Raw genomic sequence first — 72,089 nt, 5'->3', positions numbered from 1 at the left:
AATTAATTTAGGAAAGTATGTAGGGGTGTACCGGGAAGAGATTGAGTATGATAGTGCGTGGGTAGGGAAAGTGATTGGGTAAGTGGTGGGGTGTGTTGTGGTGTGTAAGGGTATATAGTTGAGTGTGGAGTTATGTGGTGGGAGCCAGTATGTAAGGTTAGTGGTGGTGATCTCGTGGGAGTGATAGTTTATGAGTGGATGAGGTGTCTTGATATGTACACGTGGGAAAATGAATGTGTGGATGTTTTAACTAATTATGTAAATTGCTATTTTCTTAAGGGATGGGGTATGAACGTTTGGACAGTATTCATTGTGGGACATTACAGCACATCAGACATATCGAATTGCATTCTGAATACGAAGAATGTCCTTCTGTTATCAAATAATTTTGATTTTTTGAAATTCGCAATGTAGTACACATTTTTATGGCAAATGATTAAAATTGATATTTTTGATATTTAACAGTACTCGAAGTAAACTTTATAAATCTGATGATTTATACTTAAAGTGTATGTAGGTGGGATGACAAGCCGACGGTCAATCGAAAATTGTGACCTTTCGTATTATAGATAGGATTCTTTTTCCCAAAACACCCAAAAATTAGGTCTTTTGGGGGAAAAATCCTATCTTCAATATGAAAGGTCAAAATTTTCAATTGATCGTCGTATTTTCTTCCCAGCTACATACACTTTGAGAATATATCATTAGATTTATAAAATTTACTTCGAGGACTGTTATATATCAAATGTGAAAAATATCAAATTTTAATAATTTGTCATATTGAAAATTATTTGATATCAGAAAGACATTCTTCGTATTTAGAATGCAATTCGATATGTCTGATGTACTCTCATGTCCCACAAAAAATACTGTCGAAACGCTCAAAACGCTCATTCCAGATCCCTTAACGAATTTGATGTACTTAAATGTATTTTAATGTTTTTTATATATGTTTTTTTTAATTGTTTTTTTTTTTAGTTTTTTCTTTATACTGCTATGACAATAATGTGTAATAAACAATTAATGAATGATTGATGAATGAATGAAATCTGGTTGTTGTTGCAATAGCTTCCCTATACTCTAATCTTTCAATAAATTGTAGATGTAGGTAGCCTATATATTTACAGTTTATTGAGTTATTCCAGAGACACTGTTTATTGTTAAAAGCAAACAATTTCACCGCTATCCATGTATAGAGGTCAGTTTTACTATCCAGCAAACACAAATATTTACAGAAGACGTTACATGTCTCGGATCAAAGGGTATAAAACGGTGTAATAACATTCAACAATGTTCAAAACTTAATTGTTCCTAAAAGAAAAGACTTTTGTAAAAGTAAAAAAAAGTGTTGACAAAAATGTTTGCCAAATAATGTTTTACAACTTCGAATTTTTGTTTAAAATTTTGTTTTATTTTTCCAGTATTACAAGTTTTAAAACACATGATCATGCTTTAAAATTATTTTGGTGTTTGCTGGATAGTATCCATACGGAAAACAGTTTGACAGCTGTTTAACGCAACGAAATAGCAATAGTGTTAAACAACGTTACATGAACTGCTGTTGCCCGTCCAAAACAGAAACGCAACGAAATAGCAATAGTGTTAAACAACGTTACATGAACTGCTGTTGCCCGTCCAAAACAGACAATTGAAGGGTGGGTGTAATATAGTCCGAACTCTCACCCTTTTTTCGGTGCACTTGTTACTGGTTTCGAATCAATTGCAGTTAAAACATATAAATTGGACAACTACTAAATCCATTTTTTATAAAAGTAACCATTATATTGTACTTATTAAAATAATGTGTAATTTTTGCACCAATATGAACTTATTAGCATGATTACAGCTGTGTTATGTTCCCTGTTTTTCTTCAGAAAAGAAATGTGGGTTAGCACTGTATTGCCACTGACTTTAAACCTGGGGTCCTAGATTATCTTAATGAATAACAATTTTGATCTGGAATCATTGAGAATGTGTTTCTTACATCAACAACGACTAGATTCGATATTTTTTTCAACGAAATATCCATCTCATAAGTATTTTTAGACACTACTGTGGAATACTTGGGGCAAAAGGTCCTAACCCACACATTTACAAGTGACCGGTTTGTGTGTAAAAATTGTACGAATGATTTCAACAAAACAGTTAGTCTGTTGAAGAACTCCTACACTTTATGCTTGTATACTTTACATATGGAAATTGTACTTGGTCAAAAAAACTTATCGCGAAACCAGTCAAATGTGTTTTTGGTGAGTTAGGACTTCATTACACCCACCTCTACAATTCATACCGCATTATGCCGTTAAGACAACACTATCTTGCCTAAAACGCCTAAAACTCCTTGTTCTATTAAGTTACTTTGAATCGCTTCATAATATGACAAACATGAGATTTTTCTGCATTTTCTAATGACTTTTTTGGTCATTTTGGAACGTCATTATTTGCTACCAACCGCAACGTGACCGCGTTACGGGAATTCTACGATTAACCAATTCACAATGGACTTCACACTCTAAAGGGCATACCAACTCATTTTCGACCAGTGGAATATGCGGTTGGAGTTCCGATTTCACGTTTCACGTAAAAATCGCAATCTCTCTAATAAGTGGGAAAAAACGTAAACTTCATCGCTAATTTCTTTTGAGAATGTTACTGCAATCTTATTGGTTCTTACCCATGTGTCGAAGCGATACTCGTACGCGATATTTGAACCAATCGGAGGTGCATAGCAACAACGGGACTGATCCATTCTAAGCCTTAAGTATTATTCCTTGTAAAATGTAGGATTTAATTTGATTAAAATTTGGTATACTTATGATTAATCTGTTTATTCGAATTGAAATGTCGCATGAGAATAAAGGTAATGTCTTTAGCCACTGTCATGCATATATCGTCTCATATAACACGTGATATCATTATTTTGGCGTAAAACAACTCGGTTTCGCCTCGTTGTTTTACTTTAAATAATGATGTCGCCCGTATTATATGAGACGATAGATGCACTTAAGCGGCTAAAAAAACAACACCTTTATTCTCTAAACAACACAGCAGTATTTTGAAGAAAAATGCATTTTTGATTGGACGTGTATGCATGTGCAAGTGTAGTCGTGCAAATGTGATATATTATTTTTCAACCTATCTGCTTCTTGAGAGTTCGTGAATTCTCTTAAGGGAAGGGGTATGAACGTTTGGACAGTATTTATTGTGGGACATTAGAGCACATCAGACATATCGAATTGCATTCTGAATACGAAGAATGTCCTTCTGATATCAAATAATTTTGATTTTTGAAATTCGCAATGTAATACACATTTTATGGCAAATCATTAAAAATTGATATGTTGGATATTTAACAGTACTCGAAGTAAACTTTATAAATCTGATGATTTATATTTAAAGTGTATGTAGGTGGGATGAAAAGCCGACGATCAATTGAAAAATTTGACCTTTCGTATTGAAGATATGGATTTTTTTAGGACTTTTTCGGCTTTTCCTCCCAGCTACATACACTTTAAGAATATATCATTAGATTTATAAAATTTACTTCGAGGACTGTTATATATCAAAAATTTGAAAAATATCAATTTTTATAATTTGTCATAAAATTTGTATTATATCGTGATTTTCAAAAATGATAATTATTTGATATCAGATATACATGCTTCGTATTCAAAATGCAATTCGATACGTCTGAGGTGCTCTCATGTCCCCTAAAAAATACTGTCGAAACGCTCAAAACGCTCATTCCAGATCCCTTAATCTGAAATCTTTATAGTTTTGCGGTCCAGTAACGCGAAAAATCAGTAATCAGCGATAGATTTCTTTGTATTCGGTGTAGATGATGTAACAGAATAAATTACCATAGCGACAGGTGTAAACAATATTTGAATGATTATCATGTCAAAGAATAGGCATAAAGACCCAGATCGTAATTCTATGGAAATTCACATTATGCATAGTCCATGTACGTTTTAGTGTCCATGTACGAGTAGTATCTTCGAAAAGAGCGGTATTGTATTCAATCTATGAATGCACACATACACAGACTGGCAGGTGATAAGTGCAGCCTACTTATAGCGCTGGATAATATATTATTATGGTATAATTAAAGACAGAGATAAAAAGAATTTATCGCGTCTGATGTCACTGTCAATTACGATCCTTGATTGGTTTACACAGGTTAATCAGCGCGTAAAGGAAGACCGATCTATCTGGTGCTGATCGGAGAAAAGGAATAGCAGCAAATGGCGAAAAATTACGTACTTTTACAAGGCAAAAAGCAGCTTTTCTAGGCATTGTTGACATGGTGCCTTCGTCAAAGAAAGTTTCCTACTATAAAGACCTAACTTTTGAGATGGTTTGCATGTTTGAAGGTGCAAAATTAATAATAAGGCGCCCGGTTGCACCGCCGCGTTCAGCAAGTCATCATCACGACACATGTAAACAAACCGTGCTCGAATTTGATTGACAGATGACGTCAGACGAGATAAATTCTTTTTATCTCTGTCTTTAATTATAATTATTGCTTTTACACAGCTACTTCTACGGCGAATTAGTAGGAAAGGTGACATGTTGGACATTTTGTACACGAGATATACAGGGCTATAAACTATTGCTAGTATAAAACTTCAAATATCAATTCATAACCAATTTCAACGGCGCAAACTCATGTGCAGGTTTGTAAAGTTATAAGAATCTTCTTACTTGCCGAGGTTACCGGTACTTGCACCACATTGGCTCCAAATGAGCAATGCAAGCAATGGTAGAAGCCTCAGGATACCAGTCATAATTTTCTTTATCTATACAATACACAGCATTTTTGGTGTCTTCTTCTCCACAAGATATTGCACCTGCCGATGACTCGATAGAAAGTGAAGGCTTATGACAAAAACAAAACATTAAAACAAGCATATTGTATTTTTTTACCGATGTTAACGTTAATATTAAAATGTCAAGTTCATGTCGTTCTAAGTATGTATTAAATTTTGTAAGATTTGTCTAATATTAAAATGTCAAGTTTATGTCTTTCTACAAAATATGAAAGTTCTTTCTACGTAGACTTTTAAAAGTATTAAAGTTTATTAAAACATTATGCAATCTGTCTGTGATATAGTACAGCTTCTAAGCTAAAGCATTGAGCACTTTTTAGTAGAAGCATGAGATTTTGCACACATAAAGATCCAATATTGATTTTTAAGACGTGGGGCCATATTGGATTTGACCCCTGGCCCTAGTAACCCTACAGGTCCCAATAAAGATCATACAGGGGTAAAAGCGTACTCGTCCGATCACAAGGATTAACATAATGTGTGTAGTTTATACTATCTGCAACCTATCGTTGCGGAGATAATCTACAAAAACCTTTTAGGTAAAATATCACATTTTTGGTTGCACAGGGTAAATATTTCAACTTACTCCGATTTTAGTAAAAATGGTGCCAAATTGCTCATCTTGAATCAAGAACTCGCCCTCTTTACTTGTTATGTGCAATGGAAGTCAAAGGTCAGTCGCCTACATGTATGGCCACCCAATGACCTTTGACATTGTTTGCCTCTTATCTCAGTAGGTGAACACAGTACATAAGCAAAACTATTCTTTTTCTGATTCGTGTCAGTTACACAAACAATTTGCACGCTGTTTATTTCAAAATTGGAGCAAGGTGAAATTTGTACAACCAAAAACTGCCATTTTACTTAAAATGTGGTTTTGTGCGATAACTACATGTATATAACGATAGGTCGTAGATAGCACAAATATACATTGTTTTGATCCTTGTGATCAGACGAGGAATTTGGTAGGTCTCACAACAAGGTCGGAGTATTTTCAACTTTTTACCCCTGTATGATCGTTCATGACCTCTAGCGGTCATCATGGGTCAATTCCAAAATGGCTCTACGTCTTAAAATCAACATTGGATCTTGTACTTCATGTGCGGAAATTATCCAATAGTAGGTCCTCATGGGAGAAGAATGAACGTATAACGAATATAAGTCCATATATAACCAGATAGCAAAACCTCGTCTACAATCATACAGAGTATTTTGATAAAAGCAAAATTAATACGAGACAGCCGTAAATATGTCAATAGATTCGTCTTACAATAGTACTTTATGTATATGCTTGTATCGGTAATTAATTTGCTCAAACTCCATAATATCATAACTTTGTCGACGGATGGCGTCTGGATTAGTTTAGCTTTCATCAAAAGCACTCTATATGCTTATAGACGAGGTTTTACGGTAGTAAATACTACAAATGATTAAGATTATCACACAACATGAACAATTACAGGCGGTAGCCATTGAACTCTTGTAGTTTAAAAACAGAAGTCTTAAAAAAGATGATAAGGACAATGCCCTGAGAAAATACCAATATAGAATTTGGCAAGTTTAATGACAAGTTCAATGACGAGTTCAATGACATTAAACTCATAGTTTCATGAACATGAACGTAACAAGTATCGAGATACTAATAACTGGTAACATGAAGCTAGATGGATACACGGTACTAACCGACACCGATGAATTCAATGCCCGAACGAGGATACGGAAGTCACCACTGTTTCACCACACGTAAAGTGGCTCATTATTAGTTATATAACTGAAGGGGGGGGGGGATACGCGGAACTATGTGTTCAATGCCCAACGAGAACGTAGGTGGGGGCGTGTCTTACATGTGTATCGGTTTAAACTTTATAATTTGGTTCACCTGAAGTTTGGTAGTGATGTATGTGCGTATTTCGCTCGCCGCAGTATCTAATCGCGCGCATAAAAATAAACGCGCTGCGTATATGGGCGATTTGTCGGCACGCTTGCGGCGCAAACCCGAAAAAGCATTGACGTCATTACCAAACTTGAGGGGACCAAATTATATCAATATACTTTCCCCCGTTTATGTTGAGTTGAAAATCAAAATCCATGATTATGTAGTACCATTGGTAATTGTAGCAAGAAAACAATTTATGTACTTTGTGTAACTTCATCTCATTAATTTGGCTAATGAGCACATTTACAGGCTCGTCCATGCTTTTCCCCATAGGCTTCTATGCAAAACAATTAATTTTCAGAATTGCAAGTAATTAGTCTAAAACTGACAAACAAAGATATAGGCTATATTTTCTGTTAGGCCTTTTCAAGCTCCGTTTTATTTTTTGGTCCTTAGATTGAAAAAAATATTCCTGAAAATAAATAGGCACTCCCAAACTATGCCACAAGTTCATTAAAAAGCTGTTACACCATGCATCATGTGTACAAACTAAGTACACATCATTATTTTATCATGTTTATATTGCACAGTGCATTTGCTTGTTGTCAGTAGCGCAGGGGGGTGCAGGGGACAGACAGCCCCATGAGACAAAAGCCTATCAACCTGTCATCGTAGCTTGGATAGTGTCATATGAAAGGGAATAACTATGTTCACCTAGATCATGCAGATAATGATGATCCCAAACTTATCAGCTGACATGTCGTCGACAAGTCAAAATTCTTGTGAAATCACAAGAAAACAGTCATTTCTGGCGAATCTGCAACTCTAGTTTGTGGAATGATTGTGCTCAACTTTGATCTGAATGTGAAATTAAAGCAGCCTGGGGTATTTCACAAAGCTATGATGTATTGATGGCTATCCCCGTTGTACTCCTTAGGGGGCTGTCATTTTCTTCGGAGGGGGGTCATGAATATACTGGGGGGATTTTGAGACCAAAAATAGGGGCGTTATAATTTTGTAACAACCAAAATAGGGGGGGGGTTATAGAATTATTTAGGCTGGTGAATCAAATTAATCAATTTAAACTTTTTTTACACTTTTTTACACTTTACGCTTACGCTCAAATTTTTTAACGCGTTTCGCGCACTCCGCTCTAAAATTTTGGCGCTTCGCGCCTTACTTCCGGTGAAAGGGGGGTCATAAAATTGGTTTACCTGCAATAGGGGGGGGTCGTAAAACATATTTAGCCCGCGATGGGGGGGGGGGCGTAAAAATTGACTCCGGTCACCGACATATTCATTACCCCCCTGCCGAAAAAAATGACATCCCCCTTAAAGATTTATGCTTACTTGAGTCAAAAGTCAACAGGAACCATCACTACAAAACACCAATTGACAACGTTGAGAGACTTTGTTAACTTTGCAACGCTGGTGTATTTAGTTAAGTTCTTGGCAGCTGGTTCAGTCATTGATGCTTCATATAACAACCTGATTCTGTATTGACAAATACTGAAGTACAAGGATGTTAATACAACCCTTTCGGATAGCGCACTTTCAGGATTTACTTGTTATCTGTGGTCAAAAAAAGTGGTCAAAATCATGTCGGTTGGGCTAAAATCTTGCCATTGGTTAATAATTAACTTCCTTTTATTGATTTCATAAGTGTTATTTATTCGGCAGCTTTGCAACTAAAATTTTCATATGTCCAGTGGCCCACATAAACAAATGCCCGGGGAACAAATGTGAGTTTTGCCGAAATTTTGCAGGAGTAATTTTTTACCTAGTGGAAAAAAAATTATCCAGGGACAAGTCAAAAACAAACATTTTTAAAAATCATGGGGCGTTTTATGCATCCTAGTATTCAATAAGGGTATGTGGGTTGGAATGTAAGGATTGCAGCATGCTTGCCAATCAAGCCGATTGGACATGTGGGTTGCGTCGTAAGAATTGCAGCATGCCTGCATGCCTTTTTGGCTCAATTGGACATTTGAGAGTCGATACGAATCATTTCAAGCAGTGAACATCACACACAAAAGTCAAGCAAGCGATAGTTTATTTCAGAATTTAGAATATTCAGAAGTTCACATAATATAAAATTAAATGTAATAATAGCAAATGCTAGATTAATTATCAATACGGCCGGATACCTTGTATATTATTAACTTAATAAATAATTTACGTTACAGTATTCAGTTTAAAGACTTGTCTTTTTGTTTTACTTAATTCAAATAATTGCAAAAACAATACAATAACAGATCGCAGCGACAATAATAGCAAAGACAATAATAACATTATCAACTAATACCTCTACTGCTTTCGCTGAGATCACTGCAACCTCATCACTACCACCTTCACCACCTACAACAAACAACATCAACAATACCAACACAAACAACAACCCTAAAATCATCATCGGCAGCTGCTCTAGTCTTATCTCTATTGCAACTGTTCTCATCACTGCCACATCACTAATACCAACAACAACACCACCAGCAACAAAATACAACAACAACAAAACAACAACACCCATGTAATTATCATCATTAGCTGCTCCACTGCTATCTCTGCTGATTCTGCCTTTATCACTGCCACATTCCTAATACCAACAACAACAACAAGAACAACAATACTAGCAATGAAAAATTAACAGCAGAATGATGCATTACTTCTATCATGTCTACTGCCTCTGTTCAAATCACTGCCACATTACTAATACCAGCATCATTATCATCATAAACAACAACAACAACAGGCGCAGCACCAACTGTAGATGTATTTATATATTTAATTATTAATTTATTCTTCAAAGTTTTAGGGGCCTGAGCTTTCGATCCTAGCAGGATCGTTATATCAAAGGCAGAGTGACAAGACAACACACAAACATGCATTATATATATAGTGACATGGACATAAAGGAAAATGATTTTTGACCCCTGGAATTTTCACCAACCCCCCCCCACAAAGGTATTTATGAAAGTTCCCCAAAATATATCATGGCCGCCAGAATTGGCCATTTTCGTTTGGAACCTATGGACAAAAATTAAATGACATCACAAAATGGAAAGGTAGAAAATTTGAAAACAGGTACACAGTATGTTTTGATCTTTATATTATTTTTACAGTACAAAGATTGCCGTGTTGCAGCATATAACCGTACGTCCCAACCAGTCAACTAGCCATATCTAAGTTTCTCAAAATGTTGAGGCCAAATTAACTGATTTGCTGTGATTTGCAAGCATCATCATGAAATTCTAATTAATAAACTTGCTGACTATGGTATTAAGGGTAATGAACTTGGTTGGTTTAAATCATACCTCAAGCTGTGCATGTGAATTCTTTTCTGTCAGATTTCAAAACTTATAATACTGGAATTCCTCAAGGCTCAATCTTGGGTCCTCTGCTATTTATAATTTTTGTTAATTGTTTACCCGATGTTGTAACTTGTAAGACAGTAATGTATGCAGATGATACTTCTCTTATGTGTAAAGCAAAAAATGCTGATGACCTAAAAATGCAACTTGAATCTAACCTAAAAACTGTTGCTAACTGGTTTAAAGCTAATAAGGTCACATTAAATACTGATAAAACTAAGTTTGTGGTTTTTGGAACTAATCATACGCTTAATCATTACAAGGACATAACTCTCACATTTGATGACAAAATTATTGAAAGAGTTGATGTTTTCAAATATCTTGGTATTAAGTTTGATAGTAATATGTCTTGGTCATCACACATTGATTATGTATCTGGAAATATCTCCAAGAGAATTGGTGTTGTAAAACGTGCTAAGTATTTCCTTCCTCATAAAACCTTAGTTATGCTCTCTAATGCTTTTGTAATTCCACATTTCGACTATGCCAGCAGTGTTTGGTCTAATTGTTCTGCAACCAATCAATATCAGCTTCAAGTACTTCATAACAGATTAGCTAGAACAATTCTCTTTGCTGATATTAGAACACCAGTAGATGACATGTTAAATTCTTTAAATTGGATTTAACTTTGTGATAAATGGTCTAATCACATGATTATTCTTACCTTTAAATGTATCAAAAATATGTGTCCTGAATATTTATGTAATCAATTTGACTTTGTCCATAATGCTCATGATAACAAAACAAGGAGTCATTCTTCTAACACATTGATCATGCCTAAATATAATTCTAATAGTGGTAAATGTACATTTATTGTAAGAGCTGCAAATTTATGGAATAACCACCATCATATCGTATAAACCTTGAAACTCTGTCTTTGCATAAATTCAAGACGAGCATCATTTTTTCTGCTAAATCATAATCATTTATTATCATATTGTATGTATTTTTGATTTATATCGTTTCATGTACTTGAGATGCATTATTTTCTTTCTTTCACATTATTATTCATGTTCTTGTATATATTTTAAACATCATGTTATTTTGTAAATATTCTGTAAAAATGTTGTAAATATCGTTGTATGAGGGCCTGCTTGGAAAGCAGTGCTTGCCACTGAAGTAGTTTAAATCCCTCAATAAAGATTTCACAAATCAAAAAATTTAAGGACTGGACACCTTAAGACGGTCACCATCTTAACACATAAGTGTACTATACAATTTATCACGCGCAGTGGCGTAGATTTCTTTTTGATTTTGGGGGGATGGAGTTCTTGAAGTATAGTCAATCCAGTACCTTTTGGCGACAGAATAAGTTTATGGTACAAATGTGCGTGAAGCGCGAGAAATTTTTTGATATTTTGAAGCTTAACTGATGAAATATGATGTAAAAATAGAATACTTGCGCGGGAAAATTTTGAACTTTGGGGGCTAAAATGGGCAAATATGAGGTTAATTTGGTCAGAAACCTACTATCAGGCGTCAACATTGGGGGGATGATTGTATGGACCATCCCCCCTGGCAAAATATTGAGGGATTTATCCCCCCCATCCCCCAGGGATCTACGCCTATGAATTCACGCATAGTTACAGAACTTTCAATGTATGAGCGGTTAAAAACTTAAAAAGCACTAAGGAGAGTGTTTTCACCCGGAGCGCTAAATTACATCATAATACCGGCAAATGACTTGATGTAATCGTACCAAAAATATCACAATATGCCGTCAATGTCAGACAAAATTCGATCCGTCAACTCAGATATCAATCGCTATTTTTTTTCCCGTTTTGGTAATGCGTTCTGCCTCATGATATTGGATTTGAATAAATTATTATGATAGACGATCTCTGTATTGTATTGCAAGTAACATAGCATGTCATAAGAACAATCGTGTATGCGTACGTTCTTCAGTGAAACCAATTTAAACATAAATTATTAGCAGATATCGTCAGGGCCGTAGCTGGGGGGGGGGGGTTGCATGTTTGTATAGTTTATGGGTTAAATTTGTAGGCATATAAAATTGGATATGATAAAGGGAAACACAAAATGCACACGCCCCGACGTGCAAACTCTGATATAATATATTTGTGTTATGCTCCCGGATTTTATTTGGTATATCGGCACACAATGATCGTCGGCAATCATTGATTCTTACACCCGTAGTAATTAAGGCAGCTCCATGACAGTTCCACTGACCATTTTATCTTTACATAATAGGTTCATAAACTCCAAAGGTCAAATTATTATGGGCCCCAAGCCCTATGCCTTTGACATTTGGGGACCTGTACCTCTAGACTCATATCATATGGGCTTCAAGGGGCCTCCACCCTTGGACTCTACTGGGGCGTTGCCCCTGAAGCCCACCATGGAGACTAAGGCGGCCCCTGGATCCACCCAGGGCGTCGCCAGACCTTTTTCATTAGCATGATTAGGGGGTGTAAGAGTCACTGATTGCCGTGTAAGAGTCACTAATAGAATTTTTTTTTCGTGACCAAAATCAAAACTATACACATACACTGTTCTCATACAATGACACATGTGGAATTTCAATATAAAACAGTTTTAGCTTGCATTTACGAGGGGGTATCAAAAAGTTTCAGAAATCGCCCAGAAGTGAAAGAGCTATATCAATGAAATTTTGTCAGTGCAATCACTGGTCCTTATGTACACTATGATGCAAAAATGGTCTCATAAGAATGTTTACATTTTTTACAGGCGCTAGATGTCAGTACCTGCCTATGTAACCGCATAACCAGCAAAATGGAGAAAATTGAGGCATGTAGCATGATTAAGTTCCATTTTAAGGGTTACAGTGCCCAAAAAATCTGGGATGAAATAAAAATTAATTTTCCAAAAAGCGACAGTGACATATCACAATCACCACCGAATATAACTTTCATTTCATCATCGATTTTCTAGGCACTGCAACCCTTCAAATGCAGGATCTTAATAACGCTGCTTGCCTCAATTTTCTCAATCTTGCAGTTTATGCGTAGTAACTGGGGCAGCAGGTTATTAGCATCTAGCGTCGCCTGTACAAAAAGTAAACATACTTATGAGACCATTTTTGCACCATAGTGTACATAAGGACCAGTGACAAAATTTCATTGATATAGCTCTTTCACTTCTGGGCGATTTCTAAAACTTTTTGATACCCCCTCGTACATATATATTACACATTATATTACCCCCACGACCCATTATTAAAAATCGCGCACTGTGATTTGTTGAAACGCGTCACGTGAAAGACCATTAATTAGCAATAAAGTGGCCAGGGCAACGAACTTTATGTTCTTCTCGCATCATAGCGCACAGCAAAGCGCGATGCAGTATATTAGCGTCGTTACGCATTCTACGCAAAGCACTACGCTTGGTTACGCGTTCTGCAATACTCGCTATCACTTACGCTTTGGCTACGCGTAGGCGCTCCACCTTGAGGTAAACAACTTGAAATATTTGGGCAAAAATGTGATATTTTCTCTTTAAATCGCACTATTTTGTGGTAATAGAATAGAAATAAAGCGAGCAGCATTATCGGATAATGCTGCACCCTTTATTTCTTAAATAATAATAACTTGGTATTGTCATTTAACATACAAAATATAATTATTATTGGCAAAGGATGAAATGACAAATCTACATCCTGTTTCTTTTATCACTACACCAAGTCCTTCCATACAATGATTGAAATGTATGGCACACATACACTGAAAGGTCGGTCTGACAACAGGATTACATTTAAAAAAAAGATATACTTCGTTATTTATTTAAGACAAAAATTACAGTTCACATTTCATCATGTACCTGGAAGAATGTCGTAATTGAGATTTTGGTGCAAATATACTTCTCTATTGATGCTGAAAATAGAAATAAAAACACAATTTCAGCTATCAATCATTCAAGTCAAAGAGCTTCATTTTTGTGAAATGAGCTGTTTGAAATATAAAAAGCGCAAAATGTGATAACATTGATATTTAACTTTCCTGCATAATTAAAAACGATCATATATGCCTCTCTGTTTCTGTGTTAAAACTTCCTTGACCCCCTTTTGCCACGTCAAAAACTTTTTGACCCCCTTTTTTCCAGGGGGTCAAACCCTGGAATTTTCACACCCTCCCCCCACCAAGGTATTTATGAAAGTTCCCCAAAATATATCATGGCCGCCAGAATTGGTCATTTTTGGCAAAGGCGTCGGGAAAGGGGAAAGGGTGGCAAGGTGTCACACAACGGGGGAAGATGCCCACTTATGCCCCTCCCGACTACGTCGCTGGTTTTTGTCTATTTCGTTTTGAGTCTCTTTGGATTCCGGACGGTGTCATCTTTTGTAGGATCCAGAAAATCTTTCCCAGCCATATCTGTTTTGTTTCCACAAGTCAGTATAGCCTCGTTTGGAACCTATGGACAAAAAATAAATGACATCACAAAATGGAAAGGTAGACAATTTGAAAACAGGTACACAGTATGTTTTGATCTTCATATTATTTTTACAGTACAAAGATTGCCGTGTTGCAGCATATAACGTCCCAACCAGTCAACTAGCCATATCTAAGTTTCTCAAAATGTTGAGGCCCAATTAACTGATTTGCTGTGATTTGCAAGCATCATCTGTTTACAAGGATGAAAGATCATGCGAACTATTATCAAGACTTCATGCATTTTGAATCCTTGCTGACTTGTTATTATGAATTCAGATTCATTTTTCTGCAAATCCATTTAGTTTGAGTGATACCATTTAGGCGCTACCTGAAAATGCCTAAATATTGCAAATATGAAAAAAGGGAGTTTGAAAAGATAAAATTATTCGCTGTCGTAGTGCACGTTAGTAACCATTGGTTACTGCTCCAAGCTTGGGCTCATACACCTGTTCCGAATTTTGATATGCCATAGGATTTGCGTTGTGATCATTTCGATCAGTGGTTCGTAACAAAGAAAGCGTGATCCAGTTGGCCTAGCAACGGTCATATTCTAACGTGCATTACGACAGCGAATTCTCAATAAATCAAGAAATATCTGTCCTGGAACTTACCTTATATAGTGGTGTATACCTTGGACAGTGATGCTCCTTCACTGGGTTATTTGTAGCTTTGTTATATGCTGCTACAAACGCCCATCGTCTTCTGTCACTCTTGTTTTGTTCACTCTTATGCAAAACATTACTGAAAAATGTCAATGTCATTATCATTATGATAATAATAATTATCAGTAGTCAATTCTCACTCAATTCTTCAAAGTTTTTCTTCAAAGCAATAAATGTCAATAAAATGTAGGCCTATACACAATCAGCAGAACATTCTTTGTGTTTGGCCCTCTATTTGGTGGCGCTACAATTGATTTCGCGCGGGATATGTGATTGCTGCAATTAATGCATGGATTATTGAAATCATGTTAATACTATATACTCTGCACGAGCACCCGACTAGGCCACCGGATTCGTCTATGCAGGGCAGCCATAATTTTCGACGAAAGGCGCCCAATTATAATGTTTACACATTTTAAGGAAAACTAAATTTGGTGGATGGCAACCACTGAGTATGTTTCTTTATAACATGGGGTGAAAAGAAAGGGGTGGAAGGCGGTGGTACGCATTCAGGGCCGGATTTGTCATTGGGCCAGATGGGCCCGCGCCCGCGGCCCCCAAAATTGACCTGTGCATGTTCCTTTTTAGCCCGAAAATACCCCGTTTTGACTAAAATATGGTAAAATTGCCCAATTTTGCGGCCCTTTATATAGCATTCACCTTTTTCACCTTCATTTTGGGCTAATTTCGCGCGCAAATGTCATAGTAAAATCGGAACAAAATATGCTCGTATCTTTCTATATCATACGGCACTGTCGATCTTATAGTAGACCCCTTTGAGCTCCTTTGTAACCAGAACGTAGCCAATTGAGTGCACATGCCTTCCTCACGGTGAGTTTGGACCTCCAAATTTTGGTCTGGCCCAAGGCCCAAAAAAAGGTAAATCCGGCCCTGTTAACCCAATCGTGAAGCGGAGCGGAGTAGGTAACAAATTAACCTGGGAACCAAGGGAGAACAGTGCCAGTGCATTGATTGGTCACCCCAGGTTAAATAAGAAATAAATAAATAAATAAATAAATAAATAAAACCTAAATCTTGTGTGTTTTTATAACAATGATCTTACCAGTGGAAAAAGAGCGCATCTCCAGGTTCCATTTCCACATGAACCAACGATAGTATGTTGACTGCATGGTTGACCCTCTCCAAATTGGCACCTGTCTGACCACTAACAGCCCCATGGTCAATACGTCCTAGCTTGTGAGAGCCCTTCAACACCTGTAAAGTATAAAGAGGTTTATTGTCAAAACCATGTGCTACGTACCTCCCATCAGAAATCTTTCGCCATATATATCGACTATCTCCAGATTGACACCCGTCTGACCACCGACTACCCATGATCAATATAGGCTTATACGTGCTACTTTGTGACAGCCCTTCAATCACAGTTGTTTGATGGCATGTAGGACCGTATATCATTGATGGCGTTATGTATCTTAAATCTTGTTTGCATCTTTATAAGGGATAGACTAACAAATAGCAAGGAAATTATCCAAAAACTAAATAACTCATGTTATTGGTCTAAATTAAACTTCAAATATAGGTAAATAGCGCCCTCAATTTGCACACAAATTTACAATTTATAGAATAAAAATTGCCACAAAGAGGCTGAAAAAAGATGAAAAAATTGGTTAAGAAAGTGAAATCTATGTTATAAATAGCTAAAAACTACACTACGCAAAAAAAGTTTTTTTATCGTTAAGAAATTTACCCACTATTAAAATCTAGCGACCAATTGTGTACGTTTGCTAAATAATCGCATGCGGGAGATTGTCCTGCGCATTTTGACACCTCAATCACTACCCTACGACACTCCTGAGAAAAGATATGAATGTTTAAGTAACACGAGGTCGAAAAATGAAAATTGCAAAGAAGCCTATTCAATGGTTTTAGAGCTGATTCACTGATCCAAGACGGTTTCATTATTCCCGCCTTTTCAATTTTAATTAAAAGCATTTTAATTGATGCGTGTTGGATAATCCTTTGCTTATTGTGCAGATGAATGATCAAAGACAAAGGTGAGTGGGTACTGCTGTAAGGGAAGCCAACGGTGGACACACAAAGTATTGAAAGACTGGTAAAGAAAGAGATTAATCTCAAGTGAAGTTGGAAGCTGCAGCATGATGCCTGAAATGTGCTCAGCAATTAAACAACAAATGTTATCTGCATGTTTGTTGTTTTTTGTGTTCTTTTATGCTGAAAAGTTGAATAGGCCTTTTTGCAATTTTCATTTTTCGACCTCGTGTTACTTAAACATTCATATCTTTTCTCAGGAATGTCGTAGAGTAGTGATTGAGGTGTCAAAATGCGCAGGACAATCTCCCGCATGCGATTATTTAGCAAACGTACAAAATTAGGCACTAGATTTTAATAGTTGATAAATTTCCTAACCATAAAGAAACTTTTTTTGTGTAGTTTATATGTGTATATAAGTACGATAGCTGTTGGTATTGTCCAGGTCTAGAATTGGAATTATTATATTTTGTTCGAAAAATTAATAAATGATCACATCAAGCAAACGTACAATATAGGGAGATGGTGCAAGCTGCAGGCCAGTGCATTATTAAATCACATTAGTGTACTTAGGAGGGGAGCCTGAGACTTTGCGGGCTCCGTCCCCAGGTTTACACACAAAAAGCACGAGAAAATGCCTATAATATATATTTTGGGCACAGGTCATAAAGCTTACCTGCAAGCAACCATTGCCACGATCACATCTATCAATTGCAACAAATACGGACATCATATCAGGATATAAGCAACCATTGTTGTACCAATATCTGTAACAGAACGAATTCCGATTCAGTTTACATGTGGGCAGAGGCGTGATATGATGCACCTATGAATCGGTTCTGAAAATTGATCCAGCGGGCTATCGATGGTGTTTGAGGAACAAAGTAGGTATATGTGTCATCCCTAAAGTACCTGTTAGACCCGTCCCCCAACTCAACAATGACAACCATCAAATTTACCCCCCTTTTTCATGCAAAATCGAGGACAAAATATGCCAAAAACAACGCCTTTTATGTAGTTTTTAATGACCAGAATTTCAAACACCCCTTTTCAATGATTATAATTTCAAAACCCACTTATCAATGGCACTAAATATTGACATACAATTTCTGGATTTTCTCAAGTACCCCTTTTATCCAAATTTCGCGGACAGTGCAAATTAAATACCCCTATTATCCTGATTTCACTGTCAAATTTCACGGACAGTGCAAATTAAATACCCCTTATTTTGCCAATTTCGCGGTCCTTGCTACTGGTAAAAAAATAACCCCTTTTCTGCGCAATTTGGTACCCTTAGGGTTGTCAACTCTTGTGTTGAGTTGGGGGGCCGGGCTGTTAGATAGGGCCCGTGCAACTTCCATGGCAGTCAGAAAGATACCAATCATGTCTTGAAATCATTTAGGTTTGTATTGGACACACTGACTAACCCATAATCTTGATGCCAGACAAATCTGCCTCCTGTATGAGCTTCTTTCATCATCAGTTTGGTGTGATAATGGTACACCTCTCCACCTAAGAGCTACAGAAATACAATAACAAGAGTTGAGAAGTAGAAGGGTGTCCCAGAATTATTTATACCAGGAAAGATGGATTTTTTAGGTATGAACGGAATTTCTATTGGTCATATTGTTTTGCACTTTAAGGTCAACATATATTTAGCTTTCACAGATTTTTTAGATTTTAAAAATTGGACGTTTCTAGTAGAAGTTAGAGAGGATTGCGTAAAAATGTTGAATTCCAAGTTTTGACAAAGCAACATATTTTGAAAATCTGTAAAAGTTATTTGGAAAATGTTATGCAGTATATTTGTTGTGTCCTGTTCTTACTTCTACTAAATAGTCGATATCTATCGTTTATTTATGATGTTACGAAGCAATCATTGTATGGAATAAAGGATTTGCTATGCTTGAGTGACCTTAAACTATTCTTTCTTTGGCGGCAGTTTTGAAGCCAATTATTGCGGTGTGTGAGTTTCATCATTTGAAATGCCGGCAGATATGGAGTTTTCATAAAAGTATAGAGAAAGTTCTGTCTTCATGTCACAGCATGCACTTATGTACACAGCTACTGTGACGAAGAAGATAAAATTTTACTGCGGAGGATGCTTGAGGAAGTTATATCATCTGTAATAATGACATTTTTGGGTAAAAATTGTGGTAAAAATCACATAAAAAGTATGTTTTTAACCTAAACATCTGATGTCATATTGAAATGTTTCACTCAATTCCATATCAAGAATTATTTAGCATTGTAAGCTCTACATCTGTGCCAAATTGGATGTATTTCCTATAAAAGAATGTAGGATTTCTCCAATATATTGCACAGTGCGGCTTTTATAGTACTTGTGATGTGTGATCATGTGTCAATGTTGCACCCTTGGTCTTTTCATTGTAAAATACGCACCAATAAGTGGGTAAAGATAAGATCGCTCTGTTCGAAATGCCAGGCCACAATATATCGGCCAAAAGGTGTAATTTGCATTTTCCTCTAGCACTGTTTGAAGTTAGAGAGCTTATCCAAATATGTCCAATCTGATTTTCCTGTAATATTATTTCCACAATACCATGAATACCAAGCAAAATGAATACCAAAGTGCATGCAAATTGCAAAAGGTGTGTAAATTTACTATTATAATGCGGAAAATGGATCAAAACGAGAACATAATTTTCGTCAATTTTAACCTGGCATTTTGAGCGAAAGATGAAACCGTCCCCTGTGGGCAGCACACGCCACTGATTTCAGGACGTGACTCTTCCTTTACTCCACTAGGGCCCCTACCCATTCCAATTACCACATACCTGTTCTGCTGTATCCACCATCTTCTGTGATCTGAATATCATACCAGTGATGTCATTGCCAGGGTGATTCCATATACACATATTACTATGTAAGCCTTCACCATCAGGAAGTCCATATGCATGCTGCCTTACGCCATCATCACTCTCCAAAGCTGGTCTTAGAATTGACATCTCTTTCGGACTTAAAATGGATCTGAAACCGTATTATAACAGGTAATGGGGCAAAATGTGTTCGATTAAAAAAGTATTATGGTTACATCTTATTACAGCTGATTTCTTATTGTGCAAAAAAAAAAATTCTTTCCATTTTTATTCCCTGTACTTGGATCTGGTGGTGGGAGAAAAACATGTGTACAAATAATTAACCCTCAATTTTCGCACCCTTATGCCCACAAACTATAATTTTGAGCACTGCACTGCAGGGATTCAAAGTTTTCCAGCCTGTTGGTCATAGTACCAACGCGGAAAACACCGAAAAACCCGGCGGTAAGCTTCAGGGGATCCAATGTCGAGAGACACAAAGACTAAGTCCAAAAGTTAATAGCCCATTTTTTGTTTTGGACGACCGCTTTTGTAGTAAAGCGCCATTTAAGAAAAACATCATAGTCCTGAATTTTTACATACTCCCTTATATAGTGCGACGAGTAGGGCTTGTTTTCTTACTAGACCATCTACTCAGATTTTGATCGTTCAAGAAAGATTAACCTCGAAAGTTCACTAACCGCGCCGCCCAAAAATAGCTCTGGGTGGGATGAGTTTAGGAATTATTTTGCTATTCCTTCTAGTGTTTCTAATTAGAAACCGTCCGCCTACCGGTCGGACTATACAATTTTCGTTGGTTTCGATTGATCATCATTTACCTTACAAGTATGTATCCATCTTCCTTCCATGCACTCTTCATCTCATCCGTCACAGTGAAATCATCATGGTAATGGAAATCTGATATGCGACAAAGCCAATGTCAATGAGTAAAGCCAACTGACGTGGTACATTTGGTTAAGTGATGTCAGGGTGGTGTCATCAGATTATGACGCCCTCTGGATACCACTAGAGGGCGCTGATTTCTCTCTTCATCTTCCAGATGGATTATCGAAATGCTGTTCTTGCTTTTCCGTTATAGAATGCAATATTATGTGATTTGCATAAAGAATAGATTCTTATTTAAATGTTACTTTTCACTGATCACATCATTCCCTTTTAATTTCGACACAAACAAATGAGGTATAATAGAAGAAAAAAAATGCTATTTCATTCCAGCGCCTAAAATACGTGCATTAGCTCGCCGATCGTATTACATGTATTATTGCGCACAGTTTCACTCAGCTGGGACGTATAAATAAGACGTAAGACGAATAGCGATATGCATACAGTTTATAATACATATCATATGTCACTAATATACGTGCACACATGAGCTCACATGCACGAGACGTGTTAGCAATGATTCGATCGGTGAACTCGGATTAAAACCGGAGATCTCCGGATGTAAAATAAAACTGTAATTAGCTTTAGGCTTATCTTTCATGTGGTATTTTAGTATACACCATTGGGCATTACAATTATGCAAAAGGTGATTCGAGGAAAAATTGAGTTCGTCGCGCGCTGTGAAGCAAATAACTACAGGTCTGATCAAATGCATATTATGGCTCGGACAGCCATGTATACATACAATTTTATATTATATATAACAATTACTTGTTCAGCGACTTCGTAACTTGTTGCCACTATAACTATAGTATACTTTACCTCTGTCAGCCATGTCTTGTCTGTATGTTATAAAAACAATTAGTTGAGTATTGAATCACCTAAATCTGGATACCTTCGAAGAACAGTACAGGCCTATATCAGCTGTGCATCAAAAACTGTTTACACAGGTTTAATAAAATTGAAATATATGTATATAAATAAATACCTAGTTTATCTAAATCAAATCACGAATATCAAAGCTTATCAAACTATTTGTCAACAGCATCAGGGGTGAAGGTTATACTCGGTTGCCTTTTGATGGCATGTAAAATAGAAATTTTTAAGTCAAGGTGAACATTTATCTTAATCTTGTCTGCATCTTAAAAAGGGTTAGACACTTTTAAGTGTTATTAGGCATATTAAAATATGCCTAATGGTATTAGAACATGACAAGGAATTTAAAAAAAACATCGTGAAATCATAAGGAATAAGTCATTATTATTTGGATATTTCAATTTAATATAAATAGCGCCCTCAATTTCCACACAATTGTACAGTTTATAGAATAAAAATTACCACAAAAAGGCAGAAAGAAGCAAAAATCTATGTTAAAAATATCCGTGAAATATACATGTATATCAGTGTGATATCTGTTGTTATCGTTCATGTATAGAATTTAACATTATATAATGTTTAATAAATGGCATAATGGGTATAAAGCTAAGGGGTGGTGCAATAATTATGTGTACCCCCGGGGTGGTGAATTCTCAAAATGGTCTGCCAAAAATCGCTTGCCCCCCCCCTTTGGCCGTGCCAAAAATCTTTGCCCCCCCTTTCGACGTGCCAAAAACCTTTGCCCCCACCCCTTTTGACGTGCCAAAAATCTTTGCCCCCCCCTACACATGCAAGATTTTGGGGAACCCTAATTTAAATCCTTAAATTGTCTTATCATATAATGCGAGCGCAGCGAGCAGGAAATTTTGCATATTTGAACGTGTTAGGGCGTAATATAAAATGGTACCCAAAATATCTGTGTCAAAAATTGCTTGCCCCCCCCTTTCGACCTGCCAAAAATCGCTTGACCCCCCCTTTCGACCTGCCAAAAATCGCTTGACCCCCCCTTTTGACCTGCCAAAAATGCTTGCCCCCCCTTTGGCCTGCCAAAAATCTTTGCCCCCCTATAATTCCGGGGTACGCATAATTATTGCACCACCCCTAATCGAGGGTTGGTGCATGAAACATCACCAATAGTTGCCATGTGTCATGATAGGTGTACAATACAGAAAATGTTAAATGTCTATAAGACAGCTATTGCTTTCTGAACCCTCCGACATGTAAATGTTCGAAGTTCAAAGTTTATTTGTTTCCCATCAAAACACATTATTACATTATAAACACCAACATAGGTCTATATCAAAACGATAACCTTGTACCTTTGTTCACGAAATGAGACAATGACCTGCTTTTTGTTAACCTCCATCATTCTTCAAAATGAGCAACATAATGATTGTTGACTTAACACGGTTTGGAAATAATTTCTTCATATTTTTGGTGTTATCTGTCGTTTACATATCCTTCCTAAAACACAAAAGTGCGACCCTCTCCAAACATCTAAATTAGCTAAAAATTTAGGATATGTTACAAAACTATATTTTCTAGAACCTATTTAGAATAGTTTAAATTTAGCTTGTACCGTTTTTTTGTGGCGTCCTTCAGAACGGAGCGGTCCGTTACCAATATAGCTCAATATTTTCGGTCAAATCTCCATTCAATTAACACGGGGAGTTGGCTAGCTATGAGCTAGCTATGCTTTGCCCTCACTCATATTCTACGAAAGTGCGACCCCTTCTGAACATCTAACCTAGCTGTAATTTTAGGTCATGTTAGAGAAATATATTTGCTAGAAGTTTGGAGAATAGTTAAAATATTGGCCGGTTATTTTTCACACAGTGATGTTAACTAGGCAATGCCCATATACCTATAACATACACTGTTTGTAGAGGTCACGCATCAATGGTGAGAGCACTGTGTATTGTGTATAGGAAAACGGACAGTAACTGCAGTATGGGCAGCCTCAGCAGCAAGAAATGGAGGAACACTTTTGACACCTTAGCTGGTAAGTCCAGTGCAAGGATGGCCGTCAAGTCTACACTACATCGGAAGACAAAGCTGACAAATTCTGCCAAATCTTTGCCGCTAAATGTCAGCTTGCCAGCGCAGGAGAATCTGCTACTGAAGTTAAGCATTCAGCAAGGTGCTCTATATGGAAAAGATAGTCTTCAAGGTCAAATATGTTAGGAAGCTTCTCAGGAATCTACAACCAGATAAAGCTACTGGTCCTGACGAAATTCCTGCAAGAGTCCTGAAGGAGTGCAGAGCAGAACTTGCAAGACCACTCAGCCTGCTGTTTGAGCTTTGCTTCTCCAGGGGAGTTTTCCCAAGCCAATGGAAGACTGCATCTGTCATCCCTATTCACAAGAGAGATTCGAAGTCTAATCCATCTATATGTACCGCGCCGCCCATCTCTCTGCTCTGCATCATCAGCAAGGTCATGGAGGCTGTTGTACAGGCCCAACTTCAGGAGTACCTCCTTGGAAACCAACTGATTTCAGATAGACAGTTTGGATTTAGGCAACACCACAGCATAGCTGAGATCCTCACCATTCTGACTCAAGAGTGGTCCAATTAACTCCCTGGACAGAGGCAACGAAGTGCGCCTGATTGCCCTGGACATCACATGCAGGAGCATTTGGCAAGGTATAATGGCCTGTGCTTGAAACTCAAATGAGTACCCGGCAAGTTGCTCACCTGGATTAGGAGCTACCTGACAGATCGTTCCATCAAAGTTGTCCTATCTGGCCAGTCATCAAGTACTTCCTCCATCAATGCATCACATTACTCGTTGATGGTCGATAGACGTCCCAATAAATCGGACTTAGTCACCGGTCAGTTCTACAGCATAGATATCCATGGCTAACGATGGTTAACTATGGAAACATGTTAAAGGACATCAAGAAAATTTTCTAAGTTATTTATTTTGAGCTCTTTCGAGACAAGTAATGGATATATTCTGTAGATTTAGGTTTTGTCTGGTCGTACGGGGCTCAAACTCGGTGGGTGGGTGTAGTTCTGTCCTGGCAAGAAGAAGTTTATGTTCGTTAAGTCATCCGACCCCAGGGCCCCCTCCCAGGGGTCATTTGAGTAAAATAACTGAAAACTGTCATATGGGCATGAAACTAGGTCGTACGGGGCTCAAACTCGGTGGGTGGGTGTAGTTCTGTCCTGGCAAGAAGATGTTTATGTTCGTTTTAAAGTCATCTGACACCAGGGTCCCCTCCCAGGGGTCATCTGAGGTCAAATTACTAAAAGTGTCGTATGGGCATGAAACTTGGTAGGTACAGTCAACATTTAGAGTTATAAGTTTAGATCATTTTGGGGTCATCCAAGGTCACCCAGGGGTCATCTGAGGTCAAATTACTAAGAACTGTTGTATGGGCATGAAACTTGGTGGGTACAGTCAACATTTAGAGCTAATTTTTTGGAAGGTCATTTTGGGGTCGCCAGGGGTCATCTGAAGTCAAATTAGTAAAAACTGTCGTATGGGCATGAAACTTGGTGGGTACAGTCAACATTTAGAGCCAAATTTGTGGAAGGTCATTTTGGGGTCGCCAGGGGTCATCTGAGGTCAAATTAGTAAAAACTGTCATATGGGCATGTCACCATCAGCCTGGTAATTTGGTAAAATATGGTAACCGCCTAGTCTATTTTAAAACTGATGCATCAATGACTATGTTCATCATGTCATTATTGTATCATTCTCACATACATTAGGAAATGAATTTAGAGAATAGAGGCCTTGCATGTGACATATCATCCCGTAAATATGGTGGACTACTCAAATGCATTCAACAAAAGCATGATTGCAATCAAATAGGTTGATGACAACATTTGATTGAATGGACTGCACTCCGCCATAACTACGGTGAAGGACACCGGCTCAAATCCTTTGTTTGGAGCCAATCGATAATTTCATGCAGGGCCTCTATACTTTCTGTTAATAAAATACTATGCTGACCTCACACTCCAGTAATTTCAGATCATTGAGCTCAGTAATACATCAAAGAATGTCTTCCAATTCATGAAAACAAATAGATAATCTGCATATCGGATTAAAAGCTTGAGGCATTTCAATTGCAAGGCCCATTACTTATACACCAACAACAACATAGGCCTACAAGTGTATATAATGTAGCATGTGCACACATTATCATGTTGTGGATGGTGAATCAAGCTGCAGTGCCTACACACATTCCCAAATAAATGTAGTGACCAACCGGTGTTAACTCATGATTGACGTACTGATCATTATGTATGATTTAAACTCATAGGTTTTGGCAATTGGGAGGGGTGGGTTCAAAATGACCCCATAGGATTATACGGGGGTAAAAATTTCAAATTGCTCAAATACCCCTTTCAAATATATCAAATTATTTATAAATAAATAAATAAATAAATAAATAAATAAATAAATAAATAAATAAATAAATAAATAAATAAATAAATAAATAAATAAATAAATAAATAAATAAATAAATAAATAAATAAATAAATAAATAAATAAATAAATGAAAAAAATTGAACAAATTGTAGCGTAGCATTAAAATCATAATAACCATTGCTGGCAGGCGGATTCGAACTAACGATATTAACATTACCAGTATGATGCTCTTACACTGAGCTATGCCATCATCTAGAAATAAGGGTCGAGTTTTTAGCGTATACAGTGTTTGTCTGTGATAATGTCGCCTTGTGAAATAAATAAATATAAATTCTCAATTTTTAATTTAAATTTATTTGATAATTTTCTAAACTATATTTTCTTTAGATCAGGGACAAATATTTCCCCTTTTATCCAATTTGGCCGCTAAGAATCTACTTCTTTTATTACTGATTTAATTCCGCGATTTGTTCCATTAAGCAATATCAAAGATTAATGTCAAGCATCTCACAACAGATATTTAGTTCGCTTAGTGGTTTTGCACAGTGTTTTTTAACGGGGAGGTACCGAGATCGATTCCCACCTCTGCCTGCAATTTTTTTTTCAAGACTGGGAAATAATAACCTGACATTCGCCGCTGAGATTCGTACTGCAGAAGCGGAGTTGTAACTTGTCAAACTTTGCATGCTCCTTCCGTAAAAGGGTACATTATTTTGGCACTACATTATTTCTTTTTTTCCACATTGCTGGTATTAAATATCAAATGGTCATAATTGGCGGTCACTTCAAATCATCACCAACTGAACGAGGTTCAGGAATGTGCTCTCATTGTTAAGTGTTGGTTAACCCACCACTTGAACAGGATTTAACCAAAGCAAACAAAGACTTAAGCTTTTTTACGAATGCTATACATAAGTATAAGCCAGGCGGCGGATGACATGATCGAGCCGGCAACTCGTGAAACCACCCGGCCGTATGGCATTTTCCATATACTCGGTTAGTTTTGTGGGGTTCATTATCGAACCCCAACGGTTTTAGCTTGTATTTATATTATTTATCAACATAGGCCTATTTGTTTGTGATATTTCAAGCGTTTAAAAATTTCAAAATAATCCCATTCAATTACACGGTTGACGATGAAAATTTACTGAATTTAGGGAATGCATGTCATACACCACCTGGTATAAGCTTATTATCCTCTTCAACAATAGGATTAAAGATTGGTGCTTGACTGGAATTACGTGCTAGTGTCATTGGTTATTGTTAAAAGGCAATAAGGTGTGTAATTGCAATATTTCCTCTGAATAGGAAAGACTCTCTACATCGAACCATGGATGCTGGTGGTTCGAATTAAGCCCGATCCTGACTCCACTTCGCAGCGGTATGCGATGCTGCGATGCTTTTCAAACATCTCAGCATCCCGCGATGAAATTAAAATGTACAGGTGGAGTCAGTATCGGGCTTTAGGAATCCAAACCCAATTCGAAATGATGCGCTTGAGAATTCAACAATATAAATAATGGTAGCTCTATTATAATACACATTAATGGTAAAATTCCAAAATATAATACGTTTTTTGCCTTTGCTTGTCACGTGGTAGGCCTATGTTGAAGTTGCGATTATATTTTTAAATAAGTTTCAGATGAATAACAACAAGACAAGTAGCCGAGTGGTCTAAGGCGCTAGGCTCATAGAGTACTAAGCGTTGCGCCGTGAGTTCGAACCCCGCCTCTGCCAAACTTAAAAGAAGTAAATTAAAATTTGACTTTTTTTAATTTCATGTTTTGGGAAATGTGACTGGGAGAATTTATGTATGGTATGGAGTGGTGTGATAGGGCATGTACTTTAACTGGCCGGCGCGGTCCGGTGACTAAGTCTTTTGGGCGTTTTATCGGCAGTCAACGAGTAATGGTTCCCCGGGGGGTCAATAATATTACTGGGCCCACTTTTATTCACCGTCTTCATTGATGATCTGGGTGATGAGTGTGAAAACAAACTTTACCTCTAGCTCTACGCAGACGATTCCACCTTGTTTTGTGAGATTACATCTAGAGACAACCCTGAAGCTGTTACTTCTAGCCTAAACAGAGACCTGGAGAAAATGAGAATCTGGGCAGACAGATGGATATGGTGATGACAAGTACACCCAAATTATTTCCTTATACCGTGTGGCTGAAAAAAAAAATTGTTAATCTTGTTGTAATTGGCTATAGTCCTATACCGAAACATATGCCTGCACAAAACTTAATATCTTCAGATCCCATGTCCAGGGGGTAAAATAACCAGATCAGATGAAACAAAGGGCATTTCCCCACTAACACAATGCCAACTATTTCCACAAGTTTTGAAATACTATCTGGTTCAGAGAACACTTACCCGGTATAAGTTCTTGTATTGTGCCACTCCTCATGGACTATGGCCGGGACTATGGCTATTGTTAACTCTAGTATACATTTAAAAAAAAGACAAACGGTACCTTTTTAACACAGAGATTTCGGACCTTGCTTTTGTTATGTTCTCTATTCGTTTCCACTTGGTGAAAGTCGAACGGCATCGGCATGAAAAGTCTACCGGGACGTAACCAAACCCAGTTTACACGTATAGCACAACCCCAGAAACTCCATAGCGTAAGTAAAAAGTGCTTCTCTTTCGCTCACGTGTCGTCATGCATTTTCTGTCAATTTCTTGAAAACATGTGTCAACCTAATTCTAAAATCTGGAGGAGTAGTAATTAAAAAGAGAGTCAGTCACTTTGAGCGTTGTTTTCACCACTGTTTATGCTCCAATTGAGTAGGTTTGTGTACAATGGGCAACCGTCACTCAGAAGACCCGTTACTCAGAAGACCCACTATTCAGAAAACCTGTCGCCCAGAAGGTCCGCTATTCAGAATTCTGAATAGCAGGCTCGTTATCATTTAAAATGATCCGCTAACCAGAAGACTAATCAGAAGGCGCTACTCAGAAAATATATATTAAACTGAGTAGCGGGCCTTCTGATTAACGGGCCCTAGTGCAGAATCACACCCTCTATTCAGACAACCCGCCACTCATAAAACAGCTGCAGGTTCAGTGGTTATGGTTAGGGCTAGGGTTAGAGTAAGGGTTAGGGTTAGGGTTAGGGCTATGAGTTCTATTTGAACTTGCCTTCAGTTTTCGACTTGAATTTTATTTTACAGTATGTAGTTTACATTGTTTGCTTTTATATTTTGTTGTCTGTCCCTGAAGAAGAGCAGTTTATCTGCTCGAAACGTCGGTTGTATTTTTGTTAACTTTGTCTACCATCCCTGTGGTTTTGGATTTTTTCTAATGCAGACGTAACAGTGCATGTACACCATTCTGGTTTACATACTGCATTAGTTTTTATCTTGTCTTTGTCTTTGTTCCCCACACCAAGTTGGTATACCTGGCTCGAATCTTTCTGTTTTTATATATTCTAGGTATCCTCTTGTATCATCCTTTGACCCTTGGTGTGTTTTGTACCTTGTCCGTTGGAGGCACCATTACCTACTTTGTGTTAGGGCTATGGTTAGGGTTAGGGCTTATAAGGTTAAGGTTAGGGCTTAGGGTTAGGATTAGGGCTTAGGGTTAAGCTAGGGCTAACTCGGTTCTTTCAGATTAAAACAGCTCACTAGGCAGAATTCTGAATAGTGGGCATTTTAAGTAGCGGGTCTTCAACATGTTCAAGGATTTTACACACCACCAGGACCACCTCTCTTGTCATAAAGAAATTTATGCCACTGCCTCCACCTACAGTTATGAAATTATGCACGTCATTTTGGATGAAAAGGCTAGGGGGGATTTGAACTTAGTGGCGCCGGAACTGGGGGCCTGCATGTGGGCCCGGCCCCCTCAATAATTTTGGTGAGTGGGGTGCCCGGCCCCTTCAATAATTTTGACGAGGGCCCAAGTACCCTAGCCCCCCCCCCAATAATCTGAAGTAAAATTCATAATTTTAGGGTAAAATTAAAAAAATTAGGGTAAAATTACAAAAATTTAGGATAAAATTCATAATTTTAAGGTAGCCTAATATTCATAATTTTAGGTATAATTAAAAATGTAGAATTCATATAAAAAATAATGCATTTCAGAGGCTTCAGATGGCCCATATATAGAGAGACTGCACAAAGTCTTTGATATTCCGAAAAAGGGCTTGATTGGAAAAAAAATAAAATTTTTGTCTTAGGCCCCTACTTATTTTGACCCGGGGGGTGCACTCAACTTTCATGGTATGTGCCTGTCAATAGGCCCCTTTTTGAAGTCGCATATACCCGATGCATGACCCCCCTCATAGGCCTATAGGCCTATGCCTTCCCAATGACCCCCTTTTTCTGCCTATAGGCATATGGCTACCCAATGACCCCCTTTGTAGACGCGGCTTCCCAAAGACCAAGTTCTTCTAAAATTGTATCATCAAAATGACACAAAATAATGCAGAAACTTTCAAATTCATTTATTTCAGCAAATCAAGCATTGTTTCTGAAATTTGGGAAATTTGGGACAAGAATATAATATAGGCCTACTGAGAATTTTGCTCAATTTTTTTTCACATCATTAACAATCAAAAATAGCTTTTTACCCAATTTTACATCGACACTAACTCATTTATATTTTTCGCGCCGAAATTTCAATTTTGAGGAATCGGAAACAGGAGTGTCAAGCTACTGAAAAAAACGGGGTCATTGGGTTTAGAATTTGCAAAAATTGGGCACATGACGACGACGTATTTTATGGGAGTGTCCCCCTCCTCCGGGGGGTGCACTCTCTGCGCCCAGACTCTGCTCTGCGCCTCTGCGCCATGCCCGCTCTGCGGTTGAAAATACCACGGTGCACCTTGGAAAAGAGGATTCTCATTGACATTTATAAACAAAACAAACCGGAAGCAAATGCACGCATGCATGCATGTCATATCATGAGGTATCAGAAAAACAGGTATGTCCAGTTCCCGTAATTTGTTCATGGTGTTATTACTGTTATTATAGTCTAATGTCGTTACTTCATGCAGGTGCCTGACTTCTTGCGAAGAAATAGACATCCTTATCATGGAACGCACATGCGCATGTCATTAAAGGCAAAGCTTTTTAAAAGCTATTTATTTAAAAATACAGTGAGTAAGCTTATTAATTTTCTCGGTCGAGATGGCAGGATGGGGGATCTATGTAGGTATGCTAGGTGAATTCAAATTTGCCATCAAACTGCATCATTTTACATATCAAATTAAAGCCCTTAAGTAAAGAAAGCCAAAACTGAAAACATTTTTGTCATAGCACTTTCCGTAACAAAGTTACATCTTGTCAAAGATTGACTTTCATCAAAAAAGATTCTGCTAGCAAAATTCCCCAAAACGGCATTTAGGGGTGTTTCTAGATCTTAGTCTCATGGCGATAGCAGCTTTTTTTAATGGAACTGCTATCAAAATCCCTCCAAAATTCCATGTGCGACTTGATTATCACCCTAAAAAATCATATATGGGTCAAGTGAAGTATAGAAAACATATTTATGTAGGTTTCTTTCACCGACCTATTCTCGAAAAAAAATCAAATTTCTATGTAAATATATGCATTGTGTTTGGGCCCCGGTCTCGGCGAATTTCGCTGACTAGCAAATGTGTTAACTAAGGTTTCCCTGGGATACCTAATCTATGAAATTTAAAAGAAAAGATTGGTCAAGTAAACCTACATAAATATGTTCTCTATTCTTTACTTGACCCAAATACAGTATAGGTACATGTATGCCAGGTGAATTCAAATTTGCCATCAAACTGCATTATTTTATATACCAAATTAAAGCCCTTGAGTAAAGAAAGCCAAAACTGAAAACCTTTTTTTTTTTTTTTTTTTTTTTTCCGTAGCAAAGTTACATCTTGTCAAAGATTGACTTTCATCATTTAAGATTCAGCTAGCAAAATTCCCCCAAAAAGCATTTGGGTGGTGTTTCTAGATCTTAGTCTCATGTTGTTGATAGCAGGTTTTTTATTGGAACTGCTATCAAAATCCCTCTAAAATTCCATGTGCGAGTGACTTACCACCATAAAAAATCATATATTTGTGTTTAAGGATGCACACAGGATCACTGAAGTGTTACATGGTCAAAATTGAGTTTTCATCACTAATGTCATCTTCAAACCGTATTTTATCTTGTCATTAATAGATTTTAAAGAAATCTTAAAATTTGAACCATAAGAAAAGCTATTTTAAAGACCCTTTTTCATTAAAAATTTGTCATAATGCAAAAGCAAATAAATCATTGTTTTCCCGCAATAGATCGGCGTTCTCAGAAGCGCGTACTCAATGCGATACAGCTAGCAAAGACACGCACACATGGTAAACTGGATGGGCGAGGTGATTACTGATTGAGCCGCTGGAGTCGCCAATCGCGATCACTACCGTTTTTTATCGTATTGATCTCTTCCAAGTAAAGCTTGCACCATTGCATTGCGAAACTACGGGCCGACAGACCACCACCGTCCCCGTCCCGTCCAAGAATCAGTAGGCCTACTCGATAAATTTCGCCAAAAAAGTGCTGATATAGTGGTATAAATTATAGGTTTTTTTCTATGAACATATTAAATAGTGAATTTTTTTGTTTGTTTTTGTTTTGTTTTTCAAGTTTCATTCTGAACTTGAAAAGATGAAATTTATCTGTAGAGTAGTTACCCGTAAGAAGCCCTGTAATGATGGCGCAATCTGGTAGATACGATAGAAAAGCGTAGGCCCTAAATATTTTGCTAGTAGGCTAGACTTAGCCCGTATAGTACATCATTGGGCTTATTATTTTATGTTAAAAAATTTGTTTTATTTCATTCATTCATTCATTCATTCATTCATTCATTCATTCATTCATTCATTCATTCATTCATTCATTCATTCATTTCATTGTTATTATTTGATTTACCAAGTTGGTGTAGTTGGACAAGAATATAGGCCTATTATATTAGCTTATATATTATACAGTCCCAGCCTTGGTTTTCGGGAGCCTCTGCGGTCGTTCAGTCTCGTCTTAATTTTGAAGACCATAAAAAATAGGCAAGTAGTTACTACCGGTAGGCCTATATTAGATACCTAAGGCCCTGAATAATGCTTCAAAGTGTTATTAAAACACGGATTTAAGATTCGTTTGCAAACGTTCTCTACTTCTGTTTGACCATTAACGCAATGTCAAAAAACGTTGACATTTCAATACATCATATCGACCATCTTATAGGCCTACAACTTTATGGCAAAAATCTCGATATTTGAAATCGGCATAGCATGCACGCGTTTATGAAAGCATTTTCATGAATGTTTTAATGCTAAATAATAATTTCAAACGAGAAATATAATCGAAAACGCAAGTTCGTGCTGTTTTTAAACCCATTTTAACTACATTTCTAGGCCTATTAGGTCTACAATAAACTATGATTGCGATAAAAGCTTTTGGTTTTACAACACCTTTTGCGAATGTTTTGGCCGAATGCCTTTTTATTTGCAATGTTTGTCTGGCTTTCAACTTTCACGTTTATGTTTTCTGCATACTTTAAAAGGTACATGTAAAGTGCTTTAAAGCATTTTTTTGTGAATGTTTTCATGCAGTGTTTTAAAACGCTCTTTATAGCATGATGCCTATATACGGTAGGCCTACTGCATAAACCACAATCTAATTTAAAGCCATAAGTGTTCCGTTTTCTACTTTTGAAATTCGGTTTTGTTAGGCTATGTAAATTTCCGTGTTTTTCAGTTTTCATGTGACCTCTCCGTGTTTTGCCCGTTTAACATATATATAGGCCTACTTTTTGTCCGTTTTACAAGAAGTTTATTCAAGACATATTACAACTTTTACCCCACTTTTTACACGTTTATTTGAAAACAACAACAAACACACTTTTTTAAATGTTGTTGTATTTTATTCACTTTTTATGCGGTACAAAATATTTTACAACTTAATTGTGACTTTAGGCCTATAATAGGCCTATGACTTTTGTACGTGTTTGATATTCCGTAAAAAGTAAAAAATAAAATATGATAACAAAAAACAATTGCAATAACAAAAACGGAATATTGAGTAATGCGACACATCAGAATCTTTTAAAATTTTACTTGGGATTCCTGTGATGTAGGCCTAGCTATATCGGGCGTTAAAATGCCTATCTTTGGCGCGGACGGGCCGCTGTGGTGCCTCTCAAGCACCAACTAAAAAGAAAAAGCAACGAGTAGTAACAACATCATATTTGCGGTTCAGAAAAGGACAATGAACATTAAAATGCAATATTTGTCAACACCAAAAAAAAAAAAAAAAAAAGAAAGAAAGAAAATCACCAAAAGCGATAAATTAAAAACATTGCATTTTTAAAGCAAAATTATGAAAATTAGTACAAAACAGAAATCGTAATTATCATGATTTATGTCTCAATTTATTCTTCATTTCATAAAACTTCCTGATTATCTGCTAAAATAATTGCTTGTCAGTTATTCTATGCTAATTTTAATGTTCTGATGTCCGCAAATTTTAATACAGAGCATGATCTTTTTTTTGTACGGAACAGGACAAAATTGTGCTTAAATAATGGTTTCGTTCGCGGCAACACGCCCATGCACTGTGCAACTTATTCGCGTAACCTGTCTGTCTGTCCCCGCGCCTGTCGCTCCTCAAACGCCGACGCGACGCCGCGGCCTTGCCGGAAGCTCTGCTGCACCATGGAAACAAGACTGCAGTAAATAAAATGGCTACACCATGTGGATAAACATCTGCAGAATGTGCACGGATAATTTTGTCATATTGCATATTTTACCTTCTAAATCACCCAAAAAATGCCAATCTGCTGCAGTTGGACGCCCCTTCTCATTTTCTAACTTGACCAAACGTCACAAGTCACCGGATTATATATTCATGGAGTAATCTTCAAAAATGGACCTAAAATCCGCTGTATTTGTCTAAATCGCGATTTTCGGCAAGTTCACTTTTGACCGCTTTTAACCATTTTTGGTCCGCCATAGCGTCTAAATGAAGCATCACTGAGGTAAGTTTTTAAGTCAAACGTTTAGATATGGCCAAAATCTAGATAGTGTTTTTCATTTTTTAAATTAGGGCCTAGAACTTTTTTATCACCCATGATTCAAAAATTTGAACACGGGTATTACGGTTTTACTGATTTTTTGCCTATATTTTAAAAACTAAGCTACAAAATTTGAAAAAATAAAAAACACTTTCTAGATTTATTTGTCTAAATTAATAAAATTCATGTTTTACAGTTTTTGATTTTGAAATAATTTTTTATGGCGGACCAAAAATTTTTGGTCAAAAAGCCGCTTTTTTGTGATTTTCTCGAAAATTGTACTTTTGACCCAAAACTGACATTTTAAATGGATTTATGAGCTCATTTCCGTTCAAAAAATGCATACTTTTATATACTTTACATAAATAGTTTTCGAGTTATGAGGTGAATAATAATGGATTATTAGTGATCCTGTGTGCCTCCTTAAGTGAAGTATAGACAACATATTTATGTAGGTTTCCTTGACCGCCCAGTTCTTTTATATTTCTAGATGTAAATTTGTATTGTGTTCTAGGCGAATTTGGCTGACTAGCAAATGTGTTAAATAAAGGTTTGCCTGGCATACCTAAATTAACAGGGTTCGCGCTTAGCTGCGTCACTGCGTCCTGGACGCAATTTTTTTGACTTCGAATGTGGCCCCTGTGTATATAAAAAATTGAGGACTAACGCTTAGGCCAAAAAAAAAAAAAGGTTTGTCTCACGAACCCCAGCATAAGTATGTGAAAGCGATACAGCGTTTTCACGCGCTGACCGCCTTTTAAAGGTTTTTTTTTTTTTCCCCCGATTTTTCCGGTTCCCGATAGTTCGACCAACGTAGTAAAAATGAATTCCTCAATGTCAGAAAACCATCGAAAATGTCAGGCAGCGCGTATGCCATTAGTGTTGCAGATAGCCCAGGCGGCATAGGACACGCAACACGGACGTACGAGGCTGGCGAAGATACAGGGCTGACAGCCCCATTCACAATACACGGTTAGCGATTATAAATGGACAATTAACATACTTGCAGTGGGGTACTTTGCAGAACCCCAACGGTTTTAGAGTAAGATAATTTTGCTTTGACACCACATAACAAATTTAGAATTGTTTGTGAAGATTTCATGATTATGTGTAAATCCAATGGCGACGTCAAAAATAGCGATATCGCATCCACCATCATCTGAGATAGCCCGTAACCCACACCGTAGCCTCAGTCTCGCTAGTTTCACGCCATCCTTGCAACGGCACGGAGCGTAAAGCCGACGAAGCAAAGTGGATGCAATATAAAAGGACTTAGCTACGGAGAACTCTGCGATCGAGTGAAGCCATGTTGTTTTAATAAATTTTTGTATTTTTTGTAGCTGTTTTTTAACGAATTTTTTACCGTTTATTTCAACATGATTTTTTGTATTCGTATAGTTAAAACCAGGGTGGACTGTGCTGAGGAATTGGGCACTGCATCGGTGCGCCGATTCGGTTACTCTGAATGCCCTAAAATGAGTTGGTGTCGGGCGAAGCTGTAACCCGTATTTTCCGGCATCGTAACTTTGTATTTTGCACTGATTTTTAATAGTGATCAGCTCTAGGAAGGCAAATACAATACAGTTACAGAATATTAACATTGTAAATTTGTTGCTTCTCTTTCATTGTAAGACCACTTGTGATTTTCATTTGTCTCAGGCTAAAAAAAAAAACAAAAAAAAACAAAAAAAAAAAACAAAAAAAAAAAAAAACCAAAAAAAAAAAAAAAAAGCATAGCACTTAGCTTTTTTGGCAAATGTTCGTGAGACAAACCTTTTTTTTTTTTTTTTTTTGGCCTTAAAATAACTTTTAAAACATTATTTTAAGACCATAAATTTATTAATTGATTCAATTTTTCACTTCCATGCAGGAATGGGTCTTTGTCTCCATCGATCACCAGGCATGAAGTCTAAATAGCGTTTTTGTCTTAGCCAGAAGTCAATGCATGATGGGTAATTTACAATCCCAGGATGCAATAGGATGTGGACCAATAGATGGAGGGAGTCATGTGGCCACTGGACAGAATGAAGCACAGGATAGATGGCATACTATTCAAGTATTTGTGTCATCAAACTGCAAAGATTTCCATGCAGAAAGAGAAGTTTTAGTGAAGGAGGTAATTTTTGGACTGGATTTGTAAATCAGCTCTGTATTTTTCAATGTACCCTCAAAATCTAAAAGATAAAACCTTGATTCACATTCTTAACACATGATTCAAGAAAACCAAAACTCATCCAAAATTTCCGTCTGTCAGTCCGTATGAGGAAATTATCTTTATTGATTGAATGGTATCACTATACTCATACTCAAAATAGGATCCTAGTTGGCTTTGGTATATATACTATTAGCTAAGTCTATTCAGGCAGTCAGGCACAATACAAATGTATATTAGTATACTCACTGTGCTCAATCCAGTGCATAACGGCTAGCATTGCACTATGCGTGGAAAGGTCTTGGAATACTAAAATTGGCAAAAGTTATGGAAATGTCGTGGAATATTAATTTTGGTCATGGAAATTCAATTTGATTATGGGGATGCCATGGAAATTCAACAAAATAAAAGACACAATTCATGTAAAACTGTCAAATTATTAAGGGAAAGAAGGAAGGAATAAAGAGAGAAAACAAAGAAAGAAGTTGTTTGCTCTGGGTGGGATTCGAACCAGAGACCCCTCGCATGCCAAGCACTGGGTTGGCGACACTTTGCCACAGGTCTTGGGCATCACTGGCCAGCGAAACCGTGCCTATATATATCACTTAGGGCGATTGCACGCACGAACAGCGCATATCAAGTAGTATTTTGTAGTACTCAGGCATGTTAGGGTTAATTGATTGTTCATTGTTAATTGTTCTATATTTATCGGTCTTGAATAAATCTTGATATATTGTTTTACTTTCAGGTATTTCCAGATTTGCGTGAATGGTGTGAGAGACGACAGCTTCACTTTGTCGAATTTGATGTCAGATGGGTAAGTTATTAAAAGTTGGGAAGAATGAAATTGATTAAAAGTTGTTAAGCTGAATTTATACTTGATCGCTTTTACAAAAAAGCGATTCTTATGCATGCTCAATGTTTACTTCCATTTTCAGAGCATCAAGCCGATCGATCGATACAAATCGCCGAGGCAAAAGTGACATCGCTTTTGGGTCAAAACGGATAAATCGGCAGAACTTGGAAAAAATCATGTTGCACACATTGAAATAATTTTCACGAATGCTTTAACTTCCATTGTTATTTCTTTTGTATAATCAAACAACCAGACTACACTCAGAAAAATTTTAATGTTTTGTAATCTCGCATTAATTCCTTTTATAAACCACGACAGGTTGTTTAAGGGATTTATGGTCATAACACTGTGTCGCAGGTGAATATTTTTGATATTTAATGTTGCTCATTCTTAACCAGACGTGCTTTCAGTTGGAACATGGCTCGTATTTGAAGTAACAATCTATGCTGATACAAAGCAGCAAAAATTTAAATGCCATGGTCTACTTTGAGTTTTTAGAAATACCATCGAAATATGTCGCAAGGTTTCATGAAACCTACGTTACCCCGATATGTTAACACGTACCTTAGTCGTTGCAAACACTGGAATTTAACCAAAGTGTCCTAAAATATACTGTTTATCATGCAAGCTAAATGATAGTAATGTTTTCAGGTCCGTATGATTATATGATAATAGTTAATTAGTTATACAATTTAATATTAATAAATGGTGGGCTTAGATGTATTCAAACTATTAGTAAATTATAAAAGTGCAGAAAAACTTTGATATATATTGCATTATACAATGTACTGTATACATTTTATTATTGTAGGGGATTGCTCAAGATAAAGTCTCAGAGGACCAGCTACACAAGTGCCTCAAGAAAATTGATAAGCATTGTCAACAAACCACGATGCCTTTCTTCCTCAATCTTACAAGGTAGGTGGTGAAAAGAAAATGTATCTCACCGCAGCACAGTGTATTTTACCCATACGAAAAATCATTCCGTACTGTGCATGCACAGATCACTGACAGTGACGCACTCAACCAATCAGCATTTGGAAAATCGTTAACCCAATGACGTCATCGCTGCATCTTTATTGACAAAATTCAGAATCGTTCAAAAACACGAGTTTTTAATTGCAAATATTTAATTTTTTAAAGCATGAATGTCACTGTCTATCTCAAATTTACATTGTGTATTATCGTAGCGTTGAATGCGCTGAAGCTTCTGAGGCAGGTCCGTTGCATATTTGGCAGTTCTGTTGTTTTTTATGACATTAAAAATCCATCTTTCGCATGGCCGCTGTGTGGGGGTGTGTGTGTGTGAACGGGGGTCAGCTATGCATGCATGGATTCTGTTGATCATGCAGTGCTGCTGATTGTGTGTACCAATCGTAGCAGGGTGTAAAAATATACAACAATGTCAATGTTTATTCTCAAATATGTTATGGTGTAAATATAAGCATTTGAATAATTAAATAATAATTTGAACCTGAAAATTAAATGAACATCAAAGTTCATTGGTGATTTTTCTACATATTTGACTGTTGTATAAATATGGGTGCTGCAGCTTTGGAGCTAAGGCAATATGGCGCATTACTTTGAAGTTGGTAATGGGTAAATTACACTGTGCACAGTGAACATTGCAGTTGGTGGAAACCCCCATTTTATAGCCATAATGTATTTTCTGTCAGATTTAAATTCTTTACCCAAAATGCTGAAATAATAGTAATAATAACTAACAGGAATGATCGAGGTAAAGTGAAAGAAACCCCACAGGCTATTTTGGCCGTTAAACATGGAGTTCGATATGGGGGACTTAATGTTGTTATACAACTGTATGTCAAAATTTCTCTGGCCAATTTCCTACATAAGATCATATATTACGGCTTTAACTTAACCGGCAGACATGATGGACGTGCATTATGGCTTTAAAGTTAATATAAAAAATATGTAAAAATAAAATAATAAGGAATTTGTAATATACCGGTACTTGTCAAATGAAATCAACATTCTGCATGTGTGAGATAAAAAAAATGGAAAAAAAAACCACTTTTGAAAGGCTGTGTTGATGTGATGGGTCACATGATTTTTACAATAACTTTGAGCTTTGTTGTTTCTTCTGTTTAGGCTAATGAAAGTCGATTCCTTGTTTCCCGTTACCCTACTCCGCTCAAAACCAATTGCTGGCCAAATATTTCATTATTTTGAATAAAATGTTGATTTCTAACAAACTTATATTTAACATACCAATAAATAATTGTGATTTTAAATATATCATAAATCTCTTTCTGTTGATTTTCAGGGATTTTCTTTGCAATAGGAGCATGGTATACATGTATGGTTAATAATGAATTAATAATGAATGCTACTCACTTCTCTGTCCCGCACTTTTTGATCTGCTCTGATCTCATCCCGGAAAAAACATTGTGAAACTTTTGATAATAGTTGTACAATCACCTTCATGTGGTTGTAAACTATATCTGTAAATTACAAACTGTGATTTATCACATACCGTATTTCGTCGAATAGTCTCCCCCCTCAAATAAACGCCCCCACCACTTTTTTCAACCAAGATGTTACAAAAATTCCGATATTTCCATGCTATCTTGTGTATATAGTAAGCTTACCAAGTTGCTCACATGGTCGCGAGTAGCAGCAATAAATGGCGAAAATCTGCATCCGAACCCGGAAGTGAACCAAAAGTCAGTGTCAAAAGGTCATAGTTCGTCATTTTAGCATGACTTTTAAGCTTACCTAATGATTTTAACGGGAATTTTCGTGCTAAAAATGACCTCTAATAAACGCCCCCCCCCCCTTGGGAAAATGTAACGCCCCCGGGGGCGTTTATTCGACAAAATACGGTATATACATGGGTAGTTATCGGTTTACACCTGTAACAGATGCAATAATGAAATGGTATGAAATAATGAATAATGAAAAATGAAATGGTCACCTACACAGTCATGAAAAATTGTGTAACGGGAAACAACAAGGAATTGACTGTCATTGGCCTTATCACTTTTCTGTTTGTCTCAATTGTTCTAAATATTTGGTTTCCCCAAAACAGGTCCTTTAGGATGGAATCAAACCGTATCAGATATAGAGAGACAAACTCAGCACACCCAAAAAGTTTTACAGAAAATGTTTAAATGTCAGGTTATAAAAAGGGTATAAACTTTTTAATATTATTGAGAAAATTTTTTAAAAACTTAATGCAAAACATTCTAACACAATGTTAGAAAAATGTTGACAAAATATTTTGTTGCGAAAATGTTAGCAAAGAAAATTATGTGATTATAGTACTTCATATTTATATTAACTACTTTATTTTATATGCTATTAACTAGTTTATTTTTTATGCTTTACCATACAGTGATCGTAATGCCTTGCTACTAGAATTAGGAGCCACTCCAACACCCGTGTCTAATGATATGAGATGGAACCAAACCATATCGGATATAGAAAGACAGATTCTAAGAAAAATGTACTCTGTGAAAAATCAAAATAGTAAGTTATGCACAATTCAGTGGAAGTAGCACTGACATATCATATCTTAAAGAAATTTAAACACGATAGCCAATATGAAATATGTAGGTGTGAAAGGTGAATTCAAATTTGCCATCAAACTGCATCATTTTATAAATCAAACTAAAGCCCTTGAGTAAAGAATGAAAGCCAAAACTGAAAACCTTTTTGTCATAGCACTTTCCGTTGCAAAGTTACATCTTGTCAAAGAGTGACTTTCATCAAAAAGATTCAGCTAACAAAACAACATTTCGGTGGTGTTTCTAGATCTTAGTCTCATGATGATAGCAGCTTCTCTATGTGGAATTGCTATCAAAATCCCTCTAAAATTCCATGTGCGAGTGTCTCATCACCATAAAAAATCATATATTTGGGTCAAGTGAATAGACAACATATTTATGTAGGTGTCCTTGACCTAGATGTTCTTTTAATTTCTATGTAAATATGTATTGTGTTTGGGCCCCGATCTAGGCAAATTTGGCTGACCAGCAAATGTGTTAACTAGGGTTTGCCTCTCATACCTAAATTATGATACATAATTCAAAGACAATTGGCAGGCCTGTAAATCCGATGTAAATCCCCGAATGGATTTGTGCAAAGATTTGCGTAAAACATCAACAGTAATCCAAATTCATGTGGATTTGCTTAAAACTTCCTGACCCTTTTGACAGTTTTTAGAAGTTGTGAAGAAAATAAGCACTGAGTTTGACCATGGTTAGACTGTATATTACATGCACTTCATTTTTGAAGCAACTGAACCCTCAAAATGGTGAATTAGGTCTACTTTAAATTTACTTCAATCATTAATATATCCTAAAATAAAGTTGATTTGAGGGGGCATTTTAGCTGCAAACAGCAAAAATTGCCATTTTGGCATCAAGAAAAAGATGTGAAACAAAGATGCCTGGTTATTTTGTTGATTATTAGCAGCGTTCGAAATTTTGGTTGTCCGGTTGCCCGGGACAACTAAAAAAGTCGCCGGACAACCAAAAATACTGATTCGGTTGTCCGCCAGACAACCATAAATCTAGCCAAAAGTCACATTTGTAGGCCTACGGACAACCAAAAACTTAGACGGACAACCAGAAATTGTAATCTGGTTGTCCGTGGGACAACCATTTATTTTTCCTAAATTCGAACACTGATTATTAGCCTGATACATTAATCATAAGTGACTGATAGAGGGCAGTATTTCTGTCACTGTTATTTTGGTCAGCGGGAGGTAGATACAGAAATCATGGTAATCCTAAATTTTTGCAAAATTCTCCTGCTAAAATCCAAATTGAAATTTCCAATTTCCTATTGAAATCCATACCCTCTATGGAAGACATGACTTTAATCTCAGGCACAGGGAATGTTGATTTCAAATGGGATCCCATTTGAAATTCACACTCCCAGTGTGGAAGATGAAGATCATGTCTTCCATAGGGGGTGTATGGATTTCAACTGGAATAGCTTATTTTTTTTGTTGTATTACAGCTTTGTTCATGGCTAGGAAGTCTGAGTTCTTAAACACCTTACCAAGTGAATACAAGGATGATTTCTGTGAAGCCAGTGCAATTCCTAATCACAAAGTCGGCCTTTTGAAAGATGTCTTGAAAACTGCTCTAGTAAGTATATTTGATAATCTACATCAAATGGGAACAGACATCAAGAGTGATGAATCAGTAGTAAAATAATGTGACCGGGGGAGCACTCAACATACATTTTTGTTGGGGTGTGTGACTCGGGCACAGAGTGCTGAACTTTGGGAACTAAGAACTGATTTTAGGGCAAACAAGGACTTGATGAATTGAAAATTATAGGTTGTGTGAAGCTTAAAAATTTCATTTTTTTTCTCCAAATTTGAGCTTAAAGATCTATTATTGTCAGAGTTATAGAGGCTTCAAGAACTGGAGCCGAACTGCCGGAGAGCCTGAAAAGTATGCCATTAAAAGTTAAACCTTTGCCTATTACCTTTCTGTGTTATTACCTTTCTGTGTTATTATCCCATATTGAGTAACATTGTTATCCACTATTGAAATTTGATATGGAATGTTCACCCAATGATTGGTCCCATCATGGCTGGACGCAACGTTCCCGGAACCACCGCCTGGTGGCAGCACACGACGAAAGCTTTGATGGAACACCTTAATTACTTTCATATGGAAAAACCAGGTAATGCTCTGAGATGCCCGAGATATCTATGATGTAGCCACAATTTTGACATTGTAGCGCATGGAATGCCTTAAAATGGTTTCAAAAGGGTTTGGAAACGCTGATAAATATACGAAACAGCATAGATCTGGGCCAAAAAAGTGCATTTAATCGACAGATCTAATAGACCTGTGACGTCTGCGTGGTGTCACTGGTCTATACATGTACAGGTAGCCCCCTTCATCTGGCCAGACGCCACCAACAGCATCTATCTCTAGTTCCGAAAAACTCTGGATAAAAGAGGTTGGATTGTAGGATGAATTTATGCTATTTATGCTATGTACATTTTATATTATTATTGTTTCTTTTCAGAACAATAGAATAGTGTGGTATGATTGCGAGTTTGCTGGTGTAGACAATGATGGGAAAGTGGAATTTACAGGGCTACAAGAAAACTTTTATAAGCCAGTGAGTAATAGTTTTGAGATAAGAATTTTTTAACACATCGCAAATGTTAATAAATTTAAAATAGCTGTACACTCAGTCGCTCAAGTGAACAACCGGAGTTTGCATTTAAGTGTAGTATTTATGCTGAAAATTACAAAAATCTTTTAAAAATCACAGGGTTTACCATGCATGCATGGATGTTATATTAGAGAATGTATGCCATGTTTGCATGTCATTGTCAATTCAAAAAAGTTTGCCTCCAGATTATTAGGCCTGTAGCCAGGATTTTTTTGTGGGGTGGTGTAGATTTTCCAAATGTAGACCTTTTCAAGAGAAGTCTTCATTTTGGTCAAAAGCAGACCATTACCCCTCTGTAAATTGATATTTTGCTCATGATTTGGATATATTTATCTAAAATTTTGATGTTTTTGACCAAATTTTACAATATTTTATTGATAAGACAGCCCTTTTGCCATTTGGGGGGATGAAGGTTGTGCATTGGAATATTGGCTATGGGGCTGCACTAACATGACATAAGTATAACAGCCAAAAACTTGCGATCCACTGATCTCCTTTTTGCCTATTTTGATTGTAAAACCTTGGATTGGGTAACTGTTTCCTGTACACATCTACATATTTAGTTACCGAGAATAACCTTCTTGTTAACTATTTTGTTTTCCCAGGTTTTTGATTTCTTTCAAGACAGGATATCCAGGTTATATCCATTGCATACAAATGCATGGAGCATTGACCAAGGACATAAATCACAAAAGGTGAGGTTTTAACACATGATGCTGGCTGCTATCTGATTTTTTTTTATTGGGAGGAGGGTGGGTTATTGGGGGGAACTTCCCTCATCCACACATTTTTTAATGTCATCTCCTTCAAAAGGAAATATAGAGTCCCTTTGGAATTAACAACCTATTGTAAATATGACTCCCAACTCCAACAAAATACATTTTAGACAATGTTACCCAAGAAAGGTGATCTGGATGAGTTTTTACCACATTCAGTATAACAATTTAACCCCTGTTTAACAAGGTGTCATTTTATAGTTATGATTAAAAAGTGCTTAGTATTAACTGCTCCAAGATGGCTTACATGTACGGAGACTTTCAGGTATGATATTATACAGATATGAACTGAGTGTAATGGTCAATATATAAGTATGAGGTGAAAGATGGATCATACATCTATTAGGAAGTGATTTTATTCGGATTATTACACAAATTTAAGACTAATATTTTGTTTAATGTCACTCATACATAAATTCTATTATTTACAAATTAATGCTATATAAGGTACGGAATCCCATTTAATTTAATCAACATAACACCATGTTCTGCCATGATATCCTTAACGCTTTACGCGTCGAGTCTAAGAGTATATACGGAGATGCTGATGGTAAAAGTTAAAAATGGTAATCAACCAATGAACTCTCTAGAATTGATGTATGAGTGCTATAATCTTTTTATCAACAAGCTCATCAGTGAGCACTGTTTGATAGCTCTCAATATGCTGTAATTGTATCTTCTCTTTCCAGGCCTTTGTGAAATCACGCGGTGCAATAGTTCTAGGTCGAGATGCCATCTTTGAGAAAATCAAGAACTACATTGTCGATGATGACATCGACTATGCCTTGGTTGTGTTAGGGCATGCTGGGACAGGAAAGTCAGCCATCTTAGCTAGAACTGCTGATGTGGCTTCCAATATGGCTGCTGAGAAGAGAATCCCTGGGTAAGTTGACTATGTGTTAGTTGTCTTAGGGGATGCTGGGAGTCAGCCATCTTAGCTAGAACTGCTGATGTAGCTTCCAATATGGCTGCTGAGAAGAGAATCCCTGGGTTAGTTGACTATGCCTTGGTTGTGTTAGGGCATGCTGGTGCAGGAAAGTTGCCCATCTTAGCTAGAACTGCTGATGTAGCATCCAATATGGCTGCTGAGAAGAGAATCCCTGGGTAAGTTAAAGTTATGCCATGCTGGGATGGGAAAGTCGACCATCTTGGTTAGATATTGCTGATGTAGCTTCCAATATGGCTGCAGAGAAAAGAATTCCTGGGTAAGGACCTGTTGGTTTCCGTACATTGTCAGATGTAGTATTTAGTGTACCAGTAATCTGCCCATGTTTTAAGCTTCTGGGGGTTGTTGGCATATACTATATACGGGTCATTTTATCATTTCAGTTTCTGGAGCTCTATTGTTCAGCTCTAAGTTTGAAGTACCAGTCAGCTTAATATTTCAATAGAGGTGGATGCCTGCTGTCAATCAAGGCTGGATAAGATATGACTATAGAACACACACAATGTGTGGAACACCTGTGTTTTTAGTGGTCTAGCGCTCCTCTCGCTTTTATGTCCTCTAATACCTATAATAGGTCTTTGATGTCGTTAAAGTGGTTCACATTTGTGTGACAAATTGCCAATTCAATTGAAAAGGTCTCCTCTTTTCCTGTAAAAACGTTGAAAAGCAGCCCTTAAATCACAAAAGGTCCGCTTTTGAGCCGATCGCACCCCAATAAAGCTACTGGCCTGTGTCGCCCTTCCCTCCTGACTTTTTTGTATCAATGTAGCACACCCTATTTCAATTCCTCCCTCCCCTCTCCGAATCAGTATCCCCTCTCTCTCCCCGGCGGTCTCTCTCGTGTTCTTCTTTTTCTAGTCTTTCCATCTGTCCCTCTCCTCTCTTTCTCCCTCGCCCCCTCCCCTCTCTTGTTCAGTCTTTCAGTCTCAAGTATCTCCCCCTCCCTTTGTATGAAATTTATCATTTTGATAAATGCCTGACAAAAATCAGCTCCGCAAAAATAAACATTCAGAATAAACTCTAGTCTCGCATATAGGCCCAACCAATTATCAGATTAGCAATTGCCAGTGTTACGAATGAATAGAATAAATTATCTTCACTCCAATGCAATTCTCGGTATTCGCAATAAATAAGGCGCCGCCAGCAATTTGCGATGTAATCGTGATGTATCATGGGAAAATCGTGATGTATCATGGGAAAAGGTCGACATCAAGTCCGCATAATCGAATATTACCATGCTATTACATAGGAACATGTGACAATATTTTTAGTTTGTCAATATAACGGTATTACACGCAAATCGATAGAGAAAAAATTAATTGTGCACATTTCAAATCACATTATTAAGTATTATTGAGTATCGATTCGCGTGTAACACCTTTATTTTGACAAACTAAAAAATATTGTCACGTGTTTCTATGTAATAGCATGGTAATATTCGTATTGCGCGGACTTGGATGTCGACCTTTTCCCATGATACATCACGATTACATCGCAAACCGCTGGCGGCGCCCTTATTGCGAATAGCGAGAATTCTTTTGTTTTGCATTTCAATGTAACATGATAACCAAATCGCCACTTGCACGTCTCATTGGGAGATATTTGGCTATATCAGTCGCTCTTTTTATCGCCAATATGAAAGACTTTTGCTTATAACTTGGCAACATGGTCAGTATATATTTCAATGCTAGGTTATTTTCACCAGCCACTCTCGCCTAGACGGAAGTGCCTGTACACCAAATGCAAGTCAGTTGAAGCCGCACAACTTATCACAAATAAACACTTCTTTTGTCTAGATTGGCACCAACCCTCTCATCTCATGTATGTTTTCATGTCAGAAATTAACATAACTCACCAAACCAAAAGTCTATGTTTAACTTTTCAGTGAGCAACAAAAGACTAGAATAAAAGGATTGTTCACACGTACATTGCTAACACTTCAAAATAACAATGAGGAACCGAAACTGAAAAGATAAAATGACCCTACATATGTTAGGTCTTTGAAATACCTTTAAATGAAATAACAACACCACATAGAAACCTTTATAAATCAATTGTAACTAATTTACTTAATATCATTGTTGTCCTATACAGGGGTGGTGAGGCAGGCTGGCATGTATTTTACCATTTTGTAGGTGCTGTACCTGGATCGACAGATTTAGAAACGTGTTTGAAACGATTACTCAGTGAAATCAATGCTGTTAATGTAAGTAAATGCAGAGCCATGAAGCCATAGTTAATGCCCATGGGTTTTTTAATACCGTTTGGTGCTAATGGGCTTCGAGTTGAAATCCATAACCAAGTGTGGAAGATTAAGGTGAAGTATTTCACAGTGGGTGTATGGATTTCAACTGGAATAGCCTAATAAGCACAATTTAAATCAAACATTGTCACAATTTCAATGCATATTATTACCATATATGTCAGTGCAACAATATTGTAATATGTAAGTGACTTTTCAGTGATTTTGCAGAATCACAGATTTTGCGTTTCAATTTGTTTACTTATTGGATTAATATTTACTTAACTGTTTTTAAGACGATAAAGTATCTTAGAATGTGCGCATTTGCCTATATTTGCATAATCCAGTAAATAATGTAGTAAACCATTTGTTATTTAAAAGTCCAGTGTAATTGAAACTTAGTTCAATTTCTTTCACTGTGTTTGAGTACCGGTACATGTATTGTTCATAAAGTATCATATTATATACAGGGGAAAGAAGAATTACGGACATACCTGCCTATGCGGGGACTTGAACCCCAGACCTCTCGCTTGTCAGGTGAGCGCTATACCACTGAGCTACACAGACTGTCCCTGATAAACAGGACTCAACTCTGGTACTTATGGATATGAGCAGTCAAGGGTGAACAGTACAAACAACACATTACATACCAGTGTACGAGATCAATTAATGATGCTTATACAATGGCACTGAGCATATTGATAGCTAAGAATTCATAAACATTTGTGTCAGAATATGATACGAATACCACAAGTAGATTGTTGTTTTTCTATAGCCAATCCAATTAACCAAAGTTGAAGCCAAGAACTAAAAAAGGTGTTACTGCATCTTATTGCTACATTAAATATATGTTCCCTATTTTTATGCAGGATACAACAATGCCAAGAAACCTAGATTCAGCCTGTCAGACAACTTGTAGTGTGCTATCTAACCCCAATACAAGACCTGCTATAATAATTGTAGATGGTATGAACCAGGTGAGTTGAGATAGAGCTGTGTCAAGAAGTTAACAAATCTGAAAGTTATCATTAATATACGAATATTAGAATAATGTGATTGATAGATTTGGTTCTCATTTATTTATTATTTATTTATTTATTTATTAGACTTCATCATAAAGTTATTGCACACCAAAATTTTGAAAAATATAAATATAAAAGCTTTTTTTTAAAAAGACCAGCAAATAGGCTGGGATAAACAGGTGTAAATTCACCTCTAGAACCATCCCAACTAGGAAAGACCTAAATTATTTTGAAAAAAGAATGGAATGCCAGGGGCAAGACCTTAAATGGGCCTACAATTTGGGCATCAGCAAGTAGAAAACCAAGTGTAGGTATCAGAAGGAACAAATTTGGAATAAAATTGAGACTTCAAAAAATCCAGAGCTTGATATTTGAAAGAAGAAACAGAATTGGATAATCTGGTTTCCAGAGGCAGCTGGTTCCACAAGGGTATTAAATATGAAAGTAACAGCTAAAGTTAATGTGAGAAGGACCTCAACAAATGCTTCATAATAGCTGAAACTCATAAAATATCAGATCACTTGGGGCTAATTTTCCCTTAACATATCCTTGTCAAATGGGTTTCTCCCAATTTGACTCTAGCAGACTTTAATATATTGAGTGCATATATGAGCCTATTACTTTATATAATACCGTATTGTAAGGTTCAGTGCTGTTATATGTATACACATAGCGCACATGAAAACAAGAAGCATTTTCTTTATAATTTGAATATCAACTTTTCTAAATTTCTCCAACAGTTTGATGATGACCGGGCTGCAACCATTCTAAGCTGGTTACCACGTAGACTAGCCCCACAAGTCCGTGTTATCATATCTATGATACATGAGACTCCTCCGCACAAATCCATGAAGGAAAGAGGGTATAAACCAAAAGAACTCTTTGTCACACCACTGGATGTGAACAGTCGAGAGGTATGTACATATGATGGCCATGTGGTAATCATGTGATGTGCATGTGATGCACAAAGCAGTATTAAAAAGGACAGACACTGTGTGAGCTATCTGGCACACTTTAAAAGTAGAGAGGTATGTACATGAATGATACTTAGCATTCATGTGATGGGTGTATGATGTCCATGTGATGCCAAATTTATTGCCACACTTAGCTGTAGAGAGGAGATCTAGATCAAGTTAATAATGCTTACCCACATTTCTTAACATTAACATTAATAAATAAGTGGAAGAAATTATAGAATCCTGTATCACAAACTAGGACATATATGGCACTGGAATTGTATATACTGTGGTCCACCTAAAGTGCAGTAGAAACATTGATGCTCTTTGGTGATTGCGCTGCAAGCTTGCCAACAAATTTTCTCTTGCACGAGTGCATGTACGCTCTGCGCGATTAAAGGCCCATTCAGTGATTTGCTCATCCGGACGATCGTAAAAATCATCAAAATTCAGATTTTGGTACCTTTGTAATTGGCATAGATGTGCTAACATAGCCTGCTAGTGGTTCGGTCGAAAGCCGTGTATTTTAGACAAAATAAAGCATTTGCATGATTCTGGACTTTTGATACTGACAGTACAAAAAGTCCGACTCGAGATCGAAAAGAAGCTCACTCTCCATCGCACCAACACGCGTTGCGTATTGTTTCTACTACTTATTACATCAGTAGCTACTATTTTAAACAAAATACACAATTTTAACTGTTTTTCATATTTGAATTGACCGTTAGTTTGCCTCGGTGACGTTTAATTGCTTATTTTGTTTTCTACTACAAAAATTAAGCGTCTGTTTTAAATCAATTTAGACTCTACTTCCCCGTGTTAGAAACACTGGACTAGGAAGTTTTTCCAGTCGATTAATTGGCGCACTGTACGAAAATCTCGATTTTCTCGAGTCGATCTGAGTTGAAGTAGAAAACCTTTCTAAAACTTCTGTTTTTTGACTAATTTGTCGTCGATGTATTCAGGGAAAAGTGGTTTAATGAAATTCTGTAGACTTATTCTTTATTTCTAAGCAACTCTGACAAATTTCCATTTTTTTAATGTTCCTGTGAAATCACTGAAAGGGCCTTTAACTTTATGAGCACAATTTGACACTGTGACTAGTAAAATAAGCACCAACATATACCAAACTTGAGACGAAGCACAGTATAGTAATTAGTATAGGCAGATATACATCAGAGAAAAAAACTCTCCTTCTTAACGTCTGCAAAGATTGAGTTGCCATGGTGACAGTGTGCATAACACACTCCAGTGCACAAGCTAATCATATGATGCACGTGCTGATCATGTAATAGTGCATGATTTTGTCACATCTAAGGCAAAATAATATTGTTACTGTTAAATGTTTTCCCTTTTCTGCAATAACCCTTTAAAAACAGGAAATAGTAAGAGAGATGCTTCTACAACACAACAAGCACCTAGATGGTGAGCAGATGACCAGCCTATTAGCCAAAGAGTCTTCCCATAACCCATTGTGGCTTGCAGTTGCATGTGAAGAACTCAGGGTGTATGATATATATGAAAGGATGAATGACAAAATAAATGGTCTGGCTGATGGATTGCTAGAGTAAGTCTTTTGTGCTCTTTTTGTAAGTTGTTTAGGCAAAGAGTCTTCCCATAACCCATTGTGGCTTGTCGTTGCATGTGAGGAACTTAGGGTGATATATGATGAATGACAAATAAATGGTCTAGCTGATGGATTGCTAGAGTAAGTCTTTAATTTGTGCTGTAAGTTGTTAAGCTTGAAATACATGGTGGCTCAATATAAACTACTCTGTAATTGATATAGCCATGCTATGTCTTCTTGAAACATCATCTGCTGGTCTCCTGGAAACAGAATTGCTTCAGATCCTTAATGATGATAATAATTTGTTGCCATCTGACTTTGTGATTGATTGCATTAGTGTTATACTGATTAGCACATATATAGTCCGTCAACTCAGAAGTACAAAGTAAATAGACCTCGGAAACTGGAGGTATGAGAATAATTATTTCAGTGCAATGCGTGTGTAAGTGCTTCTTTGGCGTGCCAACTGCTGTGCGATTTGTACTTGCTGAGCGCACCACGCTCTTTATGCATCACATTTTTAACAGGCAGTGCATGTGACGCAAAGCATCGACCCTGATGCCACATATTTGGGTTGTACTTCTAGAATGAAGCAGTATATATGGTATGGTGTTGATGGGTTTAGTGTGTGGGTGATGACAGCAAATTCAACTTTTCTTAGCATTTTTAACATTATCTTTCTTTCAAATTGGATAAAAGAATAATACAACATGTGTGTCTAATAGGTCTAATAAAAATGAATTGTCTGCAAAGTTTGAATGATTATAATAATAATGTAAATAAATGTAGTATGAGAACAATATCAATTCCTTTTCTTGAAATGTGAAGGTTTGTTCAATCTTTTCTCTCCTAGGATTCTAGAGCAAGTGTTTGAGCGATTTGAGGCAGAAAATGGAGGAAAGTTATTGATAGCCACTCTTTGTCTTCTTGAGACATCATCAGCTGGTCTCCTGGAATCAGAATTGCTTCAGATCCTGGGTGATGATGATAACTTAATGCCATCTGATGGGGAGGGAGCATCATGTAAAGGTAATGCAATAGTTAACGAGAGTAAAAACAAGAGACAAAGAGAGACAGCGAAGGACAGACAGACAGACAGACACCCACACAGACAGACACCCTGACAGACAGAGAGGATGACTGATATATATCAGTGACCAGTGGCTTTACCAGGATATTTTTCTAGGGAAGGGGGCATTGTGGCAAAGAGAGGGGGGGGGCACAAATTGGAAGAATTTCCTCAAATCGGAAAATTTTGGCCCAAAATAATTTAATTTTGACCCAAAATAGTGGATTTGTGTGTAATTTTTTTTCTGACTGGGGGAATAATTAAGGGGGGGGGGGATTGGGGGCATTCCCCTTGTTCCCTTGTGGTGCAGCCACTGGACTGGAGAGACACACAGATACTTGGAGAAAGAGAGGGAAAGGGAGAGACACAGACTTTGAGGCAGGAATAGATAAAAGTTTGCTCTTTGAAATAAAGACAGCAATTTTAGTGACAGACATGCAGAACTTGGTTTTAATACTTCCTGTGCACAACCCATCAATGGAAATATTCCCTTCCCTTCCTAGTAGATGGCGGCCATGGCATGAGCGGCCATCTTGTGCAGTAAAGGTGAATTAAAAATCTTGTTTATGAGGGATAATCATTTGTAATGTTTGTAAAATAATACGTTTTCCCTGGCTCGCATATCCAAGATAGCTGCCATGGATGGGATTTGTCTGTTGGTGCATTATGCACTGTGAGCGAAGTAGTTTAAGTGTTAAAGAGAGAGATAAAAGGGAGTGAGGGGTGGGGAATTGAACCACGCAGAGAGGGAAATATCTTCATGGTAAACATATTTGAGTAACTTAACCAGTAGATCAATGCATGTTGTATTGCCTACAGATGGGGTTCCCTGGCTTTCAATATCCCATTTCACATAATTGTTCAGTCTCGGAATTCAAATTTAAACAAGTCTATCTTTTTTTTCAGATCATGGGAAGAGTGAAAAGAGTGAGAAAGAGGTAGACAGCCTCTCTGTGGATAAGTGGACAGTTGTGTATCGAGCCTTGAGGCCATTCCTGAGGCCATTTGGGGACAGCAAGGAAGGAAGACTGGACTTCTATCATAGAGCAGTCAGCAAAGCAGTCAGGAAAAAGTAAGATTTGTACCATTTGTTCCCCACGGTTGTTTGATGTGATCATGTTTTAATTTTTCTGACAAAACATTATGTTCAATTCTGATTTTTTGTAGTAATTTTTTATTCTATAACTGTACATTTGTACGCAAATTGAGGGAGCTATTTACATTATTTTAAATTTAGATTAGCCAAATAATATGAGTTATACCTTACATTTTATGATATTTTATGATATATAATTGTCATTTGTAAGTCTGTTTGCTGATGTTCTAATACTATTTTACAAGTGTCTACCCCTTGTAAAGATGCAAACAAGATACTGTATAAGTGGTAATTTTCGCGAGGGTTTTATTTTCGCGAATTTCTCAATTAGAGCTCCAACCGCGAAAATAACACCTCGCGAATGTATGCAATAATGTATTACAAGTATAGGGAAGGACTGGGCAATCGCGAAAATAACATTCGCGAAAATGTGTCTCTCACTCCAAATCGCGAAAATAACTGTACGCGAAAATTACCACTTATACAGTATTAGATGAATAGCACCGTCATTGTAAAAAGTTGTTTCTTTAAAATGACTCAGTTTTCAAACAACCGTGTCCCACTGTGATGTGAAGATAATCTTTGGTCATTTTCAGAATTGGTAAGGTAAATTTCTTAGTTTTTTCAGAGTGAAGTGCCCTTCAGGTTTATAAGAGCTTAAGTGATAGACAATTATGGTGATTGGGTTATCAACAATCATGACAACATGATGGTCAACCATTGGTCATCGAGCGCATATAGGGGCAGACACTTTACCTCTTCTATGATGATCACCAATGCATACCCGAACTCTGGACAATTAGGAAATTAATTTTAGGTTTTTTCTGATGAGAAATTTCTCTCTTAAGCAGCTACTGTACCATCAAGTTAGGTAAATGTGAAATTACTATGATGTTTTTGATAATGTTATTTTGGTTAAGAAAATCACCTTTTCTTTGTAGGTACTTATCTGGAGAAGAGAAGGAAAGCGAGCGTCTTTGGTGGCACAACAAACTTGCTAATTATTTCTATGTGACAAAGAATCTCAAAAGAAAAGTTGAGGTAAGTAATATCAATCAGCAAAAATGTTCATAAGAGATTGATAAAACAGAGAAAGTTTGGTATAGTGATGTCAATGCTTTGACATGCTTGCGCTGCAAGCATGCCAACATATCGCCTTTGTATGTGTGTATGTGTGCTTTGCAGGGTCAGCTAGTTAGGGTGTGCTGTTCAATACTGCAACCAGCGAAATATGTACATACACCACTACCAAACTCGAGGTGAAACAGTGTCACCCAGTTTTTATATAAAATTGGATCAATTGAGCCCATATTTATTGGTCGAGATATGAGTTTTAAAATATTGGACGGGACATAGTCGAGTCCAATATTTTAAAACTCATAGCGAGACCAATAAATATTGGACGTAAAGCATCCAATTTTATTATTACATTATTATGTGTTGGATCCAATATTTTCACACACTTGGATTCATCAAAACATATAATAATGACTTATCACACATTATAATTTTCCTGTACCATACACTGTACCTCCGCTTCACCTAATAACTAATACTAATAATCTCTGATTTTTACCGTTCTGTTACATGTAATATATATATTTGAAGATAATTGAACTGTTTGCACCTTGCAGGAGCTTCCGTGTCATCTTGTCCAGACAAAAGATATCTTGAAGCTACTGAAGACATTGACAGATTGGGACGTGTTTGATTTGTTGTATAATGAAGACTATAGTGCAATATTGATGAAATACTGGAGAGAGGTAAGATGTGACACGATCTGGTCCATTTGGGGCCAAAGACGGCTAATTAGAAACTTAGATAAAAGTAAAAATATGGAGTGAAAAACAATAAAATACATTAGAAAATAGAGATCAAAACCTTCATAACTTTAGAACCAAGTATGCTAGACTTTTGGCATTTTTAGTAAGTGATATAGCCTATTGTATGTGTAATTTAATAATTACAGTAACTCAATTTCAAAATTTCAAAAATGCCTCCTTTGGCCCCCATGGACAAAATCGTGTCACATATAAGATATACCACAAGGCAAGGTGGGCACATGGCCAAGGTCCATGATCGTGCGAGGGGGGGATTTGGCAAAAAAAAAGGAACAGAAAATTGGAATATCACACAGTCACACCCTTGGAATTTTAGCATTAAAATTGTAAATTTTCGCTTGCCCCTGGGTCTATTTAAAGACAGTGCATATTTTCAAATGTTAGCATTAAATGCTACGTATGCACATTTCCCAGGAAAGTAAGTGGGACAGCTTGGAATAAACTTAGGTTACAGGAATGGGAGTGGAGTGTAACGCTTCAGAGCCAGAGGGGCCAATCATGTTGCTGGCCTGCAAAAGGTAAATCTGGCCATGTTTACCTCGATAATTCACATGGCAGACTTGATCATACTGATTTACAATTGAGCTCTGTAAATACTGATTTTACAATCAAGCTCTTATAATACCATTGTCATCAAATCCAAAGACCAAAAATAGTTTTCGTTTGTAGCTTTCTTAGATTGACTTCTTTTTCAATTTCTTTCTTTTTATATTTTTTAGGGGTTTGGTGAGGATTGGCAGGCCAGACTCCGAGATGCTTATCAAGATGCCATCCAGAGGGATGAAGAAGACATGACAGATGATGAGATATCAAGAAGATGTGAACAAGTCTCTAGAATACTGTAAGGGAACACTACTCTTGATTCCAGAAAAATATAGCACTAATTATTTGGAATTAAACAAATATTTTCTAATATTATCAAATTAGCTAAATCCTAGTTCTTTAGTTAGGCCATATTTTAATATTTTTGCAATTTGAGGGAAATGGGCCAACAACATGCAATTTTACATGTTTTCTTACAATTGTAGTCATAAAATTCCAAGACTTGACACAAGTCTATGCATTCAAAATCTGGAGTATAAGCTAAGAGTTAGCTCATAATTTTAATATTTTATTTTATTTTTGATAATTGGTTATGAAAAAGATTAGAAAATATGTTTATCAACAAATAGAATACATAACTTGAAATTAGTCTTTGTGCAAGTCTTTGGGCTTGATTGTCACAGCTTATAAAAAATGCTCTAATAAGGTATGTTTTTGGCACTTATTTCCAAAACTTGACCAAATATAAAATGCACCTTTCATTGCCAGTTAGAACTAGCTAAAGATGGTGAAAGACTGATGGCCTCTATTGAAGGTTTGCCAACTTTACAACCTGGTAGATTATGAAGCCCAAGTCTACTCTATCTTATTTTCAAGGTCTTTGATTTGAAAATTAGTATGAAGATAATATTTATTACTTGTTTTTATTCTTTACAGGATGCATGCAGGCAAGCATGATGACTCCTTTTCATTCCTTGAAAGAGCCATGACACTAGAGACAGAGAAGCTAGGTGGTCGCCGGGAGAGATTAGTAGAACTCTATGATCTGGCTGCTTCCATTTATGATGATGTAAGTACAGCGTGTCCCAAAAGTAACTTAACATTGTGAATTTGCCATATCTCAAATATTTCCTACTTCATACGAAAATGGAGAACATATTCACATAGATTGATCTTTTAGAATTATTCTGATACCAAAAACAGCATTATTGATGACCCCTTGACCTTACTGTGCGACTGTACACATGTGTGTATCAAACCCACAAAAGCAAGCTCATAATTGTTCTTTGTTCAAGCACATGAATGATGTGCTTCCCTCAACATAAGAGTTGGTTCACTCACTGCACACGCTACATTTAGGTATGAACATTCATGGATTACCTGGCCTAGCGTATGCGTGACTACTGTTTCAGATTATAATTAGGAATTATTGACAATATTAAACTTTACTTTAAAACAGTTGAAGTGAAGATGAATTTCCTATAGATCAACGGATTCAGATTCTTTGCCGAGACAAAGTCGGACAAACTCACTCAAGCAAAGTTTAGGGAACATTTTAATGTAAATTATGCACCCAGCTGAAATACAATGCAGCAACTAGTGCAGAAATTCCTATTAACTGGATCTGTTCATGATCTACCTCGGACAGGACGTGGAAGAACAGGAAGATCGGCTACAAACATAGATGTCATACGAAGAGTGGTGGCGACAAGCCCAAGACGACCAGTACGTCGACTTTCAATGGAGCTAACAACGTACTCACGTACAACTGTTCATCGAATCCTCAGAAAAGATCTTAAGCAGTTTCCATATAAAATCCAGATAAAACAGAAAATGAAGATTACGCATTGAAAACAAACACACAATCAAACAAACATTGCAAAATTAAACAAAACAGATTTGAAAAGGATCACGCCTCAAATGACAAGACTTATTTTGCGTTAAAGTGGGTTTTACGGTACGGTAGATATCCGTTAATTTCATGCCAGAGGGTCATGACCACATATAGGCATGTTTGGTATCATAACATTTCTAAAAGAATTATCTACATACTGTGCAATTTTTGTAACAACACTATTAACACAACGCAAGTTATGGCCAATTCACAATGTTAAGTTACTTTTGGGACACCCTGTATATATGATTGAAAAATAGCTGTTTAAATTTTGAGTGTAGGAGTGGGTGGTGGTGGAGGACGGGGGTTTACTAGTGTGTGCACTTAAAAATCCCAGCAAATGAGGACAGTACAATACATAAGAACCCTCTCTGTAGTTGTTGACACATGCATAGTGGACGTCCATGGTTCCTGGCTGGTGTTTCTACATGATAAATAGCATTTAAGCATTAAGACCAATGACCGCAGTGGAGGATATAGGGTCCACTTGTGGATAGTGAAATCTACGTCCACAGTAAGGTGAAAAACAAAATTAAACATGGGTGTCCATAGTTAAATGGTAAAAAATGTGTTTTGGTATTTTATCTTGCACTTAAGTTAGATCAAACATTTAAATTTTGTATTTAAATACAAGGTAACTTTACCAATCTGTTTTGTTTTATTTGATAGAAACTGAAACTGTACCAGTTTATAGAAGCTTTTCAACTTGCTGAATTACGGGTTGCAATTCACTTTGCCAGGAAATCCATCAGTATACGTGAAACATTGCCTGGAAATGTACATAAGGTAGGATTATAATAACAAGGTTTAGCACGTAAGTGGATTCAGGTGCAGATGTAGTTGGCATACACAGAGTATGATTACTGTAGATTGATTGGACTGAAGGCATCTTGTACTAAGCAATTGCTAGGAGCATAGTGTTGTTGGTAACATTACTTGTCGCCTATCAGAAAAGCGATTACTGATATCTGATTAATAAGTTGCAGCATGTATTATGCTGGTTTCATACTTTTATGCTGCTTGCCTCTAGGCGGCATGATGCATGAGCAGTGCAGCCAAACGGACACAATCAAGGCTTATGATTGGCTGATACGTCATGCTGCTTGCCACAGTGGCAAGTGGCATGCAAGTATGACAGGGGCATTAGCGTCAAATCGCAACCAGTTGACTTGAAGGCTACGTTGTCGCTTCATCGCTAGCCACTACTGGATGCTGGTGAAATGCTACCAGTGTTTGATTACTAGCGATTTTTAAATTGCATGTTGTGACTGCTTGTATGATATGCTCTTTAAAGACTGACTTGATTACATGGGCTTAATATGACAGTTGCTTTCTGTTTATAGCACTCCCCATCAACCTTCTGCCTAAACTTCATTGATTTGTTTATGTACCAAGGTTGGTCCATAAGGGACACATGCTTAGGTATGGACAATCCATGGTCCAGACCTTTGCAAAATGCACAATTCTGGCTAGCTTAGCCTATAAAAAGCATGTTAGCCCATGGAGAAAAATAGCAAGATATAAAAAGAAGCAAAGAAGAAGTTATTCTCCTCTGGATGAAGTCTTTGCCAATCTAAATATGTATCCTTACTTTAAAACAACAATTTAGCAGTTATGAGGCCCAAAAGTGTCCATAATTCCAGGGTTAAGACCAACCTTTAAGCCATATTGTATGATCTTCTAATATGAAATTGGTTTATTTTTTTCAAACCTGATTTTTTGGTATATTTGTAACTAAGGTAAATTAAGGACATTAAATACCCCATATAACTCAATGTGATATGATTAAAATAGCGTGTGGGGTTTATTTCACTTCACATTATTATTTTGGCTTAAAATGGACAGACACCTTTCCTGACAGATATAATTACAGCATAATATTTTTGAGTAAAGAAAAACCAAATTAAAATTTGATGGAAATTGGACGGCTTCAATATGACTTCACCCTGCTCTACAAATAATCCTATCAGTTGGAATGCCTTGTATCTTGCAGTTCAAGCTTGGTAAGACTCTGATGCAGCTTGCTTTTAACCTTGAGGCCTGGATGGAAACAGGAGCAGATAACAACTTGCCCGGGGAAGAGGCTGTACAACAAGGAAAAGAATATATCGATAGGGCTATTGAGATATTTACTGAGGTAAGAATAAGATTAGTTTTTCATGAAGAAATATACTCTGATTTCCTGTGTCTTTGGACTATCACCCGTTTCAAAAGATATATACTCAATAGTGCAAATCATTTCATCTAAGCAGCAATTTTCAGGAAAAAGTGGATTTTAATGTGTAGAATTTGAATTTCATAGTGCCAACATCTGAGGGTGGACTTGTTTGTTCAGAAGTGCACCTGTTTTTTTCTGACTTGGCATTTAAAGGTTGGGGATACAAAGGGCTGTCAAAAGGTGGCCTGGCGTGGTAGTGGGAGATGGTATTACAGGGCCCTGTTCTTAAAGATGCATTTGCAAACAAGTATTACATGTATGTTCAAGCTGAGAGTACTAAATGAAGAGAGGTGCTACTTCGATCGCAAAAGCGAGGACAGTGTGAGCTAGGTACCTGTATAAGAGTCTGTTCGTCACACCGCAAATGCCGAAAGGTGATATTAATTAGCTATAATGTGACGTAGCTACGAAAAGGCGGTGTTATTGGATGTATGTTGTTCATTGGGTGGAGCCATTATGCCCATATTAGGCTGTTGTTATTATGCAGACGTCATGCTCTGCGAACGGTACAAAAAGGTGACTTATAGATCTATCACGTAAATGGCAGTAGACATATTGCAACTGACTGACCTGCACTATTTGTCACGTAGACAGACCGTGACCTGGGTAAACACGTACAAAGCAGGAGATGCAACTGTTACACAGGTCTTGTCCTCGGAATCGGTATAGGCAATTTGTACAGAGTACCACTAGCCTGGTTCAAGGTACAAGTAAGACTTACTTGCATAGGTCATGATAACCCTTTGCCCAAGTAATAGCTTCCAATCTGGTCAGCCCTTGGTATAGACCTTTTCAAATCGAAGTTTTGTGAAGTTTGTTATGGATGACCGATTCTAATTCCGGGTCATCAACACTAACACAAACACAAAGATTACGATTGAACACAAATTTGTGTGAAAGACACGGTCAAGCATTGGGTATGGCTTGTGCAAGAGATTGATATGTATATTGCGAAGACCACACAAAGACCAAATCAAATGTGCTGCAGACGACAAACATCTGCATTTTTGTTTCTTTTGCTGTCACATTGTGAACTGCCAAATATCGGAAGTGTTAGTTCAATACCTTGAGAAAATGACTCTGTGATGAGTCATGTTGATTTTGTCTAAATATGTCTTATTTTCACTCAGAAGGGTATGTGATTCCGCTTGATTCATTGTGCACCAATTTGACCCCCTAGCTTACAGAATAAATACTGCAATTTTCCAGTCTTGATTTGAAAAGGTCTATTTGGCCTGTTGGAGATTCATGCATGACTATATATATTTTGGAAAGGTACAAGTAAAGTTTTCATTGTAATTATGGGCTAAAGCTAATGTAATTATAATCTGCATGGTTGGTTAAATTTTCAGCTTGGTGAGTATGGTATGCTGGCTGATGCTACCATGACTAAAGGGATCCTAGAACCAAGAGGATGTGAACAACAACTTGAGGTAATTGTGTGAGATGCTTTTTATCTCTCTGTGTCTGTGATTGAACATGTGTTTTGTAACCATTGGACAGCTGATGGTTGCATCATCAGGCAATAAATGATGTTACTGTGATATTTACATATTTTAATGATTAGCTCTTTGCAATCTGTAAGAGACAGGGTCAATCTCAAGCTCCAAAATGTTTTTATGCTAAAAACATATACTTCATACCCTCTTGTAATTTTAAGAACTTAGGGTTACATGACGAAATAATGGTTCTACAAGGCTTCATTCTGGTTAGGCAGTGCTGCCGACCTGGAAATATTGTGGTTGCATCACATACTGATCTATTTGATGCAATATAGGATAATAATGAGCCAGTCACATAGTGCTATGTTAGAAATTGTATTGTACACAGCTATCATTATGGTTTATGAAACAAATTGGTTTTTTCTTGGCCTAGAGGCACAATATAACTCAAATACAACTTACAACATTGATTGAAGGGACATAGTCCAATTTCTTCATGTTCTGTGTTCTATCTTATATTAAGGCCTAACAACCATTAAAACAATATGTTTCCAAATTTTGAGTTGTATTGCTCCAGCGGTTTTCATATGAGAAGCAAAAATATGTACAACAATGCCCCATAGGATAGTACATACTTCTTGTTGTAGTTACCACAATTCACCATGTTTTTGTTCATACCATCTAAAAGAAACATATCTCTGAGCTGGTGTTAAACTTTACTGGGGTAATAAGAATAATATGAACTTTCTCCTGACACCAAAATGCCAGTTTTGATGAAGAGAAATGAGGGATGAGGCTGTGATTGGGTTACACCCCTTTAAGTGAAGAGCGTGTGTGTACCAACAAGGATACCAGATATTTACTCCTTTATTGATATGTACACAGATTTGTATGGAAGCATTGGAGCAGTGTCTGCAAGCATATGGTGAAAACAGTGTGTTAACTTCAAGGCTGTATCTCAATATCGGGATCTTCCATGAGGATAACAGGAGGTTTAGAACAGCGTGTGAATGGTTTATAAAGTGGCATAGAGTGTGTGAAGAAGTAAGTATCCCATGACTATGTATAAGTGTGTTAACCTCAAGGCTATATCTCAATATCGGAATCTTCCATGAGGATAACAGGAGGTTTAGAACAGCTTGTGAATGGTTTATAAAGTGGCATAGAGTGTGTGAAGAAGTAAGTATCCCAGGTGGGACTTCATTTTCGAGAGGGTTTTATTTTCTCCAATTTTGTGAGTGGATGTGCAGGTGCGAAATTATCAATACGCGAAAATACAGTTTTTATATAAAATCTCTTTACAAAATTCCGCAAATTAAGCAACTCGCACAATTTCTAAAAATTGCAAAATCACAAAAAAATCAGTACGGGAAAATAGCAGCGAGTTTGTATGTACACCAGTACTTTGAGCAAACACTAGCGATTTGAAGCTGCGCCCACTGAAATGCATGTTGATGGCACTGCCATATCAGGGTGAAAATGGTATAGTCTGTTTTGAATGAAGTAATTTTGGTAGCATAGGAATCTTTTTCCACCACTACCTATGAGTCGGGCTATGAGTCTACATTTTGTTTTAAGAAAAAACATTATTTGGTCAAATCAATTTAAGTAAAACATTTAAATTTTAAACTTGAAAATTCATCTTGTAATCAGTATAAATCATTTTCATTTTCTTTTCATCTCTAGGTGTTTGGCTATCACCACCCAAAGACAAAGCGTGCTAGAGACACACTAGACCGTCCTAGGTATTTGCAGATTCAACAGTTGATTGCAATGGAAGAACTTCAAAATATTCTGGAGCGACAAATGGAGTTGAACCAAAATGAGTAGCGCCCTCTAGAACTGATAACAGTGGACAATAAAAGCACAATAATAATGACATGACATTACACCTCAGTAGCACCCTCGTAAATTAATGGCAGTGGAATCACTGCATGGCAAGAGGCAAGGAAAATCCTGTGAGCTTTTAGTGCTTGGCTTAAATATTGTAAATTGACCTTAAAGAATTATAGGAAAATCTTTGGTGGCAAAAATGCATTCAGGGGTCAAATTTCATAATTGTTCAGATCTTGTTGTAAACTACACCAAAGTATTGCTCTGATCATAACGATTCAGAAAAAGTTTGGTTTAAACCTATCTCAGATGTGTGATTCTTGTGTTATGAGGAAAAGGGTCAAAGGTCGCAATTTTTGCAACCCAAAGATTTTCTGGTATTTCAAGGCCTTCAGCAGAGTTATATAACTTGGTTCCAAGCCTAAATCACAATTTATAAATAGGGTAAAAAATGTCACTTTCCAAAATATTGCCAAATAATGAAGAAAACTGGGAGGTTGCATGCATGAGGTCGCATCCACGATATAGATTTGGCCAGAATTTCTTACGTCCAGGGATAACGAATTAACATTTCTGTACATGTATCATGACGATGTTTAGCACATACTGACTTGCTTTACATTTGTTTTTCCACAATTGAATTACGCACTGTTTCTTGGAAATCAGTCTATGTAAATGACTAAAGTTGGATTAGAAGTACCCCCTCTGGAATACTTGTTGTCAGCCAGGAAATGCTGTTCTGGCTCTGCCCTTTTATTTACTAAAGTTAGGGCAACTATTTTGTTTATCAAGAACTTTGCTGTATTTGCCTGGGTCTTCTCAAATGTGTACAGGCTGTTCAATATTTACATAGGGGGTGGAAATTTTGAGGCAATCTGAAATTTTTAGGGATTTGATTGGGAATCTGAATTTTTTATTTGAACCATGAGGGGAATTTTAAGTTTAAAATGGAGAAAATTGGGAAAACAAGAAGAATCCAACAATTTGAGTGGATGCGAGAGGGGAAGGCAAAATTTTGTGTTGATGTTTTCTTCAAAACACCCATTCCGCTCGTGGCAGAATATTGAACATGGGGGAATGTTAAGTTTTAAAACAAGAGGGAAGCCAAACATTCTGAGTGGATGCGAGGGGGTAAGGCAAAATTTTGTGTTGATGTTTTCTTCAAAACACCCATTCCCCTTGTGGCAGAATATTGAACAGTCGCTAATCTCTATGATGGTGACACTTTAGTCAGAAATGTTTGAGGCAGGTAAAATATATTTGTTGACTGAAGGTTTAAAAACAATGTTTTTTATAATAATTTAGCAATTTTATCATTATATTTAAACCATGTCAAAAAGTGTAAAGTTAAAATTAGTGCATTGTTTAAAAAAGCTATCAAGTTATTTATTATATTTTTGTAGATTTTAATAATGCATATTCAACATTGTATTGTTATTATTGTTGTTATTGTTCTAATTATAATTATAATTATTATTGTTATTATTATTATTATTATTATTATTATTATTATTATTATTATTATTATTATTATTATTATTATTATTATTATTATAGTTTGGATGATGACTATGAAATGAGCTCTGATGTATGTCCTAATGTTTGTATGTGAAATTAAATGAAATCATTGATCCCCAACTTACTGGTATAATGGTATTGCATAATAGCATACCTATTCCATTTTTCATCCTGATGTGGCAGTGATGTCAGTGCGCATTTCATTGGGCGCAGCCTGAAATCGCTAGCATTCGCTTAAAGTGCTGGTGTACACGCACACGCTTAAAGATGCCGCATAGATGTGTGAGTGGAGCAGCTGCTTTAACGCGTTGACATCATTGCTATATCAGGGTGAAAAATGCTATACATGCAGTATTTATAATATAATAGAGAGATTGTGATTTCCAAGCGTAAGATCGTACTCCCGTGCAATCTATTCAAAATCCCATCATAGGAGAGTGAATTTGAACAGATTGCACAGACGTTTGATATGTATGTTTGGAAATCGTAATCTCTCTAATATGTCATCATAAAATATAACATGATATAATCTAGGGAATAAGCATGGAGAGGGAAAGGGGGACCCAGCTGCAACAAATTTCAAAATGTGTATGCTTTTGGTTATAATGTTCCAAAATATTAGTGGTCCTAATGTGCAAGCATGTCACCATATTTGTAGTGATCTAGCTGGGTGGGTGTAGAAGAGGGCAGCTATTCTCCTGTGGATATATCAGGGATCAAAATAACTGGTATGGTACCTTCATTCATTTGCAATCTGTACTCTTCTATATACAGTGGCGGCACCAGGAATCTTTTTTGGTGGGGGGGCAAAGTGAATTTCAGGGGGACAAAATCAACAAATTTTGCATAAAATTGCTAAAAAGTGGAAATTTTCACAATTTTGAGTTTTTACTGAGGGAAACAGGAGGCAAGAGTTCTGACTGGGGGTATTTGCCGTCCATGCCCCTGCCACTGTCTATGTACCACCATGATACACATTGTTGTTTCTAGAATCCAAACCACTGGAGCAAGTTAAAGGTGGATAACCTGATTGACAGACTCATCTCCCTACTTGACTTCATCAAAATGCAGATTTTGGTATCAGGTGTAAGCTCATATTTTTCTAATTAACATATTGAAATTAGGCCTTCCTAATCGGTATATTTCTGAAGAAATCATCAAAAACCTGTCGAATTAGTCTCAACTGTGGTTTACCATGACTAGTTCAACTCAAAATTTGGATAAGACTGGGTGATGGGCCTCAATGGGAAGTAGAAAACATCAGGGGATTCAATTGGACCACCCACCATAAACATGCTTGTATAATATCTGTATAATTTGAACCTCATACAAAAACATAAATTATTAAAGGTGTTTGGTGTAAAATCAAAGGTTTATTTGTTCAACCTAAAGTCCTTAAATGTATTTGGTTCAGTGCACAAATTAAGTTTGAAAAAGTTAATTTCTTCCAACCTTTGTCTTCAATGAGTATCAGACTTATTTTTTTAAACGAACTCGGTGTGCAAATATCATATAATAAAAAATAAGTAGGACTACTCAATAAATTTTGAATTAAAAATAAACAAGGATTTTTATCAAACAAAAAATTTTGCAGTTATCATGATAAAGGGAGAGAGGGGAGGTGTTGGTGTATATCACATGTCATGATGTGCAACTTGTGTGAACTACATGTAAACTATGTAGAGTCCCTTTTATTTGCTAGTTAGAGCCCTTGATTACTATTACATAACACAGGTGATAATAGATGGTTTAAACATACATTAATCAGAAACAACTTTATGTAACTACCTAACATTTCTTGTTGATTAAGTATGTTGAAATGAGAAAGATCTCCCATTCGTATTATACATGAATATCCATAGCAATGGGCAATTCCATTTGAGATCCTCACTCCTGCTGTAGAAGATAATGAAAATATAGGGTCCACAACTTATAAGTTCCCCCTAATACTTTTTAGAATAAGTCCAAAAATATTTTATGAAATGTAAAAAGGTATGCATAGGCCTATTTGTTTTACACATGTGGACCAATTTATAGCATCACAGGTCATTGCGTTCAGTCACAATGGTTAATTGTGTAAGAAAAGAGGCAGTTTTAAAAGTTGCACCTGACTCCATAGCAGTCAGGTTTTCTTTAACAAACACATGAATTGACCTGGCCTACTGTATTGTTTAAGAGCTGGCTCCTGTGGACTCAGATGCAACTATAATTTGGTCCATATGTGTAAAACAAATAAGGCTACCCATACACTTTTACACATTTTCATTTTGTCAAATATTTTTCTATTTATTTTAAAAAGTATTTGGGGGGAACTTATTAAGTTGTGGACCCTGTATCTACCATTCGGGGAGTATTAATTACAAATTATTCCATTTGAAATTTATACTCCCCCTGTGCAAGATATTTCCAGAATCTTCCACAGGGTGGAGTGGAGAAGGAATAGCCCAATGTTTTTATACACCTCAACTTCCCTAACCTCAACTGTCCCATTTCGACATACGATTTTTACATTTGAAACATCTGTCCTAGCGAAATTGTTAAATAGAGCACTTTTGGCTACATTATTGGCCCAGGGGGTCACTCTCACACAAAAGTGCTACCCACCCGTGTCCGACCACCTCTGAAATGCACCCTTAAAGCCAAGAAAAAAAATTGTTTGCTTGCCCTCAAATGAATTTTAACAATTGGGTCGGTCGGTCTGGATTTCTTTCTTTTTTATTTTTTATTTTAATTACTAGCAAACTCGAAGGCTCAACATATGAAAAATGAGACAATTTTGGTGTCAAATAGAATCAACTAACATTACAAAACAACTAAAATGTTGAACACAAGCTCTAAACTGCATTTTATTTACATCTTCAGAATGCAAAAATTGGAAAAGAGAAAAAAAACTTTTTCAGGAATTTCCAAAAATAGGGTCGGTATTCTTTTGTACAGTAAATAGAAAAACTGATTTCCAAAATTAGGTCGGTCGGTTGAGGGCAAGCAAACATCTTTTTTTTTTGCCCAATGGCAAATTTTCTCATTACCAAATTGCAACGCTTAATGGCGAAATTTAACACAGCAAAATCCTACCCTGAATAGAGTAGCACATGCAAAAACTATACCGTAAATGGCGTCAAGTGGTGTAAACAGGAAAATGAGCTAATTTGATACCCAAGGTGTCTTTTTGATGTTGCAGACCTATATATACTAACTTAAAGAAAACATGCACAAAGGTAAAAAGCATCAGTTAAAAAGTGGTGATTTTTATCAAATTAGTGCAAACTCTCTCAAACAATAATATTACTAAACCTAAACGTCTAATGATTTGGCTTGAAAAAGGACCCCTAAATGGCGATGCCTTCTGAAAAAGTACCCCTTTTTCAAAAGGATGTCGACAATGCTGTGTGTGAAATACATACCCTTTTAGATGTTTTTCTTGAATGCGGGTGTGTAGCAAGTAAAATAGTGAGTGACCCCCCTGGATTATTGCCTTCAATCTGTGATGTATAATTTGTGTGTTAGGCCAAAAAAAGAAACATGTTTGTTTCTATTAGCCTGTATGCTTTGCATGCTGGAGGCCGTTTTTGCGCATTGCAATTTCTTTTTACATTTGTGCTCAAGAATCATTAAAATTAAAAAAAAAAAGAGAGAAACAAGCTAAAAACAGGGCTAGAAATAATTACACAATCAGCGGAAGCAACCAGAATGTGTACAATCACAGGGTTAACTAACATGGTAGCGAGAAACAACAAATTGTTAAGTGGTTCCTGTTGCACATTTGCAATTTTTTTGTATTTAAAATAAAAATTTGAAAACCACTTTGCGCATTGCTCTTTTTAGACCTGCTAACTTGGTTTTATGTTCTGTACTTTCAAACAAGAGTTATGGTCGAGTGGTTTTTGGATTTTACCAATACTTTATTTTGGTACATTATTTGTATAAATTCAAGCCTACCATTTTGTGTGATAAAGACACACAAGATGTGACACAAGATATGATAAGGATACAGGATGAGAACTTGAAGTATTTGTTGAATAAGATAATATTCAATTCAATTAAGCAATAAAAATTATGAACACAACTGACCTTGTGAGTAATTGAAATCACTTTATATAACGTGTGCATGTCTGTTTTCCCCGGATGTCTGCCTGAGTAAAAGTGCAGTATGTGTCAAATGTGGGCTATTACACTTTAACTTCACACTACCGTTGTGGAAGATATATATTTTGGGAAATATCTTTCATAGAGGGAGTACCAACTCTAACCAACTATTTGAAACTCATCCTCCCTCTGTGGAAGATTCCGCTTCAATCTTTCTCAGAGGGTGTATGAAATTCAAATGGAGCTGCTTAATGTGCTCTTTCCATTTGAAATGCATGCTCCCTCCCTAGCTGATATTTCTGAAATCTTCCACAGGGGTAGTGTGCATTTTAAATGGAATAGCCCAACAAAACAGATGCTGCCTTTTTAGCATCCCAGCAAATACAAAATGTTTTACAGAAAACGTTTAAATGTTAGGTTGTATCAGCGGCGTAGCTGGGATTTTTTCCCTGCACTTGGGGGGGGGAGGGGGGGCGGGGGCCCAAATAGACAACATGCCAGCTACGCCACTGGGTTGTATAAAGGGTATAAAATGTTTTAATAACACATGGAAAACATTTTTGAAAACTTGATGCAAAACATAATGTTATTATGAGTTGATGCACTATTTAACAAAAATGTTTGCCATATAATATTTTGCAAAAACATTTTGACGTCTACATAATGTTGTAGTGTTATTTTTGTTTTCATATAAAACGTTTGAAAAATGTTTTCATGACTTTTATTATAACCGGACATTTATATGTTATTAAAACGTTTTGACCAAAACCAAAATGCATTTAAACATGTTTATAAATAAACGTTTACAAAACATTTCTGTGTTTACTGGGATACAGGTGTTAACTAGACTTAGCTGTGGTCTAAGACCACGAACACAGCCGTGTTTTGACGCCTTAATGACCTTTGACCTCAAAATATATAAAACGCCCATAGACATTGGCTAATGTCAATGAATGGGTCCAAGTGGCACCACTTTGCTATGTTATTTGTGGCAGAAAGGGGCATTTTGAAGGTTTTTCGTCTCAGACCGGAAGTGACCCCTTAATGACCTTTGACCCCAAATGAAAAAATACCACATGTACAATAGGTAAACACAATTCACGTGTGAATATACCATCACCCTCCAATGTTTTTCTTAGCAAATAAAATTTTTTGAAGGTTTTCGTTTTATACCGGAAGTGACCCCTTAATGACCTTTGATTCCAAATTTGTGAGGACCCCATAGACACTGGGTAATAACAATGCATGTGTGCAAGTGGCGTCACTGTCATACATTATTTGTGGGAGAAGAAGCATTTTAAAGGTATTTCGTTTAATACCGGAAGTAGCCCTTAATGACATTTGACCCTAAATAAAAAAAATACCACATATGCACAGAGTAACTACAATTTATTTGTGAACATACCGTTACTGTCCTACGTTTTTCTTAGCAAATAAAATTTTTTGAAGGTTTTTCGTTTTATACCGGAAGTGACCCCTTAATGACCTTTGACCCCAAATCTGTGAGGACCCCATAGACACTGGATAATAACAATGCATGTGTGCAAGTGGTGTCACTCTCCTACGTAATCTGTGAGAGAAGAAGCATTTTGAGTTGAAATCACGTTTTTAACCCCTATGACCCCTGCTTGACCTTTGACCCCACGAGTTTCATATGACATGTAGGGGCATGGTCAATGATGGTTGTGACCAAGTTAGGTCAAAATCGGTACAAGCATGTAAGTGCTAGAGCAAATGTAGTGGTCGGCAGAAGAAAGAAGAAAGAAGAAGAAAGAACCTGTAAGAAAAAAAGACACAGCCGTGACTAACGTCACGGCTGTGTAATGAATCAGTTTGCTCAATGTAGTATTTAGGGGGGGAGCTCAAATTAAGAAGTGATGGGTGTGTGCTTACCAACTTATGTAGGGCATATTGCTGATGAATGGAAAAAAGAGGAAGGTCATTGGGTGCTAGCCTAAGTCTATTGACTTGGGTGAGACTTAAAAAGGGGTCACTTGAGTGTCCCGACTAATGTGGGAATAAATGTCCGAATCTTTTTCAAAATTTAAGAAATAAATAAAGACACGCAAACAAAAAAAACCCTGCACATGAACCCAACATCGACAACAAAACATGCAGGCACAAGTTTGATATAAAATTGGATCGGTTGAGCCCATATTTATTGGTCGAGCTATGAGTTTTAAAATATTTTACAACTCATAGCTCGACCAATAAATATTGGGTGTAAAGCATCCAATTTTATCATTATTATGTTTTGGATCCAATATTATCACAACTTGAATCCATCAAAGCCATGTTTCTATGCATTTAAATGTCTATAATATAATAGCTAAATGCACAGCTGAAAGAGTGCTCAATACCTAGGTAGAGCAAAAATACATAAATTTAACACATTTCCATGATATGGGTTGGTACCCTGGGTTTCACGTCCGTTTACTACGGGCGATCATCAGCCAACTGATTATTTCTTTTTTACACGGCTTGTTACCTTTCTCCTATGACGACAAGTCGATATGAGTTCAGATTTCTTATTTAAAGTGTTTTGATTATTGATGATTTCGATTTTCTCCTCTAAGCAAAGGTTGCATAACCCCGATTGACGCATCGATGTATTTGACCTTTTTACTATGTCCCATCGAATTTCAAAGTCCCTTTCCTCTTTCTTTAATTTCCATACAAACTTGGAAAGTTCTGT

General features: G+C 36.8%; 2 protein-coding genes across 2 annotated transcripts; one reads left to right on the top strand and one right to left on the bottom strand.

Moving 5' to 3' along the window:
• Nucleotides 1–14,299: 14,299 nt before the first annotated feature.
• On the bottom strand, nt 14,300–21,713 carry LOC140138292 (L-proline trans-4-hydroxylase-like). The gene is made up of 8 exons (XM_072160203.1): nt 21,701–21,713; nt 20,815–20,893; nt 19,955–20,147; nt 18,584–18,675; nt 17,833–17,923; nt 16,210–16,361; nt 15,096–15,225; nt 14,300–14,464 (listed from the first exon to the last, which is right to left on the bottom strand). The coding sequence occupies exons 1-8, from the start codon at nt 21,711–21,713 to the stop codon at nt 14,348–14,350; spliced, it is 867 nt and encodes a 288-aa protein (XP_072016304.1). The 3' UTR covers nt 14,300–14,347.
• Nucleotides 21,714–37,005: 15,292 nt separating this feature from the next.
• LOC140136761 (telomerase protein component 1-like) lies at nt 37,006–68,504 on the top strand. The gene is made up of 23 exons (XM_072158345.1): nt 37,006–37,282; nt 38,067–38,135; nt 38,986–39,092; nt 41,533–41,666; nt 43,164–43,294; nt 44,193–44,288; nt 44,951–45,040; nt 45,811–46,004; nt 48,162–48,273; nt 49,179–49,286; nt 50,072–50,245; nt 51,667–51,854; nt 52,708–52,883; nt 53,830–53,995; nt 54,961–55,060; nt 55,654–55,782; nt 56,580–56,701; nt 57,340–57,472; nt 58,967–59,083; nt 60,291–60,434; nt 61,868–61,948; nt 62,843–63,001; nt 63,644–68,504. The coding sequence occupies exons 1-23, from the start codon at nt 37,112–37,114 to the stop codon at nt 63,785–63,787; spliced, it is 3,045 nt and encodes a 1,014-aa protein (XP_072014446.1). The 5' UTR covers nt 37,006–37,111; the 3' UTR covers nt 63,788–68,504.
• The last annotated feature ends 3,585 nt before the right edge of the window (nt 68,505–72,089 follow it).

Source organism: Amphiura filiformis, chromosome 17, assembly GCF_039555335.1.
Source record: "Amphiura filiformis chromosome 17, Afil_fr2py, whole genome shotgun sequence".
Taxonomy (NCBI): Eukaryota; Metazoa; Echinodermata; class Ophiuroidea; order Amphilepidida; family Amphiuridae; genus Amphiura; species Amphiura filiformis.
The sequence above is the reverse complement of the archived record's forward strand: the minus strand, read 5'-3'. Positions and strand labels throughout refer to the sequence as shown.

Coding starts and splice junctions, on each gene's coding strand:
- LOC140136761 (XM_072158345.1), top strand. CDS start 37,112: ATGATGGGTAATTTACAATCCCAGGATGCAATAGGATGTGGACCAATA. Junction 53,996..54,960: donor AGCAAAGCAGTCAGGAAAAA/GTAAGATTTGTA, acceptor TTTTCTTTGTAG/GTACTTATCTGGAGAAGAGA. Junction 57,473..58,966: donor CTGCTTCCATTTATGATGAT/GTAAGTACAGCG, acceptor TTTATTTGATAG/AAACTGAAACTGTACCAGTT.
- LOC140138292 (XM_072160203.1), bottom strand. Junction 17,924..18,583: donor GTCTGGCATCAAGATTATGG/GTTAGTCAGTGT, acceptor GTTCTGTTACAG/ATATTGGTACAACAATGGTT. Junction 15,226..16,209: donor GATGCGCTCTTTTTCCACTG/GTAAGATCATTG, acceptor GACATTTTTCAG/TAATGTTTTGCATAAGAGTG.